The 72,089-nt window shown below is 42.9% G+C and overlaps 1 protein-coding gene across 1 annotated transcript; it reads right to left on the reverse strand.

Annotated features, from left to right (window-relative positions):
- Window positions 1-7,509: 7,509 nt before the first annotated feature.
- Window positions 7,510-58,459, reverse strand: LOC311139040 (integrin alpha-5-like). Its single transcript, XM_084173886.1, has 30 exons — window positions 58,093-58,459; window positions 44,931-45,061; window positions 40,705-40,805; window positions 39,761-39,884; window positions 39,445-39,506; window positions 37,356-37,401; window positions 35,221-35,346; window positions 34,878-34,922; window positions 34,276-34,319; window positions 30,621-30,677; window positions 27,765-27,817; window positions 26,272-26,483; window positions 25,806-25,997; window positions 25,636-25,681; window positions 25,284-25,397; window positions 23,532-23,587; window positions 22,943-23,103; window positions 22,253-22,390; window positions 19,936-20,003; window positions 15,155-15,305; window positions 14,749-14,841; window positions 14,359-14,438; window positions 13,984-14,064; window positions 13,588-13,693; window positions 13,100-13,258; window positions 12,677-12,787; window positions 11,048-11,161; window positions 10,357-10,458; window positions 10,021-10,143; window positions 7,510-9,524 (listed from the first exon to the last, which is right to left on the reverse strand). Exons 1-30 carry the CDS (start codon window positions 58,299-58,301, stop codon window positions 9,441-9,443), a joined length of 3,189 nt encoding a protein of 1,062 aa, XP_084030012.1. The 5' UTR covers window positions 58,302-58,459; the 3' UTR covers window positions 7,510-9,440.
- Window positions 58,460-72,089: the final 13,630 nt, after the last annotated feature.

Consider the following 72,089-nt stretch of genomic DNA (forward strand, 5'->3'; position numbering starts at 1 on the left):
ACCCCCCCCCCCCCCACAAAAATAAAATAAAAAAAATAAAAATAAAGAAATGATCAGTCTATAATTTTAATGGTAGGTTTATTTGAACAGTGAGAGACAGAATAACAACAAAATAATCCAGAAAAACGCATGTAAAAAATGTTATAAATTGATTTGCATTTTAATGAGGGAAATATGTACTGTTTACCTGAATTGAGCTAAAGGTCAAATCTGGGATCATTTCTGTTCCTTAATGATATTAGCGGCTCACTCAATCTTAAGCCTGATTAACATTCACCTGTTTTACCCTTCACTAACTACAATACCTGTGTTCTCTATCTCTGTCGCTTTAGCAACAAAATCGACATGCGTGCAACCATGGGGCAAAACAGATGAGGTTTGCTTCGATCGTTGACAACATGTAAGCTATATTTCGTCTACAATGTTTATTGAAAACAAATACAAGTTCTGTCCATTTCAAGAACTTTGAAAGTTTCTTCAAGTGCAGTCACAAAAACCATCAAGCGCTATGATGAAACTGGCTTTCATGAGGACTGCAAAAGGAATGGAAGACCCAGCGTTACCTCTGCTGCAGAGGAAAAGTTCATAAGAGTTACCAGCCTCAGAAAATGCAGCCCAAATAAATGCTTCACAGAGTTCAAGTAACAGACACATCTCAACATCAACTGTTCAGAGGAGACATATTACCCACTTTATGCTACATGAAACATTTTCAGATGTAAAAAGCAATTAGGTTATTGTAGGAAGGAATGTGTTCTTCCACACAAAATTCTGGGCCTCTGGGCATTAGGCAGTAGCCTACAACGCTCACATACATTGTCTGCATCCCAAATGGCACCATATTCCCTTGTGCACTACTTTTGACCAGGGCCCATTGGGCTACGGAGGGAATTGGGTATCATTTGGGACACACCTATTGTTTTACAGCATTTCCCCTCTCTTCGAGAAGCGTACTCGTGCACCAAACTCAGATTAAGACTGCTTCCTACCACTAGACGTGAGACCACTGGACATGATCCCAATGCTGCCACCAATGTAACAGAAGAAAGTGAAAGCTGCAACAGGGACTCGAACCATGGCCCCTACGGTTCCGAAGTGAGCTCTAACGACCTGTGCCATGAAAGCCTAGGCCTATGGGCAGAGGCAGTAGGCCTACAATGTTTACAATAGCTAAGTATATAACATGATTGACACGACCGTAGTAATCATCTTGAAACCACTTTACAAGTTGATGGGCATGGCAGCATAGATCAGCTCCTGGACCCTCATCAAAGATACTGGTCAGTCACACACAAACACACACACAGAGTGCTGATTACATTATCAATGGTGGTTATGATTAGCATGGTGGAACCAACCTGATCGCTTCATTCACCTTTCCATTTCACTTCAGATATCATGATACACTATACAGTATATACAAAAGTATGTGGACACCCCTTCAGATTAGTGGATTTATCAAGTTCAGCCACACCCGTTGCTGACAGGTGTATAAAAGCAAGCACACAGCCATGCAATCTCCATAGACAAACATTGCCAGTAGAATGGCCTTACTGAAGAGCTCATTGACTTTCAACGTGGCACCATCATAAGATGCCAGCTTTCCAACAAGTCAGTTCGTCAAATTTCTGCCCTGCTAGAGCTGCCCCGGTCAACTGTAAGTGCTGTTATTGTGAAGTGGAAACGTTTAGGAGCTTCGAAGTGGTAGGCAACACAAGCTCACAGAACGAGACCGCCGAATGCTGAAGTCAGTAGCGTGTAAAAATCGTCTGTCCTCAGTTGCAACACTCACTACCGAGTTCCAAACTGACTCTGGAAGTAACGTCAGCTCAATAACTGTTCGTCGGGAGCTTCATGAAATGTGTTTCCATGGCCGAGCAGCCATTGGAGTGGTGTAAAGCTCGCCACTGGAGCAGTGGAAACGCGTTCTCTAGAGTGATGAATCACGCTACACCATCTGGCAGTCCGACGGACGAATCTGGGTTTTTGGGATGCCAGAAGAACGCTACCTGCCCGAATGCATAGTGCCAACGGTAAAGTTTGGTAGAGGAGGAATAATGGTCTGGGGCTGTTTTTCATGGTTCGGGTTAGGCCCCTTAGATCCAGTGAAGGGAAATCTTAATGCTACAGCATACAATGACATTCTAGACGATTCTGTGCATCCAACTTTGTGGCAACAGTTTGGGGAAGGTCCTTTCCTTTTTCAGCATGAAAATGCCCCCATCCACAAAGCGAGGTCCATACAGAAATGGTTTGTTGAGTGTGGAAGAACTTGGCTGGCCTGCACAAAGCCCTGACCTCAACCCCATTGAACACCTTTGGGATGAATTGGAAAGCCGACTGCGAGCCAGGCCTATTCGCCCAACATCAGTGCCCAACCTCACTAATTCTCTTGTGGTTGAATGGAAGCAAGTCCCCGCAGCAATATTCCAACATCTAGTGGAAAACCTTCACATAAGAGTGGAGGCTGTTATAGCAGCAAAGGGGGGACAAACTCCATATTAATGCCCATGATTTTGGAATGAGATGTTCGACGAGCAGGTGTCCACATACTTTTGGTCATGTAGTGGGGCGGCAGCTAGCTTAGTGGTTAAGAGCGTTGTGCCAGTAACCGAAAGGTCGCTTGTTCTATTCCCCGAGCTGACTAGGTGAAAAATCTGTCGATGTGCCCTTAAGCAAGGCACTTAACCCTAATTGCTCCTGTAAGTCGCTCTGGATAAGAGCGTCTGCTAAATGACTAAAATGTAAAAATGTAGTGTATGTCAGGCTGGTTCCACCAGGTCGTCACTAGTTGCCACAAAGTCAGAAGGACTGCCTACTCAACCAATCAGATGAGGGAATGTGATGACGCGAATGCCGGCTCAGAAGGTCAACCAATCAGATGAGGGAGTGTGATGACCCGTATTCTGCCTTGTGGGAAACGCCTCATTCTCTAAATGCCATATCTTGAGTTCAAGTTTGAGGACCAAATAACTAAATACATTTGGGAACAAGAATTGGCAACGTCACTAAAATTCATAACATTGAGAAAGGACAAAGATTTTGGGCGAAAGGGTAAGTTGTCTTTTGCTACTCTCATCTTAAATGAGCTAGCTCAGAGGAGTTATTCGATTTGACAGAGCAACGTTGTTAGTTTCTCTAGAAGCCTTTCATTAGATAGATACACAGCCTTTGGCAGGAAAAAAAAACTTCGTTGGGAGAGTAAAAGTCTCCCATTCAGTGGTTTTCCGTTTCAAGTTGTGTGCACAAAGACGTATGAATGCCACCAGGGGAAAGACAGACAAAAGCCAAAGAGAAAGATGCTGCTGAAATGAACAAGAAGGCAGTAAGTTAAAAGACAGATCACTGTCATTTACACCATACACTTTTACAACATTTCTACAAGTACTAACTAACAATGGAATGTTCCTCAATAAAATTGAAGATGGGACTTTAAATGGGTGTCCCAAAAGTGTGGTTACTAAAGATCCCATGAGGGGTGCTTATATTTGTTTTAACGTTTAGAAACTGCAATAATCATCACTTTCCATACGGCTTTTGAAACATATGCCCTTATCTTTCATCAGTGAGAAAGAAATCCTTCAAATAAAATAAAGACACATTAAAAATAGATTATTCTTAATGACTGTACAACTGGAAATGATCACCAACATTTTCAAAAACCAAGATATATGGTATGGTACTTTGTTTCAAGGATTCAATTTAATCAAATTTATAAAGCCCTTTTTACATCAGCAGTTGTCACAAAGTGCTTATACAGAAACCGAGCCTAAATCCGCAGAGAGCAAGCAATGCAGATGTAGAAGCACGGTGCCTAGCAAAAGCTCTCTAGAAAGGCTGGAACCTAGGAAGAAACCTAGAGAAGGAACCAGGCTCTGAGGGGTGACCAGTTTTCTTCTGGCTGTGCCGGTGGAGATTATAAGAGTACATGGCCATTAAGGCCAGATCGTTCTTCAAGATGTTCAAATGTCGATAAATGACCAGCAGGGTCAAATAATAATCACAGTGGTTATAGAGGGTGCAACAGGTCAGCACCTCAGGATTAAAGAAATGTAACAACAAAGGTAGTTAAGTTGAATACTTACAGTACCTTCAGAAAATATTCATACCCCTTGATTTACTCCACATTCTGTTGTGTTACAGCCTGAATTCAAAATTGATTAAATTGATATATTTTTTATCTCACCCATCTACACACAATACCCCATAATGACAAAGTGAAAACATGTTTTTTTTATTCATTTGCAAATGTATTGCAAATTAAATACAGAAATATCTAATTTACACAAGTATTCACACCTCTGAGTCAATACTTTGTATAAGCATCTTTAGCGGTGATTACAGCTTTGAGTCGTCTTCGGGATGTCTGTATCAGTTTTGCACATCTGGATTTGGGGATTTTCTCCCATTCTTCCTTGCAGATTTTCTCACGCTCTGTTAAGTTAGATGGGGAACAGCGGTGAACAATAATCTTCAAGTCTTTCCACAGATTTTCAATGGGATTCAAGTCTGGGCCACTCAAGGACTTTCACATTCTTGTTCTGAAGCCATTCCAGCGTTGCTTTGGCTGTATGCTTGGGGTAACTGTCCTGCTGGAACGTAAATCTTCGCTCCAGTCTAAGGTCATTTGCACTCTGATGCAGGTTCTCATCAAGGATTTGCTTGTATTTGGCTCCATTCATTGTTCCCTCTATCCTTACCAGTCTCCCAGTCCCTGCCGCTGAAAAGCATCCCCATAGCATGATGCTGCCTCCACCATGCTTCACAGTAGGGATGGTGTTAGATGGGTGATGACCTGTGCCTGGAGTTTTCAAGTGCCTTTTTGCAAACTCCAGGTGTGCTGTCATGTGCCTTTTTCTTAGGAGTGGCTTCCGTCTGGCCACTCTCCCATAAAGCCCAGATTGATGAAGTGCTGAAGAGACTGTTGTCCTTCTGGCAGGTTTTCCCATCTCAGCCAAGGAACTCTGGTCACCTCCCTGACCAAGGTCCTTTTTGCCCTGTTGCTCAGTTTGGCTCTAGGCAGAGTCTCGGTTCTTCCATATGTTTTTTTTATTTCCCAATGATGGAGATCACTGTGCTCTTGGAAACTTCTAGAAATAGTTTTATACCCTTCCCCAGATATATGCCTACCCTTCCACAGATATATGCCTCATCACAATTCTATCTCGGAGATCTACGGACAGTTCCTTAGACTTCATGGTATAGTTTCTGCTCTGACATGCACTGTCAACTGTGGGACCTTATATAGACAGGTGTGTTTCTTTCTAAATCATGTCCAAACTATTGACTTGACCACAGGTGGACTCCAATCAACTTGTAGTGACATCTCAAGGATGATCAAAGGAAATTGGATGCACCTGAGCTCCATTTGGAGTGTCATAGCAAAGGGGTGTGAATACTTATGTAAATGACATATTTCTGTATTTTATTTTCAATAAATTTTTTAAAACATGTCTTCACTTTGTCATTATGGGGTACTGTGTGTAGATGGGTGAGGAAAAAAATAGTTTTAATGCATTTTGAATTCAGGCTGTAACACAACAAAATGTCTGAATACTTTCAGGAGGCATTGTACTTTTACTGTGGTTAATTGTTGTCCGCTCTTGTTGTTCCCTCTGATCGTGAGAGCTGAAGCAAGGTGCTGCACCATATATTCTGAGTTAAATGTTGTTTCCCTATACCTAGTTATTTCTAACCAATAACAGTGTTGCTAGACAAAAATCAAATCCAGGGCAGGCTTCTGACCCGTCCACATCCAAAAAAGTTAAAGAAAATGTAATTTAACTTGCGTCCCTATTAAAAAAGCATTGGATTGTTGTAAGCATTAGCTGGAGTGAGTCTCCACCATTGTTAAATCCTTGACGGGGAGAATGGTGGAGAATCGGAACACAGGTACCATGCAAACACAGGTACCACCCTTCACTCAGAAGTATGCACTTCTTCCCTCCTCCTCAATGCAATTAAAGGCACACTAATAAGTATGGCGAATAACACTAGTGTTCTTGCTTTGAGAAGCAAGCACATTAAATATTAGCATTTATATTTTCAAAAGTATTTGGATAGGGTTGTATAAAATGGTACATTTATTTCTTATGAAAAAGATATGACAACTCCCAACATGGGAGAGAATAGTTTTACAGAAAAACGTATTTCCACTGCATTTTACATACACTACCGGTCAAAAGTTTTAGAACACCTACTCATTCAAGGGTTTTTCTTTATTTGTACTATTTTCTACATTGTATAATAATAGTGAACACATCAAAACTATGAAATAACACATATGAAATCATGTAGTAACCAAAAAAGTGTTAAACAAATCAAAATATATTGTATATTTCAGATTTTTCAAATAGCCACCCTTGATGACAGCTTTGCACACTCTTGGCATTCTCTCAACCTGCTTCATGAGGTAGTCATCTGGAATCCATTTCAATTAACAGGTGTGCCATCTTAAAAGTTAATTTATGGAATTTCTTACCTTCTTAATGCGTTTGAGCCAATCAGTTGTGTTGTGACAAGGTGGGGGGGGGGGGGGTGCAGTCGCAAAACCATCAAGCGCTATGATGAAACTGGCTCTCATGAGGACCACCACAGGAATGGAAGACCCAGAGTTACCTCTGGTGCAGAGGATAAGTTTATTAGAGTTACCAGCCTCAGAAATTGCAGACCAAATAAATGCTTCACAGAGTTCAAGTCACAGACACATCTCAACATCAACTGTTCAGAGGGGACTGTGTGAATCAGGCCTTCATGGTCGAATTGCTGCAAAGAAACCACTACTAAATGACACCAATAATAAGAAGAGACTTGCTAGGGCGAAGAAACACAAGCAATGGACATTAGACCGGTGGAAATGTGTCCTTTGGTCTGGAGTCCAAATTGGAGATTTTTGGTTCCAACCGCCATGTCTTTGTGAGATGCGGTGTGGGTGAACGGATGATCTCCGCATGTGTATTTCCTTCCCTTAACCAGCATGGCTACCACAGCATTCTGCAGCGATACGCTATCCCATCTGGTTTGGGCTTAATGGGACTATCATTTGTTTTTCAATAAGACAATGACAATACACCTCCACGCTGTGTAAGGGCTATTTTACCAAGAAGGAGAGTGATAGAGTGCTGCATCAGATGACCTGGCCTCCACATTCCCCTGACCTCAACCAAATTGGGATGGTTTGGGATCAGTCGGACCGCAGAGTGAAGGAAAAGCAGCCAACAAGTGCTCAGCATATGTGGGAACTCCTTCAAGACTGTTGGAAAAGCATTCCAGGTGAAGCTGGTTAAGAGAATGCCAAGAGTGTGCAAAGCTGTCATCAAGGCAAAGGGTGGCTATTTGAAGAATCTCAAATATAAAATAGATTTTCATTTGTTTAACACTTTTTTGGTTACTACATAATTCCATATGTGTTATTTCATAGTTTGATGTCTTCACTATAATTCTTCAATGTAGAAAATAGTAAAAATAAAGAAAAACCCTTGAATGAGTAGATGTTCTAAAACTTTTGACCAGTAGTGTACTCTTCACGAAATTATAAATGTACAACTTTGAAACATTCACCCCCTCAAAACAAACAAAACATTTCCTTAAGTATGACCAAGTTCCTTTTGTTGAATGCACAAACAATGTGTTATAAATAGTGATTAGTGGATGTGAGGTTATATATATAATTCAACTGTAATAATTATCTAATAAGCTCTAGCAGTGTATTTACAAATGTGGTCAAGTTGCACAGTAACATAATGCATCAGGAACTGCATGACAAATGTGCATTTTCTCAACAACAAAAATGTTCCAGCTAACAAGCTTTTATCGACAACTGGTGGCTATGAGGCAGCACACCCGTGTTGGCAGATATGGTGGTATACCGCCAGCAGCCCAACAGCGCAATGACCAACTGACGGTCAACATGCAGCTGTTAGTAGTGTCAGCTACCGCTGACTTTGCCGATGGTGGGCCGCCGTAAGCTTGCCATCAGGGTCAGGCATGGCCCATTCGGGCCACAGTAAGGCAACTCGGAGTAGCAAACACTCCTTCAATGTGTGGTCCATCCACACTTCAGGAGGATAGAGGGAGTTTTGTGACATTGGGAAAACATTTACCTTGACCGATACCCTTCCATGTGTCATTTTCTGCTCCTAGCATCCGGAGGTTACCGTTGTGCCGCACACTGATTCCCTTCAATAGCACACTTTCCTCAACATTCTCTCCACATTTACCGGTACATAGGTACAATGTCTACTGCTGTACATATAATTCTTAAGCAGTGGTGTGAAGTACTTAAGTAAAAATACTTTAAAGTATTACTTAAGTAGTTTTTTGGGGTATCTGTACTTTTTATATTTTTGACAACTTTTACATTTATTCCAAAATAATGTACTTTTTACTCCATACATTTTCCCTGACACCCAAAAGTACTTGTTACATTTTTTATGCTTAGCAGGACAGGAAAATGGTCCAATTCACACACTTATCAAGAGAAAGTTCCTGGTCATCCATACTGCCTCTGATCTGGCCGACTCACTAAACACAAATGCTTAGTTTGTAAATGATTGTCTAAGTGTTGGAGTGTGCCCCTGCCTATCCTTAAATAAATAAAAACAAGAACATTGTGGTGTCTGGTTTGCTTAATATAAGGAATGTGAAATGATTTATACTTTTACTTTAACTTTTGATACTTAAGTATATTTAAAACCAAATACTTTTAGACTTTTACTCAAGTAGCGTTTAATTGGGTGACTTTCACTTTTACTAGAGTCATTTTCTATTAAGGTACAGTATCTTTACTTTTACTCAAGTATGACAATTGGGTACTTTTTCCTCCACTGTTCTTAAGTATATATTTTTAGTGTGTATATGCATAGATTGCATTTGGATTACTGATACAGTGTTATTTGGGTTGTTAACTGGATTCGTTCTGGCATTCGTGATTTCTTGTTTCAGGTTTTTGCATTTTTGCTGCACTGTTAGGAGCTAGTAACACAAGTATTTCGCTGCACCCGCTATAACATCTGCCAAACTGTGTACGTGACCAATAAACTTTGATTTGATTTAGTAAAGACGTATTTGATTAATAAACCAATTGAATGAACGCTCCATTGCCTCAGCCAGGGTTGCTACTTTGGTGGAGATTTCCCCAAAGCAAAAAGCAGGATTTTAAAGACATTATTTTCCATGCAACCGTGCCAGAAAATATGACATTTTTCAGGATAGCTCTGTTGTAGTGCGGGCCAGACATCTCATTATGTGTTTGCCTGCTTGAGCATTTCAGTGCAGTACCAGGCTGAATGCCAGTGAGGTCCCAGTGGTACTCATCCTATGGACATTAGCTGAAGACTGCCCTTCATGCATGAGTATTCTGTAGTTCATTTGGAGTTGCAAGTTCAGTCCAACGCAATGACTTTCCAGTTTTCTAAACGACGTCTGGGATGGTCCATTGTTTAGGCCTCAGAAGAAGCCTGGGGTTTGAGTTGAGCTTTCTCCATGGCTGTACCATAGGGATCGGATCTTTTGAAGAAGCCCATCTGGAAGGATGGAAAGAGAAAATAGACTTATTACAATTTCAAAGTCAATAATTACATGAATAGCCCTCATAGATGTCATAGTACCAGTTCAGTTAGTTTGCAGTTCATGGTTATTTGCTAACAACATCCGCTTTCAAGACTGTACATTTTGAACACTTCTCATCTTGATCTTATTTTATCGTTTTTAGATATTATTTTAAGAACGATATGCTACTCGCTAGCTGGCAAAACCAGTTGCAATGATATCATGACGACCTCTTATGGGACCTCATGGTCAGGTTGTATACTGGCTGTAAAGGGATTTTGTATATGTATTTTTAGCAACCAGAAACAGGTTGTAATAGTATGACGTCTATCCTATGACAACATCTTTATCTGGTTATATAAAGTATTCCCAACCATAAAAACTGTTTACAAAGCAGAAAATGATGTCATTATGACGTAACATGCATGTGATTTTGCCCGTTGGGTTCATTGTCCTTTACGCTACACTTACCTTGTATAGGACATATATGAGCAGGACGAGCAGCAGCAGTCCAGCCAGTATGGCCAGAATGATGATCCACAGTGGTACCGTGTACTGGCTGTCCGGCTTGATCCACATCACTGGAGTCAGGACCTGCGACACAATGACATGTTGTTACCGTGGGGGAGTGAGAGGTCACTTGGAAAAAATGGATTCTTAAAATCTCAATGTGACATTACTCATAACAATGTTTTTTAAATGTTTTGTGTGCACTTTGTCAAACGATATCAGAAATCATACAGACAGGACCGGCATAAACCATCAAAAACCTAAAAATGAACAGTTTAATAAATAAATTGCACTTGCCTTCGTGGATCCACTGGGTTTGACTTTGGGAGCGATGGCATAGGGCATGTTCTTGACTACGTACTGGACAGAACACTCCAGCACATACTGCTTGTATGCCCTCTGTGGCATTAGTTCAAAGAAAAGAAAGGATGAGACAATAGATCATCTAAACTACTTTGCCAAATATTGCCAAAGTGTGTACAAAAAACCCAACACCTTTCACTGTAAAAACGGATACTCTAAAATGTTTATGTTTTAAATATGCTTTTCAAATGTACTACCAGGAGAGGGCGACATTGTACCACAGACCAGCAGGACCTACAGTGCCTTCACTTATGTAAATGAAATATTTCAGTATGTAATTTTGAATAGATTTTCAACCCAAAAAAATCATTATGGGGTATTATGTGTGAGATAAAAAAAAGTATATTTAATCCATTTTGAATTCAGACTGTAACACAAGAAAAATTTGGAATAAGTCAAGGGGTATGAATACTTTCTGAAGTAGCTTCATTCTTCATTTGAACTACTAATAATAGCAGTAGTATTATAGTACTAATACTACATAATCATAAGGATTGTTAGTACCAAGGTCAATTACATTTGATCTACATAACAGAATATACACGTGCTATCCAAATGACCATTTAATAGAAACAGTACTGCACGGTACATGACAGTAGTACAAACTACAGTCGCGCTCTCTCACCTCGATGAAGGTCTCAGCCCAGATGCGTGAGCGAACGGTCAGAATGACACTGCTTCCTCTCTCCAGTAACCCCACATGACAGCGCAGCCTCCAGCACTCCACCGTAGAGCATGACTATGGAGGAAGGAAAACAGTAATCAATACAGACCCCCAACATATTACATTCAATCAGTCTCACAAACAGTTATAGCTAACAATCTGTGATTATGAGCAGTAAGGGGCTATTGTGAACGTTTGCCTTTGGGGCATCACTCAAGCCAACATTTTATGTAAACAATTAGCAACTAAACTTAGTGTATCTTCAAGTTCTCCATGAAGAGATAATCCCTTTGCTTTTAATGAAAGGGAATTATACTAGGTTGTAGTTTTGTGCCCTTTGGGAAAAGTGGGGAGCCATGGTTAATTTGTTTGATAATTGTTTTGTGGTCATTCGTTTTTGAAGTGACAGAATACTGAATGACGGGGAGAGAGGGAATGAATAATGATTGCATAACTGAATAATAATGGGTGGAGAGCATAAAGGGGAAAAACTAAAGACAGCTGTTTTGATTTTACAGCTGTTTTGATTTGACAGCTGTTTTGATTTGACAGCTGTTTTGATCTGTTTTGTTCGGAGAAGTTTATTTCTCATACAACGACTCTATATAACTTATAATTACGAGCAGATCTTATTATGATAGATATCCTCATATCCCTTTTTTGAGAGAATAATTTCCTTTCAGTTTGTCTTTTGTGGTATTAGGGAAGCCACGGATGGTTCTTAGTGTTTTCTTTCTGTGGTAATTCAGCTCATAAGGCTATCGTTAGGACATGAAACGAAAGCCTTGACTCAAAAAGAGACTGAATTATGATGAAAAACAACAAACAAAGTAAAAAGAACAATAGACAATGACTTCAAGAAGAGAAGGGGTTAGGCAGGCCAATAAACATGATTGCTGCACCAGCAGTGTTCGAGGCCAGTCTATTTAACAAGCTAGTGAACTACAGGCCTCCCATAAGATACTCATTATTACCCCTATCCTCTATAATCTCTGTGCTCCTGGGCTAAGTGCCAAGTGACTTCATTTAACAGCCGGTATCTACTGTTTTACTGTTTTTAGAGTCAACAGACCTCAGCGGCTGTGTGTCACTGTTGACTCCGTATGGGGTTAAGCATGTCGAAAACAAGACGAGTGAAAAATAATGAAAAAATGAGAGAAAATAAAAGGTAAAAGGAGAGACAATTAAGAGAAGAAGGAGATAAAACATCTCCCGGAATCTTTATATGGGGATCAGATGAACAGCTCTAGAGAGGCACTACCACTAAGAGTATGGTCAGTTCTGTCAGTGGATGACTGTGAGTGTGCGTGCATGGTCATGTTTCCATTTGAAGAATTTGTAGCTACAATGAGTTTAGTAATTTATGGGTTTGGGCCAGTGGTTTCCTTTCAGCCATACATGTATTCACTCTCACAGTACAAGCCAACAACATCACACTAACACCACTTACCCCTTCCTCTAAAAGCAATAGAAGCTACTCCAAACATGAGAGGTGACTGTAGAAACCAAGTCGACCTCCTAACCCTTTTTCACCTATTAAAAGTACCACTAATGGGTCACAAGACACACACACACACAAAGCTGTCTCACCAAGTTGCCTTGTTCGGCCAGAGGATCCCTGTAGACCTCTCTCCTCTGGATGTGGTGTTCAGGGCTGACCGTCTGTGAGTAGGGAGGCTGTTCTGTTGTAGGAGGCTGGAGCTGGCAACACACACAGAATACTACACATGTACTGTTCTACTCATTGACACATAACACAAACTCATATGGTCATTGTCACTCATAAACTTGAGTAATATTGGACTACTGCACATCCTTGGCGTAAATACTGTGAATGATTATGTGACACTACACAAAATAAATGACAATCTATTAGGGGTGGGTGTGAATGTATACAGTATCTAGGATAAGTGTCTGTGGACGTATAGTATGAGCAAGTGTGTGCATCCAGTATGATTGTGTGTGCCTGCCTGCGTATATCCATGCATGTGTACGTGTAAGTGTGTTCCTCACCTTGAGTTTCAGTGCATTGAGGGTGTGGTTGGAGCTGCAGTTGAGTGGTCCCTGAGTGATGACCTCCACAGGGTACAGAAGGTCGTGACCCTGAGCTCTCAGAGGGCATCGCAGCTCCAGGACCGACTGACTGATCATACTGGGCCCGTTGTTCACCAACTTACACAGAGAGACAGAGAGAGACAGAGAGACAGAGAGAGAGAGAGAGAGAGAGAGAGAGAGAGAGAGAGAGAGAGAGAGAGAGAGAGAGAGAGAGAGAGAGAGAGAGAGAGAGAGAGAGAGAGAGAGAGAGAGAGAGAGAGAGAGAGAGAGAGAGAGAGAGAGAGAGAGAGAGAGAGAGAGAGAGAGAGAGAGAGAGAGAGCCCATGTTAGCATACTGTACCAGGAAGCTAAGAGAAGTATTTGTTCAACCACCTAACCCTACAACTCCACTTGACCCCACTTAACAAAATAACACAAAATCAACTCTAGTGGAATACGTTGAGTACCTCGTACACATGCTGGATCTCAGACCCAATGTCCTGCTCCTCTTGTAGGCTGTGGCTCATCCTCCAATTTGGGGGAGGGAAGAGGAGCTTGTCCGGACGAGAAACGCTTCAATCGAGAAAAGGAGAGAGAGTAACACCATAGGACAAAGTAGAAAATAGTAAAAAGATGCAGTACACATACCCAACAGAACGTGGTACCGAAACATTATTTACAATGTCATTGGGGCTGGGGCTGTTGAAGTACAATATATTGGTACCCAGTCACTTTGAGTGTAGCTAAACAGGGAGTATATTATTAGTATAGTGATGGAGACCATTCAATTCATTTGTTTGTTCGTCCATCCATCCATCTATCCATCCATCCGTCTATCCATCCATCCATCCTTGATGACTCACCCCTGTAGGATAACATCAGCTACCACAGCCACCTCAAGATCATAGAGCTCAACATCACTCTGGGAGCTATTCTCATTTTTACTGAGTGGAGAGAGAACAGAGAAGCGTAACACTTCATTTAGATTGTGCCAAATAGATGGTTTGTAGATGTTCATTGGAAGTTCACTTAACTGTCGACAACAATTGAACTAACTATCCACTAACCCTAAACTTAGCTCAGTCAGGACACGGGAGTAAGTATGGAAGTATTTATGAGGATTGAGGTACAAAAACATTCAACCTCACATCAACATTTAACTAAATATTAATACAGTATACAGTAAAGTAATTTATAGTTTATACAATTTTTGTGCTGAAGGTACAACTCGGACTTACCTGCGTATCTGGAGCTCAAACTGCACCGTATTGTAAGTGTCCTTCAGTCGGGGCACAGTGAAGCGGAGGCCTGCCCACAACTGTGAAGATCCACACAAAAGACACACGATCAGCCACAAAGACACTAGAGATACACTGACCTCAGATCTGTTAGAAAGCCAATCCGTCATAAACACACACACACACACAGTCATTAACAGACCCTGGATCAGTCTGGGTCACACAACATCATTCGTAAAGACAGATAATTGTACAGACATACAGAAATCCACAATCAGAAGGACAGAAGTAACATATTGCTTCAGCAACATTGGATTGTTCCTTTCATGACAGTAAAGCTCCATTTGACTTTGAATTTAAGAAACAGTTAGTCCATGATGGTCCACTTACACTTGTGCCAGACTTCATAGGGTTGCCAAGGTCACACACCAGATATCGGGTCTGATTCTCTGCCTCGTAGCTACAGGTTAGCTGAGTCAGACTCTGCTTATGAGATTCAAGCACAAACATGGAGAGAGAGACATAGACTTCACTTCACAGTATTTCCAAATTCTTTCAAACCATTTATATCATTACCATCGTTTTAGTCATCAGGCTATCGTTAGTATCATCACTATTGCATTGATATTACTTAAATTATGGTCATTGTCATGTGGATTAGCATTAGCATTCATATTAGCGCAGGTATGTATCTTTATTATGTTAGCAATGTCATTTTCATTAGAAACTGTATATGAGCATTATTTTGAGTTAGCATGTCCCCTAAGAGGGACAGGACAGATGGTTGCTCCCTCACCGCATTGTTGCGGGCTATACCACTGTAGTCAGCCTCTGGGGGAAGCACCATGTAAAGCTCTGCCTCGTAGGCCCCGCCCTCTCCCTCGTTCCTGGCATTGAAAGTCAGGGTCAGGGAGTTATCGTCACCCAGATACACCTCCGTCCTATCGCTAAGGAAACCACAAGAAAACACAACAACGTAAAACAAAGCAACAATAAACATGTCATCCCCCACCAATGATGCAGCGCCCCCCAATATTGTAAATGACAAATCTCTATGGCAAGACGCATTATTCACCCAAATTTCATCAAAATCGGGCCAGTGGTGTCTGTGATATCGCGTGTGACTAATGTACGTACAGTTGAGTACAATAGCGCCCCATTGGGCCAATCAGTGTAATTTTGTAAATGGCGGATCTCTATGGCAAGACGCATCATTCACCTAAGTTTCACTCAAATCGGGCCAGTGGTGTCTGAGATATCGCATGGGTTAGCTAGACTCACATACCTGAGCATGTGTGCCAAATTTCTTCACTCGGAGTCAAACAAATCAAGAGATATAGCACTACCATAGGTCAATATTAATGTTCTTGCATATGTTGAGTCTTGACAGTGTTTGCAACATTTGTAGCAAATTTTGTTACAATACGCATTTATGTGCCAGACCACGCCCTCGTGAACGTTTATTGGTCAATAGCGGCCATGTTGTTTTAGGTAATAGTCTGGAAAATATTGCATTGAGAGACCTTTGTCCATAGATTCCACATATCAAGTTTCGTGCAAATCGGTCATTCGGTGCCAGAAGAGCAGCGTTTGAAGTGTTTTTCACAAAATTCTAAATGACGGAAAATCCATCATGGCGACCTTATGGGATCCCTGAGGCAAATTTGTTCCTTGTGAGAAGAGGGACCTATGTACCGAATTTCATGACTTTAGGTGAAATGGGGTGAGGGCCGTGACCTTTCAAAGTTAGCATTAAATGCCAGATATTTATGGCAAGACTCATCATTCACCCAAGTTTCGTAAAAATCGGGCCAGTATTGTCTGAGATATCATGTGTGACTAACTTACTAATGAAAATGCTAACGGACGGAAACAGATTTAATCATGGGGGACAACAATCAAAGGTAGTTGTTTCATTTTTCAGACATTTCCCAAAACATGTCACAGATGTTTTGTCTCTCAAGGAGATTGCGTTGTCTACATATGATGAACATGATGAAAATAATCTCCTTTCATCTTTGAAGATCAATTACATGTTTTCTAGGAAGCTCCTGAACATGTTTGTCTGTCACAATATCAGTGATGGGGGGGAGCGTTATCCCAGCAAACACACAAACACCACACAACGTTGTCTCAAACTTGACTCCAAGCATCCTGCATATTCCAAATGGTGGTGGTAACCATAAGTGTGTATCCTACAGTCAATAGCCGGTATCCACCTAAGTGTGTTGTAGCTAAATCCTCTTAGTTTGTGGTTTAAAACTGGGTTGTGCCTAGAAACATCGCTGCTGTTTACTTGATGAGTCACAGGAACATTCTAAAACCTGTAGGTTAGACACAGCACAAAGATTCTAAAGTTCCATTATTCAACCGTTCTTTAAATGATGGGGCACTTTCTTAACTGAAACTCATAGAAACAGTCCTCTCAAACAGTCCTCTCAAACAGTCCTCTCAAACAGTCCTCTCAGGTTTATATCCCCTCCAGGGCTTTTCTGCTACATATCTGTCCGATTTAGCACTTCCTGTGTAGTGATAAATCCCCCACCCCACCACCCTTTCTTATACTTCCGAATGTAGTAATAAATTCATGCTGGCTATTGAGCAGAAAGAGGGAGAGCCGAGTACGGATGTTGATGGTCGGTCCCTTGGCTTATCACTATCCTCCCATCCTCCCATCCGCCCCTCTGTCCACCAGAGGTCTGGACACAATGTCCTCATACTCTGCACCAGGACCACACAGATGATTCCAATTATGGCCAGGTCAGAGGAAGTGACAACATCGATACTCTATCACTACAGACTACGAGAGGAGGAAAAGTTTAAGGTGGTGGTGGGAGAGGGAGTTGTACTGTAAGTCAAATTTTATTTTATTCAAAGCTTTTAAGATATTATAAGATACAGACAAACATGTGCATGAAATATAATCAATTTATAATTGTTTTTTAAATTATATGAGCAAAAAATATTCCATTTTATTTGAAACGGCAAGCCAGACAATTTGTTTTTAAACAAGCCATAGAAAGTTGGTTGCAATTTCAGATTAATCAACCAGATAAAACAGAACAAATATTACAACAAATATTATGGTTAAACTCAAATATAATTGATAAAAAAAGACTTCTCCTAGAACCCGATGGTCACTCTGACAGAGCTCCAGAGTTCCTCTGTGGAGATGGGAGAACCTTCCAGAAGGACAACAATCTCTGCAGCACTCCACCAATCAGGCCTTTAGAGTGGCCAGACAGAAGCCACTCCTCAGTAAAAGGCACATGACAGCTCACTTGGAGTATGCCAAAAGGCACCTAAAGGACTCTCAGAGCATGAGAAACAAGATTATCTGGTCTGATGAAACCAAGATTGAACTATTTGGCCTGAATGCCAAGAGTGATGTCTGTAGGAAACCTGGCACCATCCCTACGGTGAATCATGGTGGTGGCAGCATCATGCTGTGGGTATGTTTTTCAGTGGCAGGGACTGGGAGACTAGTCAGGATCGAGGGAAAGATGAACAGAGCAAAGTACAGAGAGATCCTTGATGAAAACCTGCTCCAGAGCGGGGCGAAGGTTCACCTTCCAACAGGACAACGACCCTAAGCACACAGCCAAGACAACGCAGGAGTGTCTTCGGGACAAGTCTCTGAATGTCCTTGAGTGGCCCAGCCAGAGCCCGGACTTGAATCTGATCTAACATCTCTGGAGAGACCTGAAAATAGCTATGCAGTGACGCTCCCCATCCAACCTGACAGAGCTTGAGAGGATCTGCAGAGAAGAATGGGAGAAACTCCCCAAATACAGGTGTGCCAAGCTTGTAGCGTCATACCCAAGAAGACTCGAGGCTGTGATCGCTGCCAAAGGTGCTTCAACAAAGTACTGAGTATAGGGTCTGAATACTTATGTAAATGTTATATTTCAGTTTTGTTTTATTTTATAAATTTGCACAGAAAAACACAAAAAAAATTTTGCTTTGTCATTATGGGGTATTGCGTGTAGTTTGGTGAGAAAAAAACAACAATTTAATCAATTTTAGAATAAGGCTGTAACGTAACAAAATGTGGAAAAAGTCATGGGGTCTGAATACTTTCCGAATGCACTGTATAATTGAACCCAGAGGTTGTACTACACAAAGTACCAATAATAAAGGACAATTATCTCTGAGATAGGCCTCAAGGTTGTGAACACATAACAACCTCTCGCATGGGAATTCTCGGGAAGCAAACTATTTAAGTCCTAAAAAACGAGCTGTGTATTACATTTCAATGGTGATAGGTCGTTGAAGCTGCATAGTGAAAGTACTGAATCATAGACACTTTTTTGACTGACTTGGTCTCGTGGAAACTGAATACACACATTCCCCAGTTTTCCATGGGAAACTCTTAAACTGATTGTACACTGCCGCTAACAAAAATCACATGGCAAAGTCGTGCAACACACTACTCAAGACAGAGCAAGAAAAGAACAAGAGCTACTAGTTTGTGAATGGCACCAGTTGTTCCATTCAGCCTATAGTGCAACATACTCTGCTGTTGTCTACACTCAAACAACACTGATTAACCATTAAATAACCACGAGCAAGTCAAGAGTCGTGAGGATATGAGCAGCAAAACAAAACAAAACATTTTTGGTTACTCTCCTGGGAATACAAGTGCATTTCTTAAATCAAGGACAAATAAACATACATGTATATCAGTGGTCACCAACCGTCGATCGCCAAGCCATTCCTAGTCGATCACCAAACATTTCTGTAAAACCCCCAACGATAAAGCCTTGCGTTCCTATTATAATTATATTTTTTGGCGCTGTTGGCGGTAGGTGCACTTGATTCAGCTGCCCTAGCGCCAGGAAGGCTAAGGGCTTCCATTTTGAACCCTTTCATGTGTCTGAAGGTAGAACTCTGCCTACCCGGCAGTCCCAGAGAGCAAATCAAGTGCACCTATAGGCCTACCGCTGGTCAATCAGATGGCTCAGATCACCGTGTACAGTTTCCTCGCGCCATAGACAGTAAAAATAATCCTTGAACGCACAGCAAAGTTGATAATGTGAGATTTAAAAACTTTTAAAACCATGACTAGAGAGAGAGACTCAATGAATACAGTAAATAAGTGCTGTTTTTATGAGTAAGTTCATGTTTAAGTTGTTATTCAACACTGTCAATACTTTGTTCAACAGTTTTATAAGCCATAAAATGCGCATTCTCCCTACTTCCACTCACACTACAACCAGCACTGCAGCTGCAATGAATGAGTAAAAGTGTTTCGATAAGCTTTTATTTGTGGCTCGTGTCTTTTTTTATATCGAGGAATATTTCACTTTCTCTGGTCATAGGAGTAACAACATGAATTGGTGCATGAGGCAGAAATAATGCAGGGCGACTTAAGTCTGTATCCAATTGTTTCTTTCCTACTCTTCTTTATTGGTTACCACTGCTTTGAGAGGTCATGACAGGTGAAAGCAATAGGCTGAAGACCTACTGAGGTCTTTCACCTATCGATAGGTCAAGAGGGAGAGCGGAGAATAGCAAGGTAGGCTATTCCGGAGTAATGCCTTGGTTTCAGGTAATGGAGAGGGGACTTCAGCTCACCCATAAACAGCCAGTTTGAGGTCAGGGACACAGATGTTGTCCTCACCACAGTCCAGCTGAATCTGGGCCTGCGGAACAGAAGGGTGGAGAGAGAGAGAGCGAGAGAGAGAGAGCGAGAGAGAGCGAGAGCGAGAGCGAGAGAGAGAGAGAGAGAGATATGGTAATGGGAGAGAGAGGGAGATATTTCGATTTTTAGAAAACCTTTATTGGCACAATTCAGGTAATGTTCAGTTAACTCCTCATCTTAGAATGCTAAAACTCACTTCTACTGAAAGAGAGAGAGAGATTTAGAGAGAGCGAGAGAGTTATGTGATACCAAGAAAGACATTAATACAACTCACTAAGACTTTCAGCTTATTACCTACTACCAGTATATTTTCTTAAGACTGCAAAACAGCATGCAGTTCTATGACAATTTACATTGGTTTTCGAACAACCACTGGTCAATTTACCACAGCAATAAAGTTTTATGAAGACTAACCCCTTAAATGAGAGAATGAGGGGGAGAGGTAGAGGTGTGAGAAGTAAGGGAATAAGTGGAGGGTGGAAAAAGAGAACGCAAATGAGAGAAGGGGTGAAGGAATGAACAGAAACAGTGTTTCGTTTTGGTGGAATGAGGACAGCAAAGATGTTCGAGAAAGGACAGACTCCAATGTGAAGAAAGGAGGGGAAAAATAAAGACTTGCTGCTTAGTGAGGAGAGGAATTGGCCTCCTAAGCAATTTGACTCTATAAAGACTCTACAAACCACAATAAAATATAAATCGAATATGATTCGATTAGACTGTATCCCCCTTCCCTCTCTTCCGCCTCTGTCCTCCTCCAACATTGCTCTTGCTCTGTGTACTGTGAACCCATTGTTACAATACTATCCCATCCCGGCAGCAACATGTGGAAAACATTAGACCCAAAAATCATTCTACGAGAGTGCAGAGTCGGCATGGCGATCACTCACTCTGTCTCCATGGCGACGGCTCATTTAAAGTCTCCAATGTTATCGTTCGCTCAAGTCCATGTGGTAATCGGTCAGTCAGCACAAGATCACAAGACGGAGGAGCGCACCGGGACTAGTAATGTTCACACACAAACACCAAGGGTTGCCCTTCCCTGCTTATCTTCTCTTCTCCCCCACTTACTCAATGTCATGTTCTTTCATCCCTCCATCTCCGTGGGACAAAAAGGGCGGTAAAAGCTTTATTGTTGAGAAGTGCAAGAGAGAGATAGAGAGTGCAAAAATATTTCGGTGTAATAATGGAAGCATGGAAAGTCCGAGCTATTCCTAAAAGCTGTTCTAGCTAAGTTGTATTGGTTTCTCTGCCAATAGTGAGAGGCTCTGAGCACACACATACTTATACACACACACCTTTACACAGACACACACACACACGCATGTGCACACACACACACACACACACATACTTATACTCACACACACATATATAAACACATGCACGTGCTCCAAGCCTGGCTCGTCTGGCTCTTGACATGGCGGAGACCACAGGCTACATACATAAACAAACCACAACCAGATGGCTAGCCTCAGCGCCCCACCCAGAAAGAGCTGTCAGTTCTCCCTCTGTTTTTTCGCATAGCCGTGACTCCCCATCCTTGCTCAACCCACCACCCCTACCCCTGAGGATTCTATTCTCAATTTGGAAAAGCTACCACCATGGAATTGGAAAGAGGGCCTGGCCTACCCCTGTTCTTTGCCATTATTGCTTCTGTGACAGCATGCCATTGAAGGCTTTCATCTAAAGTAAAGTAAAAAATGCTTTGTAGCAGGTGTGCCGTCTATCCAACTCTATGGCTACCACATATTGTAATTCTGTGCTTTGTGTATCAGGACTAACCCCCAACCTTTAGACATATGGGGACCAGCACTAGTGAAGGGTCGTCCATATGAAATACATAAAAAAATGGCCACTTCTGACCTTATGCCTTTCTACTTCAACAAGTCTTTATGGCGCAAAATGTAGATATTGGGGGATATAGATATGGTGCACATGTGTGTTCGTGGTGAAGTCTGATAGTTTTGGACTACATTGTCCATAGTGCACCTATGTTCATACCCTCTATACGTTGTGTGGACTGGAGATTCAGTAGTAGTGTAGTAGTGTAGTGTACATACCAGTTCTGAACTGTAAGATATGTGGTCTAGTAAATATGACGATATTCTGTAAGTACACGCTCTCTGCTCTATAAAGTGTGATGTCTGGCAAGGTTGGGGTCAATTCCAGTTCAATTCAGTCAATTCAGGAAATAAACTGAAATTCCAATTCCAAAATGTTTCCTAATTGAATAGCGTAGTTAATGCATACCTTCTGCTCTATAAGGTGTATTGTCTGGTAGTTTAGAATGGGTCTCAGGCCATGGAGGTCCAGTGAAGCGAGAGGGTCCAGGCTAAAGTTGAGTGTGACGTAAATGGGGGAAAGTTTATCCCTAAACTCCTCTTCACTCTGCAACACACATGGGGAAAGAAGGGCAACGGCATCAGCAACACACTCAAGAGGAAGTGAATCGGTGTTACACTGACTCATGTTCATGATGTGTTTAACTGTTACTTTACTTATTGTCAACTAACTGGTTGAGATAAGACACTGTGTGCCTCTAGATGTTACAGATCAGTGTAAATGTACAGCGTAAGCGAAAATGTTCACTTTCAGAAACTATAATCAAAAAAAGATTAACTGTAAAATGTATAATTAAATGTTTCAATTTACTGGTCTTTGAAGGCTGGATTCGAAATAACTAGCCAACATTTTCCCGCAAACTTTAAGTCCACCTTGAGAAGAGAGATTGGTCGGTAAGACCCACAGTTCATTGGATCATTGTCGTATTTATAAACAGGCAATTTTTCCAACGCGTCTTTGAACATTTCTGTAACACTTCACTTAAAGCCTGCAGGTTTAATGCTTTATAACTTGTTATAAGCATGTCCGAGCCTTTAAAATGCCTAATAGCTTATAATATGTCTCCCAACATTTCTTTGAGTGTTTGAAGTGACTAACGCGCAGGTAGATGCGGGTGTCGTGACACGTTCGTCCTCCGTTGGCCATGGAGATGGTCTTCAGTAGGCTGGGCTGGTGGCTATCCAGGAACAGAGTTCTCCTCACTGACGACTCCTTCTGGGTCTGCTTCAGATGGTCCAACTGTACCTCCACCACAAAACCTGTACCACACACACAAGGTGGGTTACACACACGTACACACACACGATAGAACATATCACATACACAGAACTATACTCACAAAAACAAACCCATTAAAACACACATGCATTTATGCATGGGTACACACACTAAAGCAATTACATAGTCAGTTATTGTGGATACACTAACACAATACACAAAATTACAAATACCCATTCCCACGTGCAGACACACGCACACAATCACACGGCCACATACTCAAACATAAACACACACATGCACTCACAAACCTTGCAAAGTTTCCCCTGTACTTACACGATTGTCCTTTTATCTTAATCATAACTGCTAAATTGACCACAGTGAGTTCAGGCATATTTGTGGCCATACAAAGGAAGGTAATAGGGAACAGCTGTGTCGGGGTCCTTCCAAAAGAAAACACTGGGCTCACCTAGATCAGCAGGGAGGTGCTTCCCATTGGCCAAGAGGCAGAAACTGAGGTTGACACTGGAGGGGGTGAAGACAGACAGAAAATAGTGAGGGGGAGTATTTCACTGTACTGTATATTCAATAGATCCATATAGATCTCTGATACATACGGTGATAATATACAATACTACTGCATTTTGAATGTTGCATTCCATGTAAAAAATGCTACCTTTGAACAGATACCCCGTAATGGAAATCTATTCATCTTGTATTCAAGTTTGAACATATTATCAAGTAATAGGACTGGCCACCCCTCAGAACCTGGTTCCTCTCTAGGTTTCTTCCTAGGTTCCTGCCTTTCTAGGGAGTTGTTTGCTGTTTGGGGTTTTAGGCTGGGTTTCTGTATAAGTACTTCGTGACATCTGCTGATGTAAAAAGGGCTTTATAAATCAATTTGATTTGACTTGATAGGAAGAAATCTCTGAGAAGTTTCATCCGATTGGTACATGCTCAGCTAAAACCGTTGAATGTAAATGCATTCAGTCTTTGCACAGAATTGAAGCCCAATTCCCCATTTATAGAAATTACCCAACCGTTTCAAACAGAAGCAGAGAATGTGTTTGATTATGAGAGTGTGCATGCACATACAGCATCTATATGCTCCACTGTAAATCTGTGCACGTGTGTGTGTGTGTGTGTGTGTGTGTGTGTGTGTGTGTGTGTGTGTTTGAGTGTGTGTGGCCAATGGTCATCTGCCTGCGCACGTGTGAATGTGCATGTGTGTGTGGGTGTGTCACCTCATGCATGCTGTGTCCTAGGCTGGTGTGCCAAATAATATGTAATTCAAAGTGAACGCCAACCCTCTCCACCCTTTCCACTGTCCACAGCACCCCACCTCTACTCCTCCCTCTGCCTCTCCAAGTCTCCCAGCAACATAAACAGTAATCAAGACACAAACAAAAGCGACTTGTTCTGTACTAAAGGCGGATATCAAGATACCAGCCACTAGTCGTAACTTTCTTTGAAGAGTCTAAAAATAATTAATGTTTTACTTTAATTTATGGAAGGAATTTTTGTGAGACTAAAAGTAGGGAAATGTTCCCTTTGCTTGGGCTCAGAATATAAAACGCTCACACTGGACCGGAGACTGGAAAAGCTTGTCAAACATGGTGTCATTTGACATTATCAAGTGGTGAATACCGGACGTTTTGTCCATTGACATGGTTTAAGAGTGGAAAATATACTACATATTATGTCTTGGACTCAGTGTTGGGCCAAGTCCCATAGCACTTGAATTTATATTGTTGCTGAAGACACTTTCCCTCCTATCAAGGTTGGTCTGTATGAGGCTAAAGTAATATCCTAGTCAATAAAAGTGGTGGTGTCCGGAAGTACAATTGACATATTTTGAGCATCTACAGTGTACAGTGTACTGTTCAAGGGGACTCGCAACATGAAGTGTTACCGGCTAAACTTGACTTCACAAAGATCTTAACACATGGAATATCAGCAGTGTTTCAACCAATCAGATTTATTTGAAAAGGAAAAAGGATGTACAAATCTGCTATCTTAATTTGATCAATCTGTTGTCACAGAGAATTTTACACTTTAACATTTCAGACTTTATTTGCCCTAACGAAAAACGTATCAAACCCTACAAAAATGTCCATTAATTATAATCCACATAATAATTCACATTTCCTGTTGCTGCAGGATTATTTTCCTGCTGTGAGAAGCATGGTCAAATTAAGATAGCGCATCTGTATCAACATACCAAGACACAGAGATAGTCTCGTTCCCATTGGACACCGTACAACTCTTCTCCTCTGGATTGATCATGGTAGGTTGCAGCGTAAGAGAAGCACTGGCATTGATAATAGGCCGAGCCCTGATAGAAGAATAGCAACCAATTGGAAGACGTGATATGATTACCTTAATCAAAAGCTTTGATTCCAATACAAAAATAAATGTGTAATTCAAAATTACATAAAGGTCACATATAAAACAATGTTTTCAGATTAAGGTACATGTTTAATTAAAATACAAATACAAAAAAGGGGTGTAATTGGTCAGCTAGCTAATTTTCATGTACAATGAGCCAATCAAGTTCTGGTGAGAGGATATACCTGTACAGAACAGCCTTGTCAGCCCCAAAAGCACCTACGATGAGATCTGTACAAAGATGACCCCAAGATTAACACTAATTCAAGAACAATGTGATGCCTTCTGAAACAGGAAATGGCAAAATTATTTAAAACAAAATTGAGCAATTGGACTAAACCATTTTCTCCTTTACCTGGGTAGCCATTATGATCCAGATCTTTGTTTCCACGAAGGGCGTAGCCAAAACTGGCGGGAAAGGTGCCAGAGGCCCATTGGCCGGCTAGAGTCTGAGTGGGCGTGTCCATCAGTCCACTGGCATGTCCGTTATAGATGAGGACCAATCCCTGTTGGTCGTCTCCTCCGAAGGGACAGCCAATGGCAATATCTAAGTTAATCAACAGATAATCAACAGAGTGATGACACTTCATAATGGTTTATCCCCACTCCCTCCGCCCTGATTTTAGTTATGTTCTTGCATGAAAGATTAAAATGTATCACATATTCTTATGTGTGGCCTTTAGGCATCAAATGGGGAAAACTAAGGAGAGGGACTACCTGAACTTGTCCAATAAGAAATCCACATGTTTGTTTTCCATTGCAAAACGTTTTGCTACAGTGTTCATTAATGAATATGACCCAAGCTTTTCCAGAGTGCTCACCGTTGAAGCCGTCCTGGTTGAGGTCTCCCAGTGGGGCCAGGGAGCTGCCAAACCTCCCGAAGGCCTGGCTCCCCCCCAGGTGGGGCAGGCTGGGTTCAAACAGCAAGGGCTGCCGCTGCAGGTAGACATAGACACGGCCTACCTCCTCCCAACGCAGTCCGTCGGAACCCCTCTGCATGAACATGGGAGCTCCCACCACCAGGTCTTCCATCCTGGGGAAGAGAGAGGGAAGAGAGGATGGGGTGGGGGGAAAGTGAGGGGAGATGGAGGAGAGGACAGGAGTAGGGCTGTGATGGTCATGGAATTCTGGATGACGGTAATTGGCCAGCCAAATGACCGCGGTTCTATTCGATTCATTCTATTTCTATGTGTGCTACTGCTGCATTGTGGTCATTCAGTCAGCTGTTCATAATATATATATATATATATATATATATATACACTACCGTTCAAAAGTTTGGGGTCACTTAAACATTTCAGAAGAAGGTTCTTTGTTTCTGGCCATTTTGAGCCTGTAATCGAACCCACAATTGCTGATGCTCCAGATACTCAACTAGTCTCAAGAAGGCCAGTTTTATTGCTTAATCAGCACAACAGTTTTCAGCTGTGCTAACATAATTGCAAAAGGGTTTTATAATGATCAATTAGCCTTTTAAAATGATAAACTTGGATTAGCAAACACAACGTGCCATTGGAACACAGGACTGATGGTTGCTGATAATGGGCCTCTGTATGCCTATGTAGATATTCCATAACAAATCAGCCATTTCCAGCTTCAATAGCCATTTACAACATTAACAATGTCTACACTGTATTTCTGATCAATTTGATGTTATTTTAATGGACAAAATAAATGCTTTTCTTTCGAAAACAAGGACATTTCTAAGTGACCCCAAACTTTTGAACGGTAGTGAATATATATTTTATGGTTATTTTCATGACGGTCTTCATCCAAAACCGTCGGTTACACGGTTATACGGTAATTGTGCCAGCCCTGGAGAGGACAGATAAATAACTCCAGATAATGAACTTTACTTCTGCTGATTTACAATGGACTAGTACTTTAGATCAAATCAAGGCCTCTAAAGTTGAGCTAGTGTGCATTAGTGTAGTGAGTGTGATGTCCTGAGTTTCCTGACTATGAGTCTAATAAGATAGGTGAAGCGGAATTGGCCAATAGAGAACCTGAAGGCAGGAGAAAGGAAGTGTAGGAGTAGCTACTGTATGACAAGGAATTTTCATGACACATGAGAGAGAGGGAAATGCATGACCATGGGATCTTCTGAAATACTGTATTTCACCTACTCTCTCTCCATCTCTCTCTCTCCTTTCTCCCTTGTTAGCATACATTGTCCAAGTCTATCTGTCCAAATCTTGCCATACCTGCCTTCTTTTTGCACACTTTGTCTTTCTTTCTCTCTTTATCTCGCTCCCTCTCTTTCTTTCTCTCTTTCCATCTCTCTCTCCTTCTCTCCACTAGCTGCCTCACTCACCCGTCGTTGTTGATGTCTGTGGCTGCCACTGCGTAGCCGAAATAGGAACCCATCTGGAAGACATTAAAGCAGACAGAGTTAGCATGTAATCACACCGTGGGGCATAGTATCGCTCTTTCTTTCTCCTTCACTCTCTCTCTATTTCTCTCTCTCTTACATCCCCTCAACCCAGAACCCTTCCTCCTCAATCAGGCCCCCAAATCCATCCCCCTTGGCTCCCTCTTTCCTCTCTGTTTTCTCTAAGCTCAGTGCCAGAGCTTCTGTAAGCTACATGAAAGGTAGAAGGAGGTAGGCGTTTGGAGGAGGTGGGGACTCAAGCTGCTATAGGCATCTCAGAGAGAGAGGGAGGATTGGTCACTCAGTGTTGTTATCTTTGACGATTCTATATTATGCCATAAATGATTAACTATTGTCAAGAGTTTTATATCACAGCTATGACTTCACCAGACTGATCAACAATGTACAGTATGAATGAATCACCACTCTCGACGGGTCTGACCTAGAGTATGTGGACAACTACAAATACCTAGGTGTCTGGTTAGACTGTAAACTCAACTTCCAGACTCACATAAAGAATCTCCAATCCAAAGTTAAATCTAGAATCGGCTTCCTATTTCGCAATAAAGCCTCCTTCACTCATGCTGCCAAACATGCCCTCGTAAAACTGACTATCCTACCGATCCTTGACTTCGGCGATGTAATTTACAAAATAGCCTCCAACACTCTACTCAGCAAATTGGATGTAGTCTATCACAGTGCCATCCGTTTTGTCTCCAAAGCCCCATACACTACCCACCACTGTGACCTGTACGCTCTTGTTGGCTGGTCCTCACTACATGTTCGTCGTCAAACCCACTGGCTCCAGGCCATCTATAAATCACTGCTAGGTAAATCCCCGCCTTATCATAGCTCATTGGTCACCATAGCAGCACCCACCCGTAGTCTGCGCTCCAGCAGGTATATCTCACTGGTCATTCCCAAAGCCAACACCTCCTTTGGCCGCCATTCCTTCCAGTTCTCTGCTGCCAATGACTGGAACGAATTGCAAAAATCTCTGAAGCTGGAGACTCTTATCTCCCTCAATAACTTTAAGCATCAGTTGTCAGAGCACCTTACCGATCACTGCACCTGTACACAGCCCATCCGAAATTAGCCCACCCAACTACCTCATCCCTATATTGTTATTTATTTTGCTCTTTTGCACCCCAGTATCTCTATTTGCACATAATCTCTTGCACATCTAGCATTCCAGTGTTAATACTATTGTAATTATTCTGCACTATAGCCTATTTATTGCCTTACCTCCATAACTTGCTACATTTGCACACACTGTATATATATTTTCTGTTGTATTTCTGACTTTATGTTTTTTTTTACCCCATATGTAACTCTGTTGTTTTTATTGCACTACTTTGCTTTATCTTGGCCAGGTCGCAGTTGTAAATGAGAACCTGTTCTCAACTGGCTTACCTGGTTAAATAAAGGTGAAATAAATAAAAAATAAATGGTGGTCCTTCTATAAAGCTGAGAGTTAGTGATGTTAGAACTACTGTAGTGTAGCTACCGTAACCCAACACCTAGCGACCTCGTCAAAAGGTTCGGATCTCTTGGCGTAACGGCTAAGGTGTTGGGTTGACAGTCCCTGGACCTGGGTTGGAGTCCCGGTCTTGGCTACCCCCCCGAATTCGCAGCAGTATACTCTAACCAGCAAGATCAATTTCATGGTATGGCTACTTGCATAAAGATATGTAAATGTATGGCACGGATACATTGTTTACATAGCTTTGTTTACACAGCTGAGTCCGACGGTGCAGTCCAAGCACTCATGTGGCGAGTAGTCAACCTAAAGAGACCGTCAAGTCAAATCCAGCCAGGAGTTTATTTCAGATCATTCTCACTATGCAGTAAGCAGTTAGCAGTCAGTTTGCAGCTTACACAGAAAGCACACACACAACGCAGACATATGTATGTACATTAGTTCATCAGCCATGGAGAATTTAGAAGACTACAGGAGCAACATGAAATAAACCATGTCACTTAATCCACACACCCAGCAATTTAGCCATTGAGGAATCCAAACCCTTTGGCACAATGGTGGGTTGGCATAAGCAAGCTCCCCACCCCCTTAGTTTGCAACACAAAAGCCTGAGTCAGCATATAGCTGTAATACTGTGTGTGTGTGTGTGTGTGTGTGTGTGTGTGTGTGTGTGTGTGTGTGTGTGTGTGTGTGTGTGTGTGTGTGTGTGTGTGTGTGTGTGTGTGTGTGTGTGTGTGTGTGTGTGTGTGTGTGTGGACGTGTTTAACTAATTCTAACCCTAACACTAATTTTAACCTTAACCCTAAACCCCCTAGAAATAGTATTTGACCTTTTGGGGTGTTAGGGTTAAAATTAGGTTTAGGGTTAGAAGCTAGTTTTAGTTTTAGGGTTAGGAATTAGGGTTAAGGTTCGGTTTTGGGGTTAAGGTTAGAGTTAGGGTTTAGGGAAAATAGGATTTTGAATGGGACTGAATTTTGTGTCTCCACAAGGTTAGGTGTATAAGACTGTGTGTGCATGTGTGTATGCGTATACATGTGTATACGCACACATGTGTATGTGTACTTGCGTGTGTACGTGTATACGTGTGTGTGTGTCTACATGTGTATGTGATTGCGTGCCTGCTCTTTCTGCCTCTGTTTCTGATTCACAACGTATGGAACACATAGGCATTTCTGGGCTCACCTCTGACCCAGGGATACAGCGTTATCTCCTGGGGGCAAATTCCTTCAGCCCCCCTATATATACCCGCATATAAAAACAGAGGCGCCAAAAATACAGTATAGCCTAGCCCCCTTGCTGTTAAGCAGATTTGCACCAACCTGTTCTCCGGTTAGGTTCACCATGGATTTCAGGTCTGTTCCATTGAGTATGGACACCTGCATTGAGAGAGTTCAGAAAATACCTTCAGTTATCAACCATGATTGTAGGAGAACCATCAAGAAAAAGACATGCAATACTGTTGGTTGTAACTAGGGCTATGGCGGTGATGTCAAGAAAATAGATATTAAATAACTGCCGGTCTCACGGTAATTGTCCATTAATTTACATAATCATATTTAGCATCTCCTGTCTTCCACGCATAGCCTACAAGCCACTGATGCAGACCTTTGGAACATCTACTTTTTAAAAAGTATAATACATCCATGTAATATAGCCTACCCCATCACAATAAATCCATTATTTATTTTAGACAGGTCTAAAGAAACATGATATGAAGAAAATGTAGTCTATTTCAGAAGAACAGAATAGCATACTATGCGTTGTTTTTATGTTAGGCCCTGATCTGGCTATGCCATTTGGCTGTGGGCTACACTAGTTCATTTAGCAGACAAGATTTGCTTAGAATTCCGTGGCATTATTTTATAGTATGAAGAATACAATTGAACATAGCTGAATAAAATAGAAAGGATATTTTCTCCAAATAATTTGAGGGAGTGCGCACATGCAGCTATTTTGTGTTGAGCAGTTAACAAAGAAACAGGTACTCCTATATGCTTAATTTAGAGTTATTAATGTAACTTTAGTTGTGATACAAATGTTGGGCTATATGTTTAGATTTTAATACCTTCTAATGCTGCATGATGGGACTCTAATGATGATTTGAAAAAAGTTGCATGAAAGTGATGAGCTCTGCTTAGTTTTTTGTGCAGGCTGTACACACTTCATCAGTCTCTCAATTTGACAAGCACTTGATAATGCCTCGAATTTCCCCTTTGTGTGGCCATAATCCCCCTAAAAAAATCAATGCCTTTTGCGGCCAGTGCCCGTTATACCCTTGCCTGAATATAATAATTATAATTCCCTTTTCCCCGCTGCGTGCTGAAGCACCTCTCACTCACATCACCCAGTCAAGTGATCGGGTCTTTCTCACAGGCTACAAGTGAAGACAGACACATCTGGGACGCAACTGTGCGCGTCCTTATCCAATTCCGAGGCGCATATTGAAGATATTGGAAGAACTGTCAACATTTACTTTTCGTCAGCCAACAAGATGAGTAGGCCTAACAAATAGCAAAAGCACTAGCACTAGCCTATGTCAATATACTATCCCCCATAGTACAAAAGTTGACCTATTCTATTCTGTGCGAGAAATAAATATTCCAAACATAGTCCGGGACAGTTGTGAGATGCGATAGATCCCAAATTAATACAACCACTAGCATCAAAAAACCTGTTTTAAGCAATGAGCCTGACACAACAGATGAGAACGTTTAGAGTGAGGGAAAAAAGTATTTGATCCCCTGCTGATTTTGTACGTTTGCCCACTGACAAAGACATGATCAGTCTATAATTTTAATGGTAGGTTTATTTGAACAGTGAAAGACAGAATAACAACAACAAAATCCTGAAAAACACATGTCAAAAATGTTATAAATTGATTTGCATTTTAATGAGGGAAATAAGTATTTGACCCCTCTGCAAAACATGACTTAGTACTTGGTGGCAAAACCCATGTTGGCAATCACTGAGGTCAGACGTTTCTTGTTGTTGGCCACCAGGATTGCACACATCTCAGGAGGGATTTTGTTCCACTCCTCTTTGCAGATCTTCTCCAAGTCATTAAGGTTTCGAAGGTTGACGTTTGGCAACTCGAACCTTCAGCTCCCTCCACAGATTTTCTATGGGATTAAGGTCTGGAGACTGGCTAGGCCACTCCAGGACCTTAATGTGCTTCTTCTTGAGCCACTCCTTTGTTGCCTTGGCCGTGTGTTTTGGGTCATTGTCATGCTGGAATACCCATCCATGACCCATTTTCAATGCCCTGACTGAGGGAAGGAGGTTCTCACCCAAGATTTGACGGTACATGGCCCCGTCCATCGTCCCTTTGATGCAGTGAAGTTGTCCTGTCCCCTTAGCAGAAAAACACCCCCAAAGCATAATGTTTCCACCTCCATGTTTGACGGTGGGGATGGTGTTCTTGGGGTCATAGGCAGCATTCCTCCTCCTCCAAACACGGCGAGTTGAGTTGATGCCAAAGAGCTCGATTTTGGTCTCATCTGACCACAACACCTTTCACCCAGTTCTCCTCTGAATCATTCAGATGTTCATTGGCAGACTTCAGACGGCCCTGTATATGTGCTTTCATGAGCAGGGGGACCTTGCGTGTGCTGCAGGATTTAAGTCCTTCACGGCATAGTGTGTTACCAATTGTTTTCTTGGTGACTATGGTCCCAGCTGCCTTGAGATCATTGACAACATCCTCCCGTGTAGTTCTGGGCTGATTCCTCACCATTCTCATGATCATTGCAACTCCACGAGGTGAGATCTTGCATGGAGCCCCAGGCCGAGGGAGATTGACAGTTATTTTGTGTTTCTTCCATTTGCGAATAATCACACCAACTGTTGTCACCTTCTCACCAAGCTGCTTGGCGATAGTCTTGTAGCCCATTCCAGCCTTGTGTAGGTCTACAATCTTGTCCCTGACATCTTCGAAGAGCTCTTTGGTCTTGGCCATGGTGGAGAGTTTGGAATCTGATTGATTGATTGCTTCTGTGGACAGGTGTCTTTTATACAGGTAACAAGCTGAGATTAGGAGCACTCCCTTTAAGAGTGTGCTCCTAATCTCAGCTCGTTACCTGTATAAAAGACACCTGGGAGCCAGAAATCTTTCTGATTGAGAGGGGGTCAAATACTTATTTCCCTCATTAAAATGCAAATCAATTTATAACATTTTTGACATGCGTTTTTCTGGATTTTGTTGTTGTTATTCTGTCTCTCACCTCGGAATTGGATAAGGACGCGCACAGTTGCGTCCCAGATGTGTCTGTCTTCACTTGTAGCCTTTGAGAAAGACCCGATCACTTGACTGGGTGATGTGAGTGAGAGGTGCTTCAGCACGCAGCGGGGAAAAGGGATTTTAGCCTATAGAAATGTTGCGCAATATGAGCAAATGGGCTCCCATGAAGTGTTTGATTTTCGATAACATTTGCATTGATGTCAGAGTGATTAGAGGGACAATAGAGTGCAGAGTACCAGGCAGTTAGCAAGTTTGGTAGGATACTAATGACCATCAGCAGCATCAGAGCTTGGAGAAGCCTAATTACCGTGACTAAACGGTTACATGGAATTTGACTGCCATCATGACTCGTGACCGCCGGTGTGGCGGTAATACGGTCACCGTAACAGCCCTAGTTGTAACACATGCATTTATGAATATGTATGCATATCATTCTTGTATAAGAACATCTTTCTTTAAATCCCTCTCTTAATTCACTTCCAGAAGTATTACATTCTTATTTATTACTGCATTGTTGGGGTTAGAGCTGTCAAGAAAGGCATTTCACTGTACTTGTGCATGTGACATTAAAACTTGAAACTATTCCCCTTTTTATTTATTGGCGTCCTCTCACCCCCTCTTCCTCTTTACAGTAACATTCCTCTATGTCATCCTTAAGTCATCCCTATGTTACCCCTCATTAACTTTAATCTAGAATGAATGATGAAATATGTATGAAATATGTGAGGACTCCTTACTAAACCATACAGCATGAGTCCCTTGGGGACTCCCGTGACGAAATCTGCAAAGACAGAAAATGAGAAAGAGAGAAAGGAAGTTCAAGAGTTGAGTCCAAGCTAGGGCTAGGACTCCAAGCACTTCCAAATGTGAACAACCGAGGGGTTAAAACATTGCTGATTATAAGCAGTGTTTAAAATATGAAAAGCTGAGGTTTGCTTGTTGCAGGTCTGTGGCAATAATTCTATGAAATCTTAAAAGCTTAATAAACTAAATGATACGGCCAAGTGCACCGTGCAAGTTGTTCATTTCTTTTAAAATAAGCAGAACATCTTCATGTTGTGGCCTTGAGTGAGCTACTTAAGTACAGTAGACTCCAATGTTATGTAATAAATAGACTATTACATTGTGCTCTGATATTCTTCTGATATACTCGTGTGCTCTAATGACTAGAGCTCTAATGATTAGAGCTCTAATGATTAGAGCACATGAGTATATTAGAGCATAGGGGACTTTAGATGGACTTCCGATGATTAACCATTAGACAGAGCTATGGGGTAAGCAAACCCAAAACCCAATCATGCGCAAGCGAGTCAGTCGACACTGTAAATATGACCCTCACCTTCAATATTATCTCCACTGAACTCCCCGCCGGCCACAGAGTAACCTGGAGAGAGAGATACAGACAGACAGACAGAGACAGAGAGACAGAGAGACAGAGAGAGAGAGAGAGAGAGAGAGATGGGGGAAAGAGAGTGAGAGAGAGAGAGAGAGAGAGAGAGAGAGAGAGAGAGAGAGAATGGGAGAAAAATGATGGGTCAATACCAGTGAGTAGAGTGCAATGAGAAATCGGGTAAGGCAACTACTTAGTGCTCTGGTCAAAAGCAGTGCACTGTGAAGGGAATAGGGTGTCATTTCAGATGCAGCCTCTGTCTAACTCCTATGAAGAAGTGGACCATGCTCACCTAGGTAACTGTCGTCATAGCTCCCCTGCACCTGATGGGTCTGTATCTGTCCGGTAACAGAGAGCAGGAAGTAGGAAGGGTAGTAGGCCTTGACTATTTCCTTTGTGGTGGCTAAGATAAGCTGACCTGTGGGAAGGACGGATGGAGATAAGGGTCAGATGTCAGGGGTTAAGACAAGCCGTGACTTTTGAACTTTGTCTTATGGGGTTTTAGCTGCAGTAAAATGACTGTTGAAGTTTGGCCCTGAGAATGGTCTAGGGCAGTGGTTTTCAAATCCTCTCCTCGGAGACCCTTAGCATTTCACAATTTTGTTGTAGCCCTGAACTAGCTCACCTGATTCACCTATTAAAGGGTTTAATGATTATTTGACAAGTTGAATCCCGTTTTCTAGCTGTGGAATAGTTAAAATACATGAAACTGCTGGGGATCCAAGAGGAGAGGTTTGTAAACCCCTGGTCTAGACCTAGGGCAGTGCTTCTCAAACCTCTCCTTGGGGACCCCCAGTCGTTTCACAATTTGGTTGTAGCCCTGAACTAGCGCACCTGCTTCACCTAGTCAAGGGCTTGATGATTAGTTGACAAGTTGAACCAGGTGTGCTAGCTCTGGAATGGATTAAATACATGGAACGGCTGGGGTTCCCCGAGGAGAAGTTTGAGAACCACTGGTCTTGGGGGTAACTTCGCCACTTGGAAACCATATGTACGCATCTGCGCAGGTTTTAATCCCACTCTGTCATTATGCTGACACAAATATTATCTCTCTCGTGTCTCTCTACACTGTATCTGTCTAATAAAAAGGAAAAATGTGAAAGATTGGGAATTCCCAGCCTTTAAAGAAAAGGGGGAAAAACTAGTTGATGTACAGTGGGGAGAACAAGTATTTGATACACTGCCGATTTTGCAGGTTTTCCTACTTAAAAGGCATGTAGAGGTCTGTAATTTTTATCATAGGTACACTTGAACTGTGAGAGACGGAATCTAAAACAAAAATCCAGAAAATCACATTGTATGATTTTTAAGTAATTAATTAGCATTTTATTGCATGACATAAGTATTTGATCACCTACCAACCAGTAAGAATTCAGGCTCTCACAGACCTGTTTGTTTTTCTTTAAGAAGCCCTCCTGTTCTCCACTCATTACCTGTATTAACTGCACCTGTTTGAACTCGTTACCTGTATAAAAGACACTGACCATCTGGATGATCCAGAGGAGGAATGGGAGAAGGTCATGTGGTCTGATGAGACAAAAATAGAGCTTTTTGGTCTAAACTCCACTCTCCGTGTTTGGAGGAAGAAGAAGGATGAGTACAACCCCAAGAACACCATCCCAACCATGAAGCATGGAGGTGGAACCATCATTCTTTGGGGATGTTTTTCTGCAAAGGGGACAGGACGACTGCACCGTATTGAGGGGAGGATGGATGGGGCCATGTATCGCAAGATCTTGGCCAACAACCTCCTTCCCTCAGTAAGAGCATTGAAGATGAGTCGTGGCTGGGTCTTCCAGCATGACAACGACCCGAAACACACAGCCAGGGCAACTAAGGAGTGGCTCGGTAAGAAGCATCTCAAGGTCCTGGAGTGGCCTAGCCAGTCTCCAGACCTGGACCCAATAGAATATATTTGGAGGGAGCTGAAAGTCCGTATTGCCCAGCGACAGCCCCGAAACCTGAAGGATCTGCAGAAGGTCTGTATGGAGGAGTGGGCCAAAATCCCTGCTGCAGTGTGTGCAAACCTGGTCAAGACCTACAGGAAACGTATGATCTCTGTAATTGCAAACAAAGGTTTCTGTACCAAATATTAAGTTCTGCTTTTGTGATGTATCAAATACTTATGTCATGCAATAAAATGCAAATTAATTACTTAAAAATCATACAATGTGATTTTCTGGATTTTTGTTTCAGATCCCGTCTCTCACAGTTGAAGTGTACCTATGATAAAAATGACAGACCTCTACATGCTTTGTAAGTAGGAAAACCTGCAAAATCGGCAGTGTATCAAATACTTGTTCTCCCCACTGTATGGTTTTCTATGCTATACTGTATGCTATCTCTATGTCCTGTAGTTGAACCAATTAATATAAATCCACATATGGTCCCAATAAGGTCCTATCATAAATCCTATAGTGCACTCACCTTGCCAGTAAAAGCTTCCTGGTCCTCCAAGAACAACTTTCCCATCCTGAAACAAACAGAAAAACGACTGCTCTGATGAGAACTTTTTATCAAGAATATGTATCAGGTGCTTTCAGATAAAACTCAATTGTAAGTCTTTTGTGGCTTACAGTATTCATACAGTGGGGTGTTCCAGAAAGCAGGATCATTCAGTCAGCCAGCTAACTTTGATAAGCAGTCAAAAATATCTCTTGATTTCCTGATTCATTAAGAAAGCTAAACTTGAATATAGGTCGTTGGTTGTCGAGTCAATTACTCCATGCTAATTTCAAGTATATACAGTGGGGAAAAAAAGTATTTAGTCTGCCACCAATTGTGCAAGTTCTCCCACTTAAAAAGATGAGAGAGGCCTGTAATTTTCATCATAGGTACACATCAACTATGACAGACAAATTCAGAAAAAAAATTCCAGAAAATCACATTGTAGGATTTTTTATGAATTTATTTGCAAATTATGGTGGAAAATAAGTATTTGGTCACCTTCAAAGAAGCAAGATTTCTGGCTCTCACAGACCTGTAACTTCTTCTTTAAGAGGCTCCTCTGTCCTCCACTCGTTACCTGTATTAATGGCACCTGTTTGAACTTGTTAACAGTATAAAAGACACCTGTCCACAACCTCAAACAGTCACACTCCAAACTCCACTATGGCCAAGACCAAAGAGCTGTCAAAGGAGACCAGAAACAAAATTGTATACCTGCACCAGGCTGGGAAGACTGAATCTGCAATAGGTAAGCAGCATGGTTTGAAGAAATCAACTGTGGGAGCAATTATTAGGAAATGGAAGACATACAAGACCACTGATAATCTCCCTCGATCTGGGGCTCCACGCAAGATCTCACCCCGTGGGGTCAAAATGATCACAAGAACGGTGAGCAAAAATCCCAGAACCACACGGGGGGACCTAGTGAATGACCTGCAGAGAGCTGGGACCAAAGTAACAAAGCCTACCATCAGTAACACACTACGCCGCCAGGGACTCAAATCCTGCAGTGCCAGACGTGTCCCCCTTCTTAAGCCAGTACATGTCCAGGCCCGTCTGAAGTTTGCTAGAGTGCATTTGGATGATCCAGAAGAGGATTGGGAGAATGTCATATGGTCAGATGAAACCAAAATATAACTTTTTAGTAAAAACTCAACTCGTCATGTTTGGAGGACAAAGAATGCTGAGTTGCATCCAAAGAACACCATACCTACTGTGAAGCATGGGGGTGGAAACATCATGCTTTGGGGCTGTTTTTCTGCAAAGGGACCAGGACGACTGATCCGTGTAAAGGAAAGAATGAATGGGGTCATGTATCATGAGATTTTGAGTGAAAACCTCCTTCCATCAGCAAGGGCATTGAAGATGAAATGTGGCTGGGTCTTTCAGCATGACAATGATCCCAAACACACCGCCCGGGCAACGAAGGAGTGGCTTCGTAAGAAGCATTTCAAGGTCCTGGAGTGGCCTAGCCAGTCTCCAGATCTCAACCCCATAGTACATCTTTGGAGGGAGTTGAAAGTCTGTGTTGCCCAGCGACAGCCCCAAAACATCACTGCTCTAGAGGAGATCTGCATGGAGGAATGGGCCAAAATACCAGCAACAATGTGTGAAAACCTTGTGAAGACTTACAGAAAACGTTTGACCTGTGTCATTGCCAACAAAGGGTATATAACAGAGTATTGAGAAACTTTTGTTATTGACCAAATACTTATTTTCCACCATATTTTGCAAATAAATTCATTAAAAATCCTACAATGTGATTTTCTGGATTTGTTTTTCTCATTTTGTCTGTCATAGTTGACGTGTACCTATGATGAAAATTACAGGCCTCTCTCATCTTTTTAAGTGGGAGAACTTGCACAATTGGTGGCTGACTAAATACTTTTTTCCCCCACTGTATTTCTCAAAAAGATTAAGTTATCAGAATTTCTGGGACAGTTAGCTGGCTAACTCATTGATCCTTCTTTCTGGAACAGCCCCCAAGACATAAGCACCCATATAAAAAGCTCCCAAGATGATCTATTTTTAATTGTTAATGAATTGTTCCTTTTCCTCTTGAACGTACCTTGGTGAAGTCAGCACTGAACCCACCCTGACAGTAGCCCTGTCCGGCAGGACCATGTCTCTCTGAGGTAAACGGAAGAGACATTGACGAGTCACACTGAAAGGCCACAACCCAAATGGCCCAGCCAGGGCTGTATCATAACGTGCACACACAAACCTCCCATTGACATCAGTGGTCAATTTACAAGAAAGTTCAAGTTGGAGTCAGGATTCAGCCCTCACACAACTCAAAGTCGTGGCTGCATGCTTTGGCACTACTTCATTCAATTGACTTCAGGTGCAGTATTTTGGATCAGGGTGTCATTGCAGTACTGTACCTGTGCGACAGGGGGCGTACTCCACAAAAGTCTTGAGGTTGTCCACGGAGAGGTAGCAAGTTCCTGTGGCGTCAGAGAAGGGGGCGTCATGTTCTGTTCTCCAGTAATACCTTGGGGCACAAGCCTTGGACACATTCAAGAGAAGGGTATAGGGGTTAGACAGGGTTAACATTCAAAACAACACACAAGAAACTCAACTATCAACTGTCAGATGCATTGTCTTCCGTCAGATGGCGTCATTCTAAAACCACCGTTGTGCTATCTGACGGAAGACAATGCTGTCAGATGTTGCTAGGCATCACTGACACATTGTGAAAAGCATTTCATGACTGGGGCTATGGTCGACTTGTGACAGTAGTCAAATAATAGACCGATTCATGTAGAACTTGTAAACAATATCAAAATACAGTGATCCCTCGCCACTTCGCGGTTCACTTATCGCGGATTCGCTATTTCGCGGATTTTCATAATGCATTTTTTTTTTTTTTTTTGGTGCATTGTGCTCTGTATTCTGATTCGCTAAAAACTCACTCCCGCTTCTTGTATCAAAACATGCTACGAATTGTGCTATCATTTTGTCGTCTCGTGCAGTTATGTGTACGTACATAAAACAGCTTGGCAAATTTACATTAAGTTGGCCAAATTATCTTGTAATTTCGAACATCTTCTAAACCCATAATGTCGACGAAACGGCCTACACGTGAGTCACTGTATTTGTATACATGTAATAGTTGCTAATTGTAAAAAAAAAAAAGTTTTCTATTTCGCGGATTTCACTTATCGCGGGTCATTTTCGGAACGTAACCCCCGCGATAAACGAGGGATTACTGTACACATAAAATCATCAATCAATCAAGTCCGTATTGGTTTTCTGATGATCATTTCTAACCGGACAGTTAGATTCTGACCTAATCCTCTCTATCCCACAGAACATAGTATCTTACCAGGACAGTGTTGCCATGGGAACGCACTGTCGCTCCAAACCACTGATGGGACTTGAACTCCACCTGGACGTCGACGTCATTGACATGGAAACGGCGATCTCCTGGAAGATGCCAAAGAAACGCACCTTTACATTTGTAATACAATACTTGTATGAATGTAATAGCCTAAAGCAGGGATGGGTGACTTTGATGGGGTGGGGGCCACAAAAAAATGTAACTCATCATGAGGGGCCTGCGGGTCTGCATACTCATATCCATATCCACACATGCAGTCAGAGCCGGCCCTAGCCTTTTGGGGGCCCTAAGTGACATTTTGTTGGGGGGGCCCACCTTGCGAGCAAAACATTTTAGCGGCTCCCCTCTTGACAGCGGAGAGAAATTTACGTTTTAGGGTTAATTTCCTGCAATTCTACACATTTTGCCATAGGTCGGAAATAATAAATGTCCGTTTTACAGCTAATTTCCTGCAATTCTACACATTTTGCCATATGGTAGAGAGAAATGTTTGCATATCTGAGTGAGAGTAGCTAGGTTTCCATCCAATTGGCGACAGATTTTCATGTGAATATTTTAGAATTTGCATAAAGAAAATATGTGTTCAATGGGTTTCCATCGCATTGTCAACTCTACCGATAGCTTTGTCACAAAAACGATTGCGTTAAATAGCAAATGTGCCTACTCTGGTATTGGCACCTGCGCTCTACCCAACAGCTCACAGATACAGTGTGGGTAGGCTGTGTGGGTTGTCTAGTCTACAAATATTTTTATTTGTCAAACGGCAGTCAAGCATCGATCATCATGTCACCAGAATAAGACCCTCAATATTTATTGGAAAGCAGCATCAAGCTCATCACTGTGCACTTTCATCACCCTGTGAAGTTCATCATAACTTATTGAATCTGTAGGCTAATAAACTGCATGGTTTCCCGAGTCGTAGGGGAAGGACCACACAACATATCATCGCGTGACTCCTTATTTGAGAGCAAAACCTCCAAATAACCATAGTGATGTCTATTGTAATTATGTCTCAACCTGATCCCATGTGTGTCCTTGGGTTTTTAGCATTGATGTTTTTATAACCTCTGTCTCCGAGTTTCAACTCTTAATCTATCCACCATGCTATTGGCAAACATCAAATCGTTCAGCAGGACTTGGAACGCGTTTTTACTGTAACCGAAACATTTGTCCTTCGTAGTCTGGTCCCCGTTTTATGAAGGGGGGAAGGTAAAACAGTTTCCTGTGACAGACAAAAACATTGAGCAGCTGGCTTTGAGAGAGTACACCCAAGATTTCTGGGTGGTAACATTACTGTAGGTCAAACCTACAGTATATATTAAGTAATGTTGAGAGAGAATGAACACGAATGAGGACAAGCCTTGCTATGAAAACCCCTAAATGTTCCTTAAAGGGATAGTTCACCCAAATTCATCATTAAAAAAGCATGAGTCGTCAACTGCAGACAGTCAATCCTGGCCAATAGACTACATTCAAGGTAAGAAAAATGTGAACACATTTAGAAATTTGGATGAACCATCCCTTTAATGCGGTAGACTTGGGAGTGTGGGTTTTATTAATTTGTCTGACGCATGGACTTGACAAGTAACATTAACCTTCCCTAACCACTGCCCTGCCCTATGTCTGTCTGTCTGATTGGCTGCTGGAGTCTGGACTGTGTTAGTACACACTATGCCCTTTGAACCCAGAGACCTGCATGGGAAACGCTGCATTGCACAAACCCGGGAACGGAAGGGCCTGGGGCAGTGTGTGTGTGTGTCTACCTGTCTGTGTAAAACGGCTGTCAGCTAAATTCATGAATTCACATATCACATCAGCTGCGTCTTCAATTTGGAGAGTGTACATATTAGAGGGTGTTTGTGTGTGGGCATGACTGCTTATGTAAGCCTGTGGACGTGTACATAGTTTGTGTTTGTAAGCTGTGCACGTATAAACAGTTTAGGTGCACGAGAATGCATGCTTCCAGTTTTAGTGCATGCATGTCTGTGTGTCTGAATATGTGTATCTAGTGTCTGTATGTGTCTATGTAATGTACAGTATGTGTGTGAGCGTATGTGATAACACACACTCTCTGATCCTCAAACGGTGGACCTTATCACTTCCTGCTTATATCTGATGTGGCTGTGACCGCTTCACTGGCAGGCAGAGCTAGGGGCAGGCAGCCCAGGGGTCCTTGTCCCCATAATGACTTTGGCCCACTGAGGTATAATAACAACTGGAGACTGCGTCCAAGATGTCCGCCTGTTGTTCTCAAGGTTATCTACTCATGTTCGCATTCGCTGATTCATGGACCGTCTATATCGGGTTGCATCCGGTTTATACGAACCAACATCACATGCGCACTAGCACTCATTGAGCACAGGGCGCAGCGTGTGCAGCGACGACGTCATCACGTTATCCAAAAACATTGCAGACATTGGATGAATATAAAATTGTAATATCAGCCTCAGTGACAATTATTTTAATAATTCAATGGATGTTTTGTGCACAAAGGTGATGACTAAAGTGTCTTATTAGGAATGTTCAAATCTGACTCTATGTGGCCGTGTATGGAAATTGTCTTCCTGGTCCGGGCCTCAGTTAAACTGCAGTCCCGAAGAAAAACTCTAGGAGTTCGAGACTGGAACCCTGGCCCATTGCTTTGGCCTAATTAAAGTTACAACACTGGGCTTCAATCCAGCCAGGCAGGAAATCAACCAAGGACCTGTGGAGACACTGGATGTAGTGGATACAGAGCTTTAACTAAACTTTACCTCAAACTAGAGGCCTTAGAAAGGGGGAAGACGAGAGAGGGCTCAGTCACTACTAAGCACAGGAGGAGAAACTTCAAAGAATGGTTTAAATAAAAACAGAGCACCATTGGTGAAGAATCTCTAAGCCTTGACAGAGAGGTTTGCCACTATAACCTCAGGGTCATCATAGCCAGTGAGCTCACTAATAGAAGCCTTATTCTTTAATGGCTGAAGACACATTTTTATGGATATACAATCCAACTTTAACTGGAGGTATGCTATGATAGCATTGCAGCATACAGCCTTTGTAAAATGTACGTATGAAACCTTTGTGACACCTGATGTTAAAATTGTTAATCGGAAATTCATTAGACGTTTGTACAAGGAAATACACATTATGGCAGTTGACATAATGCTTTACATGTTGTAACCACTAGTTAAGCAACAAGGCACAAGAGGCAGTGCTGTATCATGAATACAGTCACAGGTAAATGCCGTTGTTCTGCCCGACACGATAGCAGAGCCTCGCGTGCCTTATTGCTTTTATATAACTGTTACCAACAGAATGACAATGAATTACATATTTTCATTGGAACTTTATTTTGATGAGTCAATTCATATAATTTCATTCTTCCACCAAAATATATAGTCCGGACAAAAATCTGGTTGTTAGTTCTTTTGGCCATGTTGCTACAGACGCAAAAGGACTGGTCGTCCATTCTAAACAAAATGGTTGGTATGCAGGCTGGATAACGTTCTTGTCACTTGCTAGCTAGCTAGCCAACTTCAGCTAACTCAGTCACATCAAACATTGAACCTGGAATGACAGTACACAAGATGCATTTTTGTTTGTTTTAGCTTTTTTTCTCTTGGTTTTTACTTGGATATATCCATGATAATGACGTTGATGCGTGATTTCAACTGGTTTAGAAAAAGTTTTTTCATCTCGTCTGGGCACCATTCACTCTATGTACAGTACTGCAGAGATCCGAAATTCAAAAGTGAAACATTGTTGCTGAGGTCGGACTTGCAGACAGTGAGGCTTATATTAACCCCCGCTGTACCAAACTAAACGCTAGGCTGGAAGCAAGGGGAAATAATGTGCGAGTTGAGATGAATACAAGAGATGATTCAGACAGCAACATGAACATGACATTCTTATGGAGGCGCAGTGATCATTTTCAGATGGAACTGTTAGCAGGCATAGGTGTGTCTGCTCGTCCAATCAGCATCCAGGATCCAAACAACCAGTTTTATAATGAATGGTAATGGTACTTGTTTTCTTATGAAGGAGTAATAAAGTAATTCTACTCATCCTCTCAAACAGGTTAAATAATCAAAAAATGAATTTACTCAAAGGCTTTGATCTGAGATGGAATAGCTGAGAGGATCACACAGTGGATAGTTGATACGTTAGCTCTACGGTAGGGCTACTCATTCACAAATAATTCCACCAGGTGATTCAGCCAGGTACCTTACCTTCATTGTCAAAGTGGACGACACTGCAATCCGATTGGCCCTGGCTCCAGGGACATAAGTACACAGCTCCACCTTCGTTGACGTTCGGTTGGCTGGTGTTAGCTTTGGGAGCACCAATCAGAATGCTGACACTATAAAGTTAAAATAGAACACAAAAACACAACATTAGTGCACAGTCGGGCAAAAATACATCATCCAAAAATAACAAGTGGGAGTACACGAAGCATTTACATTTTATTCATATAGCAGACGCTATTATCCAGAGCAAGTTACAGGAGCAATTAGGGTTAAGTGCCTTGCTCAAGGGCACATCGGCAGATTGTTCACCTAGTCAGCTCGGGGTTTCAAACCAGCAAGCTTTCAGTTACTGGCCCAACACTCTTAACCGCTAGGCTACTGTACCTGCCGCCCCAAGTTATTGTTTTTAAATGATTTGGCTATTCCCTCCCTTCATGGATCACTTTTTTCAAATGTTGTTACGTTTCCCTCATCAATCTACACCCCATAATGACAAAGCGAAAACTGGTTTTTAGAAATGTTTGCAAATTAATTCAAACAAAAAAACAGAAATACCTTATTTACATAAGTATTGCTATGAGACTCGAAAATTGAGCTCAGGTGTATCCTGTTTCCATTGATCATCCTTGAGTTGTTTCTACAACTTGATTGGTGTCCACCTGTGGTAAACTCAATTGATTGGGCATGTTTTGGAAAGGCACACACCTGTCTATATAAGGTCCCACAGTTGACAGTGCATATCAGAGCAAAAACCAAGCCATGAGGTCAAAGGAATTGTCCGTAGAGCTCCGAGACAGGATTGTGTCGAGGCACAGATCTGCGGAAGGGTACCAAAACATTTCTGCAGCATTGAAGGTCCCCAAGAACACAGTGGCCTCCATCATTTTTAAATGGAAGAAGTTTGGTACCCGGCCTTCCAGAAGGACAACCATCTCTGCAGCACTCCACCAATTAGGCCTTTATGGTAGAGTGGCCAGACGGAAGCCACTCCTCAGTAAAAGGCACATGACAGCCCGCTTGGAGTTTGCCAAAAGGCACCTACAGACTCTCATACCATGAGAAACAAGATTCTCTGGTCTGATGAAACCAAGATTGAACTCTTTGGCCTGAATGCCAAGCGTCACATCTGGAGGAAACCTGGCACCATCCCTATGGTGAAGAATGGTGGTGGCAGCATCGTGCTGTGGGGATGTTTTTCAGCTGCAGGGACTGGGAGACTAGTCAGGATCGAGGGAAAGATGAACGGAGCAAAGTACAAAGAGATCTTTGATGAAAACCTGCTCCAGAGCGCTCAGGACCTCAGAATGGGGCGAATGTTCATCTTCCAACAGGACAACAACCCTAAGCACACAGTCAAGACAACGCAGGAGTGGCTTCATGATAAGTCTCTGAATATCCTTGAGTGGCCCAGCCAGAGCCCGGACTTGAACCCGATCTAACATCTCTGGAGAGACCTGAAAATAGCTGTGCAGCAATGCTCCCCATCCAACCTGACAGAGCTTGAGAGGATCTGCAGAGAAGAATGGGAGAAACTCCCCAAATACAGGTGTGCCAAGCTTGTAGCGTCCTACCGAAGAAGACTCGATGCTGTAATCACTGCCAAAGGTGCTAAAACAAAGTACTGAGTAAAGGGTCAGAAAACTTATATAAAAGTTACATGTTTTATGTCATTATGGTGTCATTAATGACAAAAATGTCATTATGGTGTATTGTGTGTAGATTGATGAGGGAAAAAAAACAATTTAATCAATTTTAGAATAAGGCTGTAACGTAACAAAATGTGGAAAAAGTCAAGGGGTCTGAATACTTTCCGAAGGCACTGCACATATATTTATACTTCTCTTTTAAAAATACATTTTCCTTTATTATTTTCCACTAACCCTACCACCCCTCCCCTAATTGGAGTAAACTAATGAACATCAACACTTAGGCTTCTACTTCCAGCTTATACATTCTATATACATTTTACAGACACAATCTATTTTACAAAAGTTATATTTTGTTTGTTTTTAGTCCTGTCCTTCCTCCTTTCTAATGTCCATCCAGTTTGATTTATATTTGCCATATATTTTTAACTGTGCTGTTTCACAAAAGTTCTGAACTTATATAAATTTTACAGACAGTATATTTTACATTAGTTGTCTTGTTGTTATTAGTCCCACCCTTCAGCTCCATTCAACCTCTCCCATCTATCTCTTAACACCATCTATATTGGATTTCTATTTGCCATATATTTTTCAACTGTGATGTGATGTTTCACAAAAGTTCAGAACCTTTCTATTCTCATAGTTTCTACAGATTGTAAATTAAAGATACTTTTTTTTTGCTAAAAGGATTATTATATTATTAATCGATTGACTATGACTTTTCAAATCACCCAGTAGTGCTATCTGCAGAGTTAGCTCCAGGTAAATGTTGCAATTCTTCAGCCATTCCTGGACCTGTGACCAAAAACAAGCTACATATGGACAGGACCAAAATAAATGATCTAATGACTCTGTCTCTTCGCAGCAAAATCTGCAGAGCTGGGAAGGTTGTATCCCCTATATATATAACATTCTATTGGTTGCAAGAATTATGTATAATAATTTAAGTTTTGAAACTGGTGTCATTTTGCGTATCAGTTCATAAACCATGTGCCATGGAATCGGTACCTCGAAAATCTCTTCCCAACTATTTTGCAATCTATATTGCACAGCTGTCCATTTTTTGGTCCTTAAATTAAACTGGTATACTTTTTTTATTCCACTTGTCTCTTCCATTTTTGCGGTAATGCTGCAATTATTTGGTTGTAATTATGGGTAGAGCAGACATTTCCATATAATTTTGTTAGCTGCATGTGTGACATAACTCCACCAGTCCTATTTATAATATAATTTACAAAGATTATTTTTTAATTTTTTTTGAAAAATTATGTTTTTTTTAATCAATTAGTATATTTGAATTTAACCACAATATTTGTTGTATTATTTGTTCTGTCTTTTCTGGTGGATTAAACTGAAATTGCAACCAACTTTCTATGGTTTGTTTTAAGAAATAGCTATATTTTGGAGATTATTTCATTTTCAAATAACCGAAAGTGAGAGGTTGTAATCTGAATTAAGGGAAAAAGGCCATTCTTGAATATGGAGTGAGACTGAAGTAACAGGAAACACGTACTAGTCCAGTCTACTTCCAGTGGGCTCAAACATCTTTCCTCCATCAAAAAGACTACATATCCAACATTTAGTAGTTCAGATAGTTATTTAGTAGTTCAGATAGTATTCCACCAAAGAAGCTAAACACGGCACACATTTCATTGAGGTATTGGGCTAATGAGGGGCTGGGGTGGAGGGTTTTAGTTCTGTGGTTAAAAACTATTTGGTTTCCGAGGGTATGAAAGGATAATATCTAGGATCTCTGGATCCATCTACCCATGCCTGAGAAATAAGCTACTGAATCAAGATTTGATTATGCCTGACAGGACTATCAAGTGTACCTAGACAGAACCCACTGGGCAAAAACTGGTTGAATCAACAGTGTTTCCACGTCATTTCAACCCAAAAAAATCAATGTGATGACGTTGAATCAACATGGAAAACTGGTTGGATATGCAAAAAGTAATCAACGTAAGGGCATTTTGTATTTTTTTCACTCAACTTTTAACCTAAATCCAATGACATGGTGACATTTTTTGTTGATTTCACGTTTCAGATTAGTTGACGACTAAACCAAATGTAAAATAAAACTAGTCGTTGAACTGACGTCTGTGCCCAGTGGGAAGCATGTCTTTTTGGGAGTTAGCAGGTTTTTCTGACTTTGCAAGATGGTAATCTTAGACATTCAGTGAATATTAGGCATTGTGCAGCCTTGTTTCCTAAGAATTAGAATGTAAAATGTTAAACGGGGAAAAGTGGGAGGAGGGGGGGGGGGGGTTTAGGGACAGTGCATGGTGCAGGACGGAGCAGAAAAAGGGGCAATACAAAATGGGCAGACTCATTTCTAAACCCCCTTTCTGAGTTTTCCTTGCTATTCAGCTTCAGACGACAATCTGTTGAAAATGAAGAAACGACGAGAACGAACAACACTTTAATGTAACGTCCGTTGAGAGAGACAGAGAGAGAGAAAGATAGAGTGAGAGAGAGAGACAATCCGTCTACCCTTTCAATGCAGCCACACTAAACAGCCAAGCCCAGGAGAATTGCAAAGCTTTAGATGTCGATGAATGATGACATTAACAGAGATCAGACAGCCTCTGAGTCAAGGGGCCCCCAAATGTCTGGAGAGCATAAGAGGAATATTTACATGGCGGGATTAACTTTCCTATAAACCATTCACTTTGCAGCCACTCAATATTTTGAGGACTGAGTTTTTGGGAACTGTTCTCTTTCATATACACTCTCGAGCTCTCCTGTGATTTCTCAAAGTGTTGAGTTGCTAAGTGCCCTTTAAGTCAATGATATACACCTGAAAAGAAATTGAAAACATACAGCAAAGGGAAATCATACCATAGCAAGAGTATCAATATCAGAGTAATGATGCATGAATGAGTCAACTCGAATTTACTGGCCAAACGTATAGGAACACCTCGATTCAAATAGTTTTTGTTTCTTTCAAGTACTTTGAGTTACTTTGAGTACTTTGATTGAGCTTGCCTGGAGTGCTATATGCGTGGGGCTTGCCCCTTTGTGGCTATTCCATTGGTTCCATTGCGCTAACTCTGCAGATAGCACTACTGGGTGATTTGAAAAGTCATAGTCAATCGATGAATAATATAATAATCCTTTTAGCAAAAAAAGGATATTTAATTTACAATAGGTAGAATGGGAAACACTACATTAACATTGCTTATGCACCAAAACCATTCTACAGCTACTGCTCGTTACATATTATTGCCAGACAACCTCTTTACCAAAACACTAGGGTTCTATCTTAACTAGGCTTATTGACTTACACTGTGGATGTCGCTGAGACACAAACAACAGTGGTATGCTGAGAAACAGCAAACTTTTCGGGCGAGTGTGTCACTCTATTTGTCTTTCTACGACCGCAACTGCTCCACCTACTCCAACTTGAGTCATATGACCCCAAACAAGACAGGAGCAATTGCAACAGGCATATGATAAAATTAGGGAAATCAAAACATTAAAAATAGCTAGCTATTGAATTATTTTGTTTATTTCAGTACAAAGACTAACATTGTCCAGTCCTGACCAGGCAAAAAAAGCACCATGGGAGAAAAAGAGCCAACTCCTACAAGAGGACTGAATCAACATTTTCATAACGACTCCACAACACACATTCTGCCCCCCCAATGCTTAGCTGAGCAAACAGAGGGAGACTTAAGCAATTTCCTCCCTGCTGGTGTCAGAAAACGTGTACATTTATTCAGTCAATGGCATCAAACCAGTTCTGCCTCGGAGGACGGTAGAAGGGGTGCTGTGACAGGCGGAGCTGATATAGGCCTCTAGATATTAGTTTAAACATCGCTCAGCTCAGCCCATGTGCCAATGTTGGCTCAGCCCATGTTAATGGTGACCCTCAGATTTGAGTCCTTAACTATTATCGAAATGAGCATTTGCAACAAGTGACCTAACCCCTGACTTACATTATAGGCCTAATGATAATGTCACAGCTAAGTATCTAGAGTGGTCCCATTGTAAACTAGGCCTACATGAATAACTTGATGCCCTTTTCTTCTTCGGATTAGTCCAACCATAGTATGACACTGTAGTTGTTCAAAACCTAGGTCTAGGATACGTCATCTCTCACTATTTGACCAAGCTACCTACATTTAACCTCGTCCCCAGGTTGCACCATTACTTCCTGAGTAATGGTGCAAGATGATACTTCAGTTCAGTCCAAACCATTGGAGTTCCTCTCTGCTGATGGTCTCCTAGTGGTAATTTAAAAGAAAAGGGAGTCGAAGTTCACTATAACAGATGCCTTACTGCCCATATCCTTTCATTATCTTCAGCCGCCATGATGCTGTTGATGACGACGGTCGCTCTAAATAGGCTGTGTGTGTGTGTCCGTCCTAAAATGTAGGATAAGCCTTTGCCACAATTGCTGAAAAGCCTATTCATTAGGATATGTTTTATCAGCATAGGCCTAGAAATAGTATTTGGTGAGTTAAATGGTGTTAAAGTTTCATGACACTTTCCCTTCTACTGTAGGTGATATCATTTTATATCATCAATGAATCTGTAAATATGAGAGAATGTATCATAAATATCTGAACTTGAAGTTGAATGCATTTTTCTTGAAAGGATCAGGACAGGGGTGGGGGTGGCACAGCAGTGATGCGCACTTGTCAAAGTGACATATTAATAACAGGCCTACAATGCATTGCATCATTTGTGTACATGTGATGTACTGTATGAAGTGCGAGCACATTACACAAGTTCAGTTGTTGATTTGATTTACATTTACATTACATTTACGTCATTTAGCAGACGCTCTTATCCAGAGCGACTTACAATTTGATCCGTGAAGGTTGTGGTACCACATTCCCATATCATTAGTTGGACAAAAAGAATGCAACTCTGAGTGAGTACCTCATTTGATAGGCTAAGAAAAACCCAATTTCAGTTGGTAAAATAGGCCTAATTATGTTACTTCATTTCAGCTGTGAATGCTAACATTTTCCTCTTAGTGAAAGGTGAAAAGTGGTGTTACCTGCTGTGGGCATCGGCTAAGTAGGCCTAGCTACATGTTTGAATCTTATTTAATCTCACTCACCATTACACACCTATCAGTAAAACAGCAGGGAGGGGGTCCTTCTTGTATTTGTCAAAGTCCATGGAATCCCTATTCATCCAAGGATTCGAATTTGCCCTTAATGTATTTGATCCAACTCCCCCAAAATGCTGAATATGTATGTGTGGAATATACAGTTGAAGTCGGAAGTTTAAATACACCTTAGCCAAATACATTTAAACTCAGTTTTTCACAATTCCTGACATTTAATCCTAGTAAAAATTCCCTGTCTTAGGTCAGTTAGGATCACCACTTTATTTTAAGAATGTGAAATGTCAGAATAATAGTAGAGAGAATGATTTATTTCAGTTTTTATTTATTGAATCACATTCCCAGTGGGTCAGAAGTTTACATACACTGAATTTGTATTTGGTAGCATTGCCTTTAAATTGTTTAACTTGGGTCAAACGTTTCGGGTAGCCTTCCACAAGCTTCCCACAATAAATTGGGTGAATTTTGGCCCATTCCTCCTGACAGAGCTGGTGTAACCGAATCAGGTTTGTAGGCCTCCAGCAAAGCACCACCACAGCATGATGCTGCCACCCCCGTGCTTCACGGTTGGGATGGTGTTCTTCGGCTTGCAAGCGTTCCCCTTTTTCCTCCAAACATTACGATGGTCATTATGGCCAAACAGTTCCATTTCTGTTTCATCAGACCAGAGTACATTTCTCCAAAAAGTACGATCTTTGTCCCCATGTGCAGTTGCAAACCGTAGTCTGGCTTTTTTATGGTGGTTTTGGAGCAGGGGCTTCTTCCTTGCTGAGCGGCCTTTCAGGTTATGTCAATATAGGACTTGTTTTACTGTGGATATAGATACTTTTGTACCTGTTTCCTCCAGCATCTTCACAAGGTCCTTTGCTGTTGTTCTGGGATTGATTTGCACTTTTCGCACCAAAGTACATTCATCACAGGCTTTGCTGAAGAAAGTGAACATCTGGCAGCCTACTTAGCTGAGTTATACCAATTTCAGATAGAAAATGTGGTATATTACCTCTAAAAAAATATATAAGGCAATGTTTACATGACCCCTTTTCAAACATCCCATTATTTACCACTTTCTTGCAGGTATACCCCTTTTATATAGTGGGTAACTGGCAAATTGGGAGGCGTGTTTTTTTTTTGTTAAATCATGGGGGCTGTTTGCATTTCAAATTATGGAGGTGTTAAACAATGGAAGTGTTAATGAATTTACCTGCAAAAAAGCAGAGAACCATTTACAAAGACCCGATACCTGTATTTTGATTACAGGGTCTGTGAAAATGCAGGAATCATGATTAGGTCTTTATGTGGATTTTAATTTCAATGTGTTTTACTCCTTACCCCTTTCAGATATACCAAGAAGCAGGCATGGTACATTTGTGGGATTTTGGTCTGTGTATGAAATGGATATTACAACCTAAAACATGATTCTTCAAACTGTTCTTGCCCAGAGACCCCCTCCCAGGCAAACTGGTGACCCAGGGACCCCCTCCCAGGCAAACTGGTGACCCAGGGACCCCCTCCCAGGCAAACTGGTGACCCAGGGACCCCCTCCCAGGCAAACTGGTGACCCAGGGACCCCCTCCCAGGCAAACTGGTGACCCAGAGACCCCCTCCCAGGCAAACTGGTGACCCAGGGACCCCCTCCCAGGCAAACTGGTGACCCAGAGACCCCCATCATACATGAGCAAAAAAATAAATATCAGGTGAATGATAATGGTAAGGAGAAGTAATCAACATTTTAAAATGAATCGTTTTGGTAGATAGTTTTACATTATTTTGAACTCTCTACATTATAACACAGACTATTAGCTAGAAAGGAAACTCCAAACATATTTTCGCTAAGAGCAGCTGTTACGCCTCAATCACACCTACAGCGTCATTGCAATGTGTGACATCAGGGACAGAATTTCTAAATGATGGTCCTCTGTAGCTCAGCTGGTAGAGCACGGCGCTTGTAACGCCAAGGTAGTGGGTTCGATCCCCGGGACCACCCATACACAAATGTATGCACGCATGACTGTAAGTCGCTTTGGATAAAAGCTTCTGCTAAATGGCATATTATTATTATTATATTATTATTATTATATTATTATTATTATTATATTATTATATACTTTTAAATATGATTTTCTTGCAGTTTCAAATGTGTAGTTACAGGAATAAGAGTCCAGATAGGCACAATGAGACCATAACTCATAGCTCAACAAAACATCTACATGTCATTCAAAATGTCACATGAAACATGGACACTGCATGTTTCTTTGTCATGCCTAGTAGCCAGGTCTGTTTGTGCTTTAGTCACCTTCTCTATCGTTTATAGCCATGTTAAACATTGAAAAGATAAACAACAGGATTTCTATTTATTTTTATAGTTGATATAATAATGTAATACACTAATATAATACAATGGGTTCTGTCAACAAAATCATTGAAAATAATAATAACCAATAATGAAATCATTATAATCAGTAAACTCTTCAAGCAGTGTGTGTGTGTGCTTCCTCTGTCCTTGTTTCCTCCACTCCTTGTTTCCTCCACTCCTTGCCTCTCCTTGAAAGTGCATTGGAGCCCGAGGGGAGGAACCTTCACTCCTCTCCCCCAATGTGCTTTGAGAGGGAGGTGAGGAATGGAGGAAACAAGGGGAGAATCTCAATTGTATTTCCTTCATTCCTACATCCTCTATCCTCGCCTCCTTCTCAAAATCCATTGGATAAGAAGGTGAAACGGGAGGGACCTCTGACCTTCTCATCCAATTGGTTTTGAAAAGGAGACGAGGAGAGAGGATGCAACGAATCAAGGAAATGCAATTGAGATTCACCAAAGGACAGAGGAAGCAAGTATTTGACAGCTATAACAAAAAAATTGACAGCGCCAGACAGATTGACTGACTGAGCTACCATAATACCCATTGTCTGTCCAGAAACAACCCCTAGACCCTACTGCCCAGAGTCTAGACACTTGTGGAGATCTGAGAGGGATTGATGGGTGGTGACAGAGTGAGAGCTCCACCTTACCCTCTGATAGGCTTGGTGGAATTTTGGCGGTATTGCTTACACCTGTCCAATTCTCTCAGATCTCCACAAGTGTCTAGGGTTAGGGGTTAGGGGTTGTTTCTGGACAGGACCCCACAACCCTTCGGGTGTGTGGTGGACCTACAGCACAACACTTGAGGCATTGGTAGGATGTTTAATTCCATTGCTATACACACACAGATGTGCACAGGTGTAAGCTGGACACACCCACAGCACCATATCAGCCTGATCAGACAGGTCTGGGTAGCTGGAGACCTGCTGTAAACAGTGAAACGCTATATTTACATGTCTACTATTTACACCCTTGTTTAAATCCAAATAGTTAGATGTGCAACCACTAACTACAGCTAGGGCATATCTCTAGTCTAGCAATAGATACTGTTGTTTTGGCTGTATAGCATAATTTAATAAAGATTACCAATGGTTAGCTAGGAATCTAGGATATATCAGTTAGGCTTGGGTAGTATATAGTATATACCATATAGCGGGGTATTTGGAAATAGCCACGGGATGGTTTTTCAATACCGTTGAAACTATTTCTTTGAAGTTTGAGTTTAGAAGTGCAACTGAAGCACAAAATTAGTCTGATGCCGAGCAGAAATTACAATAAGAATCATTTTAGATCTGCGTTTACAAAACGCAGAAATAAAAAATGTTAAACTCAGAATTCTAGTTATACCCCTAAGTATTACTTGCTATCTAAGTGGCTAAATTAATCAGGTAAATGAATTAATAATACATTTATAATTAATTATATTGTGTTAACTTTCTGCCGTGTTTGAGAAGTCAAAGCCCTTTGGATGAGTTATTTGTACAGCTGCCACTGCTATCTTGATTTCCTTGCATTTTTTCTCCTCTCCGTTCTCGGCTTGTCAGCTCCTCCCCCCTCTTCTCAGAGCAGAGCAGGCAGGCCCGTTGCCCTAGCGACTCCAGACTCCACACAGGCACAGCGTCTAGACATCCTGCTGGAAAGCCAGTACTGCATCCGTCAAAACTTTGTTCATTTGCACAATGTCTCTCGATCACATTTGCTTGTAAATGACATTCGGTAGCTTCTACCTATATTTATATAACTTTATGAGCTGGGTTGCCTGTCTGCAATTAGTTTATTTTCATTTGCGGTCTGTTGGCATATTTAGCTAGCAGCCTCCATGGAAACTCACTATTACTTTTGGTAATTTTGTTAGCATTCTGGTAATAGATGCCCAATGGGTTTTTTTTTGGCGCCCCCTTGTGTACTAAGCCGGTAATACCGTAAATCCTGGGGTAAGAGAAGGACGGTATGACAATATGAAAATCTGGATACTGCCCAACCCTAATATCAATCAGCTAACCATTTACAGTAACAGAAGTTCATTAATAAGTCTAATACACACTACATTTAATGCAGAAATTGAGAAATCTTGGCACTGTGGCACGGTATGGGCAACTGTTAATCAATTAGTTAATAGACAATAGATTCATAGACTGAAGATTGAAGGGTGACCTTCTTTGAAAGGACAGGAAGTGTTGGCTGTGCACTTGACCAGGCATTCCACATTTAACCCCACCTACATTTGAACATCGAAATATCAAGCAGTTTTTTGGGTTTTATATGCAAAAATGAAAAAATAAGCATATATTTTTTTATTTAAAAAAAAATTATATTCAAAACGAATAATCAGGACATTTCACGTTCCCGATTGCTCCGTTTTAACTTGGAAAACAAAAGATACACGGACCTTAATCTTACCTCAGGAATGTTCAAATAATGTGTTCTACAAAGTAGGCTAACTACTGTATCTTGACCCCCTTAACAACATATACACCAAAATGGTCTGTCAATCCTCGAGATCAACATGAATTCCCACACTTTGGCTGTTGTTAAATAGTGTGCAGTATTACACAAGCTCTTCATCACTTGACTGTCATTCAGAAAATCCTTTCCTGAATCAGCTGTTGCTCGATAATGTCCCCATGTAACTAAACAGCTAGACATCAAACGAGCATCAAACAACTATTATGCGTAGGCCTAATTATTGAATAACCCTGTTAATGACAGTATCGATGTTTGTTTCATTAATCATATTAAAGTTACTATTTCTGTTAGAAGCATTGGATTTTGCAATCACATACATTATTTTGGATATGTGCCCATGAAAACAGTTTTCACACCTTAACATAGGGAGATACGAAATGTTATGAAGTTATGGTACACTTCCGAGATCTCCATACAAAAAAAAAGAGTCCGACAGCAATATCTAGGAATTGTACAGGATCAAGGACAATGTGTAATTCAATTGTTAAATGCTTACTATATGATATAACAACAAACAACATTATCATAAATGTAAGGAAAGAAAGGTAGTGTTTTATGTCAGACGATTTTTGCAGAATCTGTGAAGACTCCAGGCACGAGAAAGGGTTTAAACATAGGTTTTGATTCACCTCATGAATTATATTGAATGTATCTATGTCCCCCCTTTATATCTTAATGTATTCACATGAGAAAAACAAATCTAATTATTATGAATTACTTTGTAACAGCTCCAAACAGTTGTCCACTACAAGAAATGCTCACTGGTACTCTAGTTTATAAAAAAGAACCAAGTACATTCATTTTCAATGGAACGCTGGGTTTGCCTTGCAGCATTGTGTTGCAGAGGCAGTTGCAGTGCTATCTGTGTGGATAAATCGAACATATGCATCAAATTGTATATGTAGGAGGCTTGACAGAAGGTGAATGTTGAACTTTTGTTGCACCCATGTCCAGATGATGCTGCGTACCATTTTGCGCAATGACGCTGTAGGAGTGTTCGAGGCATTAAGCTGGTTAAAAAAAGGTTAGCTGTGTGTTGGAAAAATGTGTTATGTGTTAGCTATGTGTTGGTGTCCAAGTCAAGAAAGCTTACCAGCAGCCAGCGGCACTTGCCTCACTGGTAGCCTATTTGTGGGTGCTTTTACAAAGCCTATGTCAGATACTCCATTTTTTATATATATATATTTTCGTGGGCCACAGATTGAATACCACTGAGCTAAAACTTTAGATAATATCATACCATGAGGGTAAATGGGGAATAATTCCCCCAAAAGGCGGTGTGGGGAAGAAGGTGGCAGGAGCTGTGGTGGTGGACTTGTTCAAAACCTGTTCCCTTTGCCTCTATGTAGCCTACAAACCGTTATTCAAATCGTATGAGTAGGCTTGTTAGACAGCTGTATAACATGGTAATGCCGTTCAGGCTTAAACGGTGATATTATACTGTGCACAACAACAATATCAAATAGCCTATATGGAATCATTAAAATCATAACTTTTGAAGTGAAAGCAATTGTGTATTATTGTGCCAAACAGCTGCCTAGAACAATGTAAAGAAAGCAAAGCTAACGGAGGGGTAAGATGAATAAGCACTCACCTAGATGAAGTATTGTAGAAAAAATCCACCGAATAACCGAAAAAACTTTCCCTAGGTCCAGTGTAGACGACCCGGTTTTCGGTTTCCAAGTTAAATGTTACGCACAGCTGGATAAAAACCACTGCAAGTACAACCAACTGGGCGCAATAACCTGGATTTCGCGGGGTTGAATTTACTGAAAGTGTTGCAAGTTGCCGTCCAGTGCCCATTTCTTTTGTGCGTCTTTTCTTTCATCGAATCGCTAGATACTGTTTAATCTGCTGCGAGGTGTGAAACTCATCATTCGCCTGCGTAATATGTTTGGTAATGCATATTCCAGCACATACAATTAATTCCTTGTGAATTAAATAGGACCCCGTTTCACTCTGCTTCTCGCTCTCATAGGCTAACGTTACTTGTTTTAGCAGTGTAGACTCGGGGAGGGAGTTACATTTTGGGGTGGAGCTTTGGATATTAAACATGGGATGTGGGCGCACTCCAAACCTGTTTTGGTGTGTGTGTGTATTCTTTGAGATGTAGGCCTATCAAAATCGATGAAAAAAGCCTAGCATAGATTCTTATAATTTTGTGAAGATCTAATGCATTTTCAACAGTGCACTCATATCAGCTCTCTGAACGCTCCAAGAGCTAATTTACTAACGCCCAGAGCGCACCCCTGAGCGCAACCCTGGCACTCTAGAGTGAATTTACGAACACACCCTAGAATTGAAGATGACAAAGGTTAAGACAACTGGGTTCTAATATCCCATAACTCTTTGCAACAATGGGAGCAGCTTATTGTCACGGTTCAGACAGACGACCAGAGGACCACAATTGCGTCACACCAGAAAGTTTATTAAACCTAAGGGAAAATGGAAGTAGGGAGTGAATGAAGGCTCCAGGGGTAACAGGGATCCCGTCCAATGTGCTGGGTCTGTGCCCCCCCCAGTGGCAGCGATGCGTCCTATGAAGCCGGTGGTGGGTGGTCCAGAAGTCCTGGGGGGGGGGAGACACAGACACAACAGGGCGGAATGAAACAAGGCAGCAGTACAGTTCAAGGGAAATCCAAAATCCGTAGTAGCAAGGCAGAAGGCTGGTCAGAGTTACCGGGATTGAAGAGTAGTCAGGAGTCGTAATAGCAGAAGCAGGTCTGGATCTCCTGAGGCAGAAGAGTATCCAAAAACAGGCAGGTCCGGGGTCACAAAACCAGGGTGAGCCAGAAGCGCGAGCAAACAGGTTCCGGGTGTGAGCTTTGCAGACGATCTGACACCGGAGAGCTGAAAGACAGGGCCTTAAATACTGGGAGAGGTAGTGGGTAATGCAGCGCAGCTGGCAGAGTAATTAGAGCAGAGCAGAGCAGGGACAGGTGGAGCTAGTTAGGCTGAGTAGAGAGAGTGGTGAGCAGAGTGGAAGACAATTAAGGTGGTAACCCGGTGGAGTGAGAGGCCCATGACAGAACCCCCCCCCCAAGGGACGGCCCCAGAAGTCCCAAGAGCAACACCACGCCGGGCGGGAGGAGGGGAGCCGGAGGAGGGCTAGAACTCCTCCGAACGGTCCGAGTGAACGTCCTCATCCTCGGAGGAAGCCGGAGGGCCGTGGTCGGGAGATGGGACAGGTCCCGAGACAGGATCAGGCACAGGACAGGAAGCCGAGCGGGCAGGACGGTTAGGGACCCCTCTGGGGCGGCCCCTACGGATTGCAGGTTGATCAGGATGCCGTTGGTGGAAAGCGGTGATGAGAGTCCTATCCACAATCCGACTAGCTGGCACCCAGGTCCTCTCCTCAGGTCCATAGCCCTCCCAGTCAATGAGGTACTGGAGACCCCTACCCCTCCGTCTGGACCGAAGCAGGCGGCGGACGGTGTAAACCAGACCACCATCGACGAGCCGTGGAGGAGGAGGACCAGGCGCAGCAGGGACCAGCGGACTCTCATGGATGGGCTTAATCTTAGACACATGGAAAGTGGGGTGCACCCTCAGGGAATTAGGCAGTTGGAGCCGGACAGCAGTTGGGCTAATCACTCTTATGATAGGGAATGGGCCAATGAACCGAGGTGCCAGCTTCTGCGACTCCACCCTGAGTGGCAGGTTCTTCGATGACAACCACACCCTTTGACCAACATGGTAGGTGGGAGCAGGAATTCTCCGACGGTTGGCCCCGGTAGTGTAGCTGGCAACGGATCTGAGGAGTGTGGCTCGGGCTTGTGACCAGGTGCGGCGACATCGACGGGCAAAAGCAAGTGCAGATGGGCAAGTAACCTCCTCTTCCTGGCTGGCAAATAGAGGAGGCTGGTATCCATAAACACATTGGAAAGGGGACATACCGATGGCAGAGCAGGTCAGAGAATTGTGTGCGTACTCCACCCATGTCAATTGCTGCGACCAGGAGTGGGGGTTGCGTGAAGTCATGCATCGCAGTGCCTTCTCGAGCTCCTGATTAGCCCGCTCTGACTGCCCATTGGATTGGGGATGGAATCCGGAAGTCAGACTGACTGTGGCTCCCAGCAGGTGACAGAACTCCTTCCAAAAGGCGGAGGAGAATTGTGGACCACGGTCAGAAACTACATCCCTTGGCAGTCCGTGGATCCGGAAGACGTGTTCCAGGACCACCTGGGCGGTCTCCTTGGCGGTTGGGAGCTTGGGGAGGGGAATGAAGTGTGCCATCTTGCTGAAACGGTCAACGATGGTGAGAATGACGGTCATGCCCCTTGAAGGGGGCAGCCCTGTGACAAAGTCAAGGGCGATGTGAGACCAGGGACGTCTGGGCACAGGCAGGGGCTGCAGCAATCCGGCTGGGGGCTGGCAGGACGACTTGTGTTGGTTGCAGATGGGGCAGGCTTGGACGAATTCCCGTACATCCTTCCTCAGAGAGGGCCACCAGAACCTCTGGGCGAGCAGGTTGTAAGTGCGGGTGGAGCCAGGGTGACAAGCTAGGCGGGAGTCATGTCCCCACTGAACGACCTGGGACCTCAGGTCTTCGGGGACAAAAAGGCGGTCAGCTGGGCAAGTGCTGGGACCTGGCTGGTTACGGAGAGCCTCCAGCACCTGTTCCTCAACAGCCCAGGTCAGAGCTGCAACGATGCAGGGACTTGGCAGAATCGACACAGGGTCCTTGGAGGGGGTGTCATCCTTCTGGAATTGACGGGAGAGGGCGTCTGGCTTGGTGTTGCGTGATCCAGGCCGGTATGACAGAGTGAAATTAAACCTGGTGAAGAACAGGGCCCAGCGGGACTGCCTGGAGTTCAACCGTTTGGCCGTGCGGATGTACTCCAAGTTCTTATGATCGGTCCAAACGAGAAATGGAATGGTGGACCCCTCCAGCCAGTGACGCCACTCCTCCAAGGCAAGCTTCACAGCCAGCAGCTCACGGTTCCCTATGTCGTAATTGCACTCAGAGGGGGACAACCGACGTGAGAAAAAGGCACAGGGATGGAGCTTCCTATCCTCCGCAGCCCACTGAGAAATCACAGCACCAACTCCCACATCCGAGGCATCCACCTCCACAATGAATTGCCGGTCCACATCAGGCATCTGGAGGATGGGAGCGGAGGTGAACCTCACCTTGAGGGTACTGAAGGCTTTGTCGGCTGCTGGGGTCCAGGTGAAGGGTTGCTTGGTGCTGGTTAGAGCAGTGAGAGGGGCAGCAACGGTACTGTAGTTCCGGATAAACTTCCTATAGAAGTTAGCAAACCCCAGAAACTGTTGCAGCTTCTTTCTGTTCTCCGGAACTGGCCATGAAGTGACTGCTGATACTTTGGCAGGATCCATTTGGATACTTCCCTCTGCCACTATGTACCCCAGGAAGGCCACTGTCTTGACGTGAAACTCACATTTCTCTGCCTTGGCGTAGAGGGAATTCTCCAGAAGACGATGAAGGACTTGCTGGACATGGCGGGTGTGTTCAGACAGGTTTCTGGAGTAGATTAAGATGTCATCCAGGTAAACGAAGACAAACTTGTTTAACATGTCCCGCAGTACATCGTTCACTAGAGCCTGGAACACAGCAGGAGCATTGGTGAGGCCAAAAGGCATAACCAGATACTCGTAGTGGCCTGTTGGTGTATTGAATGCGGTTTTCCATTCATCTCCCTCCCGGATCCGCACTAGGTGGTAAGCGTTTCTGAGATCCAACTTGGTAAAAACAGTGGCTCCCTGGAGCAACTCAAAAGCAGAGGTGAGCAGAGGCAGAGGGTAACGGTTTTTCACTGTGATGTCGTTGAGTCCCCTGTAGTCGATGCAGGGGCGAAGAGATCCGTCCTTCTTCCCCACAAAGAAGAAGCCAGCACCAGCAGGAGATGAAGATGAACGGATTAATCCTGCGGACAGAGAGCCATTGATGTAGTCCTCCATGGACTTTCTTTCAGGAGCAGACAACGAATAAAGACGACCCCTTGGAGGAGCTGTTCCAGGGAGGAGGTCGATGGCACAGTCGTACGGTCGGTGAGGGGGCAGAGATGTGGCTCTTGCTTTGTTAAACACCTCTCTGAGACCATGGTAGCATTCTGGGACATTGGAGAGGTCAGGAGCGGAGTTAGTAGGTACTGGCCGAGGGGGTAGTGCGGCAGCAAGCAGGCAGGTTCGGTGGCAGTCCTCTCCCCACTCCCTGATCACCCCGGTCACCCAGTCGAGCTGAGGGTTGTGCCGGCGGAGCCATGGGTAACCCAGGATGAGGGGTTGGCCTGGAGAGGGGAGCAGGTGAAACTGGATAGTTTCTTGATGGTTTCCGGACAGACCCATCGAGACCGGGGCCGTGACATGAGTGACCGATCCGAGTAAGTGTCCGTCCAGTGCCCGGGCAGGAATAGGAGGTGTCAAACGGAGGTTCTCCAGTCCCAGTTGGCGTGCCAGCTTGATGTCCATTATGTTGGCTTCGGCGCCAGAATCCACCAGAGCAGCCAGGGTGTGAGTTGAGTCAGAGAGGCGGAGGTGAACTTGCAGCAGGGGTTTGCGGTCGGAGGACTGGATGGTCATTGAACTCAACCGGACTCCCCCTATGCCCGGTGAGCTTCGGCCCTTTAAAGGGCAGGTTACCACACGATGTCCATCACCTCCACAATAGAGGCAGAGGTTAGAGGTGAAGCGGCGCTGGCGCTCTGCAGGAGTGAGAGAGGCTCGCCCAATCTCCATAGGCTCAGACTGATCAAGCTGACCTGGGTGAGTGGCAGTAGATGACAGGAGCCCAGTCGGATCTCTCCGAATGCCGGTAGTAGGTGGACCTTGGCGCCCCCTCTCACGACGACGGGTCTGTATCCTTCTGTCGATCCTGACAGTCAGTGCGATGGCTTCATCAAGAGTGGAAGGCAGTTCATGGGAGACCAACTCGTCCTTGATATAGTCAGCCAAACTATGGAAGAACGCGTCCACCAACGATGGTGTGTTCCAAGAACTTCGTCTAGCCAGGGTTCGGAAGTCGATGGAATGGTCTGCGACTGTACGTCTGCCTTGTCGAATACTGAACAGTTCACGAGACGCCTCTGCGGTGGGTGAATCCAGGTCAAACACCTTCAGCATCTCCTCAGCAAACAGGTCGAAGGTTGCACATGCGGGGGTTTGACGTTCGAACTCTGCTGTTCCCCAGAGTCGAGCTCGGCCCGTCAGGTGAGTGATGGCATACCCAACTTTAGCCCCCTCCGTGGCGAAGGTCCTTGGCTGCAAGGAGAACTGAAGTCGGCAGCTAGTCAGGAATGGCCGGACCTGGGTTGAATCGCCGTTGAACCGCTCGGGGTTTCCAATCTTGGGTTCCGGAGCCGCGGCTGCAATGACCGGGGCAGGTAACTCGGGGCCAGGGCTGGTGGGCAGACTGGCTGGGGTAAGGTTGGTGAGGAGTTGAATGATCATGGCGAGTTGTTGTTGCTGCTGCTGGAACTGCTGCTCATGCTCATCGGTTTCCATGTCGGGGAAAGTGTGCGCTGAGTCCATAATGGTCAGATCGTACTGTCACGGTTCAGACAGACGACCAGAGGACCACAATTGCGTCACACCAGAAAGTTTATTAAACCTAAGGGAAAATGGAAGTAGGGAGTGAATGAAGGCTCCAGGGGTAACAGGGATCCCGTCCAATGTGCTGGGTCTGTGCCCCCCCCAGTGGCAGCGATGCGTCCTATGAAGCCGGTGGTGGGTGGTCCAGAAGTCCTGGGGGGGGGGAGACACAGACACAACAGGGCGGAATGAAACAAGGCAGCAGTACAGTTCAAGGGAAATCCAAAATCCGTAGTAGCAAGGCAGAAGGCTGGTCAGAGTTACCGGGATTGAAGAGTAGTCAGGAGTCGTAATAGCAGAAGCAGGTCTGGATCTCCTGAGGCAGAAGAGTATCCAAAAACAGGCAGGTCCGGGGTCACAAAACCAGGGTGAGCCAGAAGCGCGAGCAAACAGGTTCCGGGTGTGAGCTTTGCAGACGATCTGACACCGGAGAGCTGAAAGACAGGGCCTTAAATACTGGGAGAGGTAGTGGGTAATGCAGCGCAGCTGGCAGAGTAATTAGAGCAGAGCAGAGCAGGGACAGGTGGAGCTAGTTAGGCTGAGTAGAGAGAGTGGTGAGCAGAGTGGAAGACAATTAAGGTGGTAACCCGGTGGAGTGAGAGGCCCATGACACTTATTTCATAGTTTTGATGTCTTCACTATTATTCTACAATGTAGAAAATAGTTAAAATAAAGAGAAACCCTTGTATGAGTAGGTGTGTCCAAACTTTTGACTGGGACTGTACATTATAACACTACTCTGAACCTAAATTCACTCTTTCCCAACTAGGCCTATCATTCATGATTCAAGATCAGATCCAAATGATGCTGCAGTAACATGCAGTTCGTCAGTTGAAAGGTCTTGTCAATATAATGTAAACAAACCCCCTATATATAGCCTCATTATTGTTATTTTATTGTGTACATTTTTTTTTTTTTACTTTAGTTTATTTAGTAAATATTTTCTTAACTCTATTTTCTTAAAACGGCATTGTTCTTTAAGGGCATGTAAGTAAGCATTTCACGCTAAAGTCTACACCTGTTGTATTCGGCACATGTGACAAATAAAATTTGATTTGATTGACCATTTAGCAGGATGGATTTCTGGTGAGTTTTATTGCAGATCGCTTATTTTATTATCTATTTTGAAATGTGAGAGTAACAGTCTGTGGCCATGTTTACCTGTTCTCTGAGCATTATGACAACTTATTACAGTGTTTGAAGCAGCTAGGTCTATAATTGTATGTTGTTGGTCTGTGCACATGTATGGACTACAGTAGCTAGCTGTGATGGAGTTGGCTAGTTATGACGTTGCTTATCAATGGTGTGGTACTGTAGATTTGGACAAGTTCTGTACCTCATCACATCCATGATCATGATTAGTTTATAATGGCGCCAACCCCCAAAACGTTGGAAGTCAAGGAGGGACTGGACGGCCTAGGCGGGAGTCCCATCGATGTCCAGGGGAGGCGGAGGGGTTTAGCGGAGGACAGCACCAGCCAGGGGACCAGAAACCACCGGCCTGAGGAGGGAAACATGGAAAGAGGGTGAGATCCGGTAGGAGGTGGGGAGTTACCTCATTGACCATCCAGAGGACCTTGAAGGGCACCACAAACCGAGGGCTCAGCTTCCAGCAGGGCAGGCGGAGGGGTAGGTTCCTGGTGGAGAGCCAGATGCGATCACCAGGATCGAACACGGGAGCCTCACTGCGGTGGTGATCCACCTGCTCCTTCTGGTGGCGGACGGCGCGCTGGAGCCTCATGTGGGAAACGTTCCAAACCTCCTCTGCGTGCCGAAACCACTCGTCCACCACAGAGGCCTTGATCTGGCTCGGGGTCAACGGAGCCGGCTGATACCCCAGGACCCACTGGATGGGAGTCAGCCCGGTGGAGGAGTGAAGAAGTGAGTTCTGGGCGTACTCTTCCCAGGGAAGGAACCGGGCCCTCTCCCCCTGCCGGTCCTGGCAGTGACTCCTAAGGAACCTCCCCAGCTCCTGGTTGGTCCTCTCCACTTGCCCGTTGGACTGAGGCCGGTACACAGATATGAGGCTGCTCCAGCTTCTCCATGAAGGCTCTCCATAACCGTGACGTGAATTGGGGGCCACGGTCAGAGACGATGTCCTCCGGAAGGCCATAGTGCCGGAAGACCTGCTGGAACAGGTAGTGCCTCAGGAAACCTGGAGAGCGGTAGGGAGACCAGAGAGAGGGATAAAACAGCAGGATTTAAAGAATCTGTCCACAAGAACCATAATAGTGGTGAAACCATCAGACGGAGGGAGATCAGTAACGAAATCTATGGACAGATGGGACCAAGGCCACTGAGGCACGGGAAGGGGAAAGAGTTTCCCTGCTGGATAGTGCCAGGGAGATTTTGTTTGGGCACATACGGAGCATGAATTGACATAGCGGGCGACGTCCTGTGCCAAGGTGGGCCACCAGTACTTCGTGGCGATGGACTGAATGGTACGGGTGATACCTGGGTGTCCAGCGGCGAGGGATGTGTGTGCCCAGGTTATCAGCCGATCCCTCACCCCCGCAGGGATGTAGATGCGTGCAGGAGGGCAGGTAGCAGGCGCGGGTTCCCTCTCCAGAGCCTGGCGGATGTCCACATCTACGTCCCAAAACACGGGGCTAACGATACTGGGGGACGGAATGGTGGGCTGGAGGGCACTCGCAGGACTCTCAACTGACGTGGAACCACAAGGTAAGGGAAAGCAGGTCTTCTGGCATCCTGGTGCCAAGGTGGTGATTTTCATCCTCGACCAGGAGATGGTGGGCTTATGACGTTGTCCAGACAGCTGGCCATTGCAATGAGCGCGTCCAAGGAAAGGTTGTCGTCCCGTCACATCCACTCTGTGTGGACCTCCTCACGCAGTCCTCTACGGAATAGGGTGCATTGCGCTGGTTCGTTCCATCCGCTGGAGGCTGCCACTGTCTGGAAGGTGAGGGCATTCTCCGCAGCGGTCTAGGCACCATGCCGGAGCTGGAATAGTCACTCACCTCCCTCTCTGCCCTCTGGTAGATGGTTGAAGACCATCATACTTGTCCAGGAAGGACAGTCAGGCATTACCTCCCTGGGCGGACTGCTGGGTAGGCTGGGGGGCTGTTTCGCTGGGACGACTTGAGGTAAAAGACCCTCCGCTAGTTGAGGTGAATCCTCTTGGGTGGTGTCGAGGCGGTGGAGGACGGGGAGGACCTCATCCATAGCAACACCCAATTGCGCTAGCTGATCGTGATGTTGACGGAGTAGGTGTCCCTGTTCACCAACCGTCTGGGAGATGTCTTTATCTTCTGCTACTTCTATAATTTGCGAGGCAGTATTCTGTCATGTATACACTGGGAGTCAGGAAGCAGGTGCAGAAGGTGAGTTTAATAATGAAGAATGCAGATAAACAAAACATGAGAAGCATACAGACCGTGAATGAAAACAAACCAATACTGCCTGATGACTGAGGCTACTGAGGGCTAAATAAAGGGAAGGTAATCAAGGTGATGATGAAGTCCAGGTGTGCGTAATGATGGAGAGCAGGTGTGCGTAATGATGGGGGGCAGGTGGGCATAATGAAGATTACCAGGGCTGGTGGTTAGTAGACCTGCGACGTCGAGCGCCGGAACGGAGGAGTGGGAGTAGGTGTGACACTATCATCATACAGCTAATGGCGTTATCTAGAAAATCTCCCATATCTGTATATATATATATATATATTTTGGTTCAATAGGTTCTCGAAGCACTCATCTGCAAATGGCACTCTTTGTGGTCAACTTTGGGTGCACCCTGAGCTTGGGAAACAAACATATGCCATTTCTCCCTTAAATCTTCATTTTTGGGGAAGTTAAACAACTGCTGTAAATTGCTTTTACAGCCAAAGACACGGTAACGAGCCATTCTTGTTTACAAAGCATTTCATTGAACATATTAAAATGAGTAGGTGAGCTGACGTCACCTCACCTGAGGCAAAGCAAAAAACAGAGTGATTCAGACTCAAGTCACATGATTGGATTTTCAGATACAGCAATAATATAGATTTTTCAGACTTTGGTGATAGTAATTATGCTAATTAAATTAAATATAAATGCAGTTTTCACTGTTCATTCCCTTTAAGACTCAGTTTCCCTCTACAATGCTCACAAGCCACGCGTGACTCGCTAAAACAGTGAACAGGACCAGGCACTACATCAGACTTGGGGGAAAATAACATTGATCATTGAAAGTGAACCTGGGGAGCTTTGTGTTCACATTGCCCTAAAAAAGGGAACTCACAGTGTTTTCACACTTGGTCCCTTTCAGACAATTTTCGTGAACTCAGTGCGGTTCGGTTAATTTTTTTGTGCAGTGTGAACACTCCAAAGGAACTCAGACCCCTCAAAAGAGCCCCCGAAGAGAACTGAACTGAGACCATCTCGAGAGCACCCGTTTTTTTCCACGGACCTGCACATCATCTTCTCTCTTTTATGGCACCAATGTGAGGGGTTATGGGAAACGGTGTTCCAGTGGTCTGCATCTGGGTCTTCTGCTGAAACGTGATATATATATATGAACTATAACTCAGTAAAATCGTTGAAATTGTTGCATGTTACGTTTACATTTTTGTTCAGTATATACTTTTTTTAAATCTATATGAACAAAATATTTTTTGATTACTAATGTTACTGTCCCCACTAAAACAAAACAAAAAACTTAAATACATGTCATTTTGTCCTTGAAACATTTAATTGAAATGCTGTAGAATTCCACTCATTTTTATGTAGGACTGCTCCTACTGGGGCGTGCCAATAGGCTGAGCAGTGGCTTCAAAGCCTTTCATTGGCCAATACATATAGCATCAGCAACCCAGGGTTTATATACATCATTGGCGTAGGCACTCCTCCTTCGAAACTCGTTATTGTGGAGTCTCCTTTAGCTGAAAGGTAATAATATAATGTAATTAGTATCAGCGCAGAACTGTAGTGTTGACATCTGTTAAATATAATAGCGAAAATATGTAATATATTGTAATGAGTCCTAATAAATTGTCATTTTTGGTATTACATCATACAAATCTTTTTCACAACCAAGAGGACAACGAACAAGATCTCCAAGGGGCTGGATGATGGTTACAAAGGTCGAGTCAAGTGCTGCCAGTACGGTTCCAGCCTCGTAGACTGGTGGAGGGAAAGCAAACCGCGTACATGAGTATGTGATTATGGAAGGACTCCAGCTAAGACCTAGATCAGGGATGGGCACTCATACCTGGAATAGGATTATACCATTTGACAATTATAACAGAATTGTCTTCCATGACCATCAGTCTTAGATTTCCAGGGTAAATACATTCAGTTTAGGATGAAGGGAGTTAGTATTTTTTAAATAATTGGATAAAGGAGGTTATTAGGCAGAATGTAGCCAGCAGATTCTGAACCTAACGTTAGTTTCAAGCTTTAGTAGTCGTATTTACGGGAAACACATGGTATACAGTACATGCACCAGAAATAGGGTACACTTTATGACTTCTCAGATAAATATCAGCAAGCTTGGCTAGCTATGTACAGCAAAATAGCTAGCTTGCTCTCTGCCTGGCTAGCTAGTTAGCTACTTGGCTGATCACAGAATGTTAGCGTGCTGCTAATATGATAAGCTAAATCGATCCTTCTCGTCGCAAGAATTTGTCTAAAGAGTTTAGCTAGGCCTAGTTACATGTTGAATCTTCTTGGAAACTCCAGCCGAAGATATGAGACATTCTAAAAGTAGACCGTTCAGATCAAACTAACCGTTGCGTCGTGTCTCATCTTATGTATGTGAACTGGGCTTTATGATCAGGGCTATTCCGTGCCAGTAGAGTAGTGTGTGAAGTAGCTAGCTAGCTAGCTAATATCAGCGTGGCTTTCAGACCACAGACATCAGAAATATAACACAAGGTAAAGTAGCTACACACATAATTTAGCTAACTAATTACGACTATCTAGTGAAGTGACATTTTATATTCAAATGAAACAAACCAGTCATAGTCAGCTAACAAGCTACACTAGCTAACGTTAGCTAGAAAGCTAATACAAACTATTGGATGTGTGGCTTGAAAACAACAATCAAAACAAGTAATCCAAAATATAACACTCACATACATATTTACAACTAAATAGCAAAACTGTCATTTTACTCTATATCTAGCAAAATATATTATCTAGCTAGCAATGTCTTACCTTATCAGCAGGAAAAATGCAAACTCTGGGTCAGTTTTGAATCCCTTCAACTCTCTTAGTTCTCTCCACTGTGTAAACACAAATCCAAGGTTTACTCGTGCCTTAGCAAGGGCTCTAACGCTTTCCCTTTTTGCCTGTCTGCTCTCCAAATATCTCTGTTTCTTTGTTAAATGGAGGAATAGTCAGGTCGTTTTCCCCTCACATCTGCCATGTCTGTAAGCTAGGTCTCCGCTAGCCGAGTGTGGACATGGGCTCAGCTAGCTAGATATCCGCTAGCCAAGTGTGGACATGGGCTCAGCTAGATATCCTACCGCTACCCGTTAAATGTATCGATTGGGATCATCTTGCTGGGTCTTTCTATCATCTTACTTGTTTGGTCTTCTGTGATATGTTAGGCCACCACAACCCCACGTGTGCTAGCAGCCCTCTTGTCTTAGCATTGAAACTCTCACCAAGTAGGATATTCGTCGTCTCAACAACTTCACATGGAACCCTCCAAACAATAAGTGTCTAATCTCACCAAAGACCAGACCCCATTACTAGTAGCCTCTGCCGTGTCCCCAACAATCATATGTTCTGGTTTTCAGGGGAAATGGAAAGAGAGCCTGTGACACGACTTCCACTTTTGGACGTTAACAAGGCGACACTACATCTTAACTCCTCCACATTTACTGGATTGGTTGAACAGTGCAGAAAATAACCTCCCCCAACAGTTTTTTTTTTTCTCATCAAGACCTCGTTGTAGGGCAGCATTTCCGAAACTAGGGGTCGCAACCCCATATGGGGTCGCCTAATTTGAAAATGGGATCTGAGAGAAACTAACCTCCAGTAGCTCTATCTTTTGAACAGTTTAAATTACAAAATATTATGACCCCAGCACTGAAAGATAAGACTCTCAGGAACAGGCACATCTTTTGTTTCCCTCTACAATGGCCACAAGCCTCCTTAGAACAGAGTGGACAAGACCAAATCAGACTGGGGGAAACAGAACATCATCAATGATGATGTTATTTTCTACACCAAACATCATACAAAATTATTGCCTGATGATCTTCAGAACTTCCCATTACCTTTCTGATGCATTTCAGTCACTTCAAACCATGCTTCCTTCAGCTTGAAATACTGCCAAAAGTACTCAAGATTGATTTGTAATAGACTGTTATAGCCCCAATTAAAAAGTAAACATTGGCAGTTAATTACATCACTTTTTTTATATGGTGGGGTCACACATTTGTTAAAATATCAAAATGGGGTTGCAGGTTAAAAAAAAGTTTCTGAACCCTTGATGCAGGGGATCTAGTTTCAGCCGTTTCTTTTATGCCTGCTACATTAGGTTACATTACTAGTGAAGATGTGCTCAATGTGTACTGTTACCCAAAGAGGAAAAACAGGTTGTCACTAGTTACCACAGCCACAAAGTCAGGAGGCCCACCTACTCGACCAATCAGATGAGGGAGTGTGATGACGCGTATGCCAACCGGCTTACATGGGCAGACGAGAGACATGCGTTTCTTTTATCTATTGATCCATCAATGTTTTGGTTATTTATTAGATATAATAAATCCAACCGTTATAAATGCAAAGTGTTAATCAGATTTCTTATTCAAACTCAGCTTGCAAGTTTATTATCATTTTGCCCTTACTCATAGTTTACTTCAATATCTGCAAGTTTTTTTTAAATGGCATGTAGACAAATTGACACATCTTGAGTTTAGATTTTAAATGCACAAGTAAAACATACAGTTTCACACACATTTTCACAGAAATCTCAATTTTTTAACTGGCAGATTTTTTGGATGATTTAAGATTAAACTTCAACCCTGTTACTTTATTTGGCACTTAGGCACTTACTATAGTCATTTATTTAACTTAACTGCTGTTTTGT

Source organism: Coregonus lavaretus (assembly GCF_964263955.1).
Source record: "Coregonus lavaretus genome assembly, chromosome: 12".
In the NCBI taxonomy this organism is placed as follows: Eukaryota; Metazoa; Chordata; class Actinopteri; order Salmoniformes; family Salmonidae; genus Coregonus; species Coregonus lavaretus.

Coding starts and splice junctions, on each gene's coding strand:
- LOC311139040 (XM_084173886.1), bottom strand. CDS start 58,301: ATGGGCACTGGACGGCAACTTGCAACACTTTCAGTAAATTCAACCCCG. Junction 37,402..39,444: donor TCAGTGCTGACTTCACCAAG/GTACGTTCAAGA, acceptor TGTTTGTTTCAG/GATGGGAAAGTTGTTCTTGG. Junction 14,065..14,358: donor TTTGAGCTCCAGATACGCAG/GTAAGTCCGAGT, acceptor CTCTCCACTCAG/TAAAAATGAGAATAGCTCCC.